Genomic DNA, 72,089 nt, shown 5'->3' on the forward strand with positions numbered 1-72,089 from the left:
TATCTGAGATTTAAAAAACACTCTAAAAGCAATAAATAGCAGACTAAATGACACAGAAGAACGCATAAGTGATCTGGAAGATAGAATAATGGAAATCACCCAATCCAAACAACAGACAGAAAGACAAATGGAAAAAAAGGAAAGTAACATAAAGATCTATGGGATAACATTAAACATGTCAACAGTCACATTATACGGGTTACAGAGGGAGAAGAGAGAGAGAAGGGGATTGAAAATGTATTTGAAGAAATTATGGCAGAAAACATCCCAAACCTAAAGAAGTAAACAGATCTCCAGGTACAGGTAGCACAGAGGGTCCCAAGCAAGATGAACACAAAGAGACCCACACACACCAAGACATATAATCAAAACGGCAAAAGTTAAAAATAAATAAATAGAAAATTCTAAAGGCAGAAAGAGAAAAACAAAGAGTCATATACAAGGGAGCCCCCATAATGTTATCAGTTGATTTCTCTGTACAAAGTTTGCAGGTCAGAAGAGAGTGGAATGATATATTCAAAGTGCTGAAAGGGGAAAATCAGCAATCAAGGATAATTTACCCAGCAAGATTATCATTTAGAATAGGAAAGAGAAAGAAACTCTCAGACAAGCAAAAACTAAAAGAATTCATCAATACTAAATCTACCCTAAAATATATGTTGAAGGGTCTTGTCTAAATGAAAAAGAAGTGAGAAACTACAGCAAAGAGAAAATCCCAGTAGGAAAAGCAAATATATAGTAAGAAATGAAAATCACTTAAATAAGACAGCACATAGATTAAAAGACAAAAAAAATTGTAAGGGCAACTAAAACGATTGGGTTGGCCAAAAAGTTCATTTGGTTAATGAATACATTGTTCAATAAAGTTCTTAGTGAAAATGAAAAATGTGTCTTTTATTTTTACTTAAAACCGAATGAACTTTTTGGCCAATCCAATACAATAAATAGTAAAATAATAAGCAGAAAGATATAAAATATGACATAAAAAACAAAAATGTGGGGGAAGGGAGTAAAAAATGTAGACCTTTTGGAGTGTGTTTGAACTTAAATGACTATTAGTTTAAATCAAGTAGATATAACTAAAATAATAGTAGGGGACTTTAACACCCCACTTACATCAATGGACAGATCACACAGACAGAAAATCAAGAAAGCAATCATGGTCTTAAATGACACAATAGACCAGTTGGACAAATAGATATCTCCAAGAGATTATATCCAAAAATAGAAGAATACACATTCTTTTCAACTACACATGGAACTTTCTCCAGGATAGATCCCATACTAGACCACAAAACAAGCCACAACAAATTTAAGAGGATAAAAATTATGTCAAGCATTTTTTCTGACCACAGTGACATGAAACAGGAAATCAACTACAGAAAGAAAAATGGGAAAAGAACAAACACATGAAGATTAAACAACATACTATTGAAAAATCAATGGGGCAATCATGAAATCCAAGAGGAATTCAGAAAATACCTAGAGACAAATGAAAATAGAAACACAACTTTCCAAAATCTATGGGATGCAACAAAAGCATTTCTTAGAGGGATGTTCATAGGGATACAGGCTTACCTCAAGAAACAAGAAAAATCTCAAGTAAACAACCTAACTTACCACCTAAAAGAATCAGAAAAAGAACAAACAATGTCCAAACTAGCAGAAGGAAGGAAATAATTAAGATTGGAGAGGAAATGAACAAAATAGAGATTTAAAAAAACAATAGAAAAGATCAAGGAAACCAAGAGCTGTTTATTGAAAAGATAAACAAAATTGATAAACCTTTAGCCAGACTCATGAAGAAGAAAAATGAGATGATCCAAAATAAACAAAATAAGAAAAGAAAGAGGAGAAATACCAACTGGTATCACGATACAAAGTAAACATAAGAGAATACTGTATATGCATATACTTTATATGCAAGAATAAAGTTATATGCAAACAAATTGGACAACCTAAAAGAAATGGACAAATTTCTAGAAACATACAGCCTGCTCAGACTGAATCAAGAGGAAACAATTTCAATAAACTGATCACTAGAAGTGAAACTGAATTTTTAATGAAAACACACCCAGCAAACAAAATTCCAAGACTGGATGGCATCACATGCAAATTCTGCTGAACATATAAAGAATACCTATCCTTCTCAAACTATTCCAAAACATGAAGAGTAGGGAAAACTCCCAAATTCATTCTATTAGGGCACCACAACCCTAATACCAAAACCAGACAAAGACACTATAGAAAAAGAAAATTACAGGCCAGCATCTTTGATGAATATATATGGAAATATCTTCAATAAAATATTAGCAAACTGAATCCAAAAATATATAAAAAGGATTATACACTATGATCAACTTGGATTTGTTCCAGTGTCACAGGATGGTGCAACATTCACAAATCAATCAATGTGATATACCACATTAACAAAAGAGAAGATAAAAATCACTTTATTATCTCAATAGATGCAGAAAAATCTTGTGACAAAATTCAACATCCATTCATGATAAAAACTCTCATCAAAATGGGTATAGAGGGAACATACCTCGACATAATAAAGGCCATGTATGACAAACCCACAGTGAACATCATACTCAATGGTGAAAAGCTGAAAGCCTGCCTGCTCAATTCAGGAACAAGACAAGGATGCCCACTTTTGTCACTTCAATTTAACATAGTATTGAAAATGCAAGTCACAAAAATGAGACAAGTAAAAGAAATAAAAGGTATCCAAATTGTTAGGGAAGTGGTAAAACTGTCACTATTTGCAGATGACATGATACTTTATATAGAGAACACTAAAGTCTCCACCCAAAACTATTAGACCTGTTAAACGAATTCAGCAAGTTTGCTGAATTAATATACAGAAATCTGTTGGATTTCTATACACTAATAATGAAATATCAGAAAAGGAAGTAAAAACATAGTCCCATTTAAAATCGCATCAAAAAAAATAGATAAAATACCTAGGAATAATCCAAGGAGGTGAAAGACCTATACCCTGAAAACTATAAAACACTGATGAATGAAATTGCAGATGACACAAAAAATTGAAAGATATCCCCTGCTCTTGTATTGAATTAATATTGTTAAAATGGTTATACTACCCAAAGCAATCTACATATATAATGCAATTACTATTAAAATACCCATGACATTTTTCACAGAACTAGAACAAATAATTCTAAAGTTCATATGGAACCACAAAAGACCCTGAATTGCCAAAGCAATCTCGAGAAAAAAGAACAAAGCTGCATGTAAAACCCTCCCAAGACTTTAGATTATACTACAAAGCTACAGTAATCAAAACAGCATGGTACTGGCACAAAAGTAGTCACATAGCTCTATGGAACAGAATAGAGAGCCCAGAAATAAATGCATGCACCTATGGTCAATTAATCTATAACAAAGGAGGTAAGAATATACAATGCAGAAAAGACAGTCCCTTCAACAAGTGATGCTGAGAAAGGGGGACAGCTACATGAAAAACAATGAGATTAGAAAATTCCTTCACACCATATAAAAACTCAAAATGGTTTAAAGACCTGAATATAAGAACGGAAACCATAAAACTCATAGAAGAGAACATAAGAAGAACACATGTTGACATATACCAATATTTTTTGGATAAGTTTCCTAAGGCAAAAGAAATAAAAGAGAAAATAAACAAATGGAACCTAATAAACTTTAAAGCTTTTGCACAGCAAAGGGAATCATCGATAAAAACAAAAGACAACCTATGGAATGGAGAAAATATTATAAATGAAGTGACCAACTAGAGGTTAATATCCAAGATACACAAACAACTCATACAACTCAATATCAAAAAAAAAAAAAAAACCAATCAACAAATGGGCAGAAGACCTCAATAGACATTTTTCCAAAGAAGACATACAGATGGCCAATGGGCACATGAAAAGATGCTCAACATCATTAATCATTAGAGAAATGCAAATTAAAACCACAATGAGATATCACCTCACACCTGTCAGAATGGCTATCATCAAAAAGAACACAGATAACAAATGTTGGTGAGGATGTAGAGAAAAGGGAACCCCCATACACTGTTGGTAAGAATGTAAATTGGTGCAGTCACTGTGGAAAACAGTATGGAGGTTTCTCAAAAGCCTAAAAATAGTACTGCCATATGACCCAGCAATTCCCCTCCTGGGTATATATATCTAAAAAAACAAAAACACTAATTCAAACACATACATGTTCCCCAATATTCACAGCAGCATTATTTACAATAGCAAAGATATGGAAGCAATGTTAATGTCCATCAACAGATGAACAGATAAAGAAGATGTGATATATATGTATATATATATATACACACAATGGAATACTGCTCAGCCATAAAAAAAGAATGAAACTTTGCCATTTGCAACAACATGGATGGACTTGAAGGGTATTATGCTAAGTGAAATAAGTCAGACAGAGAAAGACAAATACTGTATGATATCACTTATATGTGGAATCTAAAAAATAAAACAAACTAGTGAATATAATAAGAAGGAAACAGACTCACAGATATAAGGAAAAATGAATGGTTACCAGTGGGGAAAGGGAAGGGGGGGACAAGATAAGGGTACTGGATTAAGAGGTGCAAACTACTATGTATTAAATAAATAAGCTACAAGGATATTTTGTACAGCATAGGGAATATAGTATATTTTATATTTTATAATAACTATAAATGGAATATAACCTTTAAATATTGTGAATCACCATGCTGTACAGTGGAAATTTATATAATATTGTACATCTGGTATACCTTAATAAATTTTTTTAAAAAATGAAAACATAGGGAAGAATCTCTTCAACATTGGTGTTGTCAATGATTTTTTAGATTTGATACCAAAAGAACAAACAACAAAAGAAAAAATCAACAAGTGTGAGTACATCAAACTTAAAAACTTTAGGACTCCCTTTCAATCCCACCATATACAGATTACCTTCTTTGGATGAAGACCAGACTTTAGTGTGGTTGTTGGTGGTTCATTTCACTTGCCCCACGATCTCTTCCATTCCACATTATTGTACAGTATCCACTTTTCATCGCCTGTCACAATTTGTTTTAAAAACGGAATGTTTTCATTACGTTTCAGTAGAGAATTGCATGTGGAAATATGGTCAAGAAGTGTTTTTTCGTTTGACTTATGTGGAAACCAAATATCAAAGCAATGAACATAACCAAGGTGGTGCAAATGATTTTCAGTGCTTGATTTGGATATTTAGAGTATGTTGGCTATCTCCCGCGTGGTATAATGTTGATTGTTTTCAGTTAACGTCTCGATTTGAACACTATCAACTTCAACTGGTCTATCTGACCATCACCCAGCGAGAAATCTCCAGCACGAAACTTTGCAAACCACTTTTTAAAAAATTAATTAATTTTTGGCTGCGCTGGTTCTTCATTGCTGTGTGCAGGCTTTCTCTGTTTGTGTCGAGCGGGAGCTACTCTTCATTGCGGTGCATGGGCTTCTCATTGCAGTGGCTTCTCTTGTTTCGGAGCACGGGCTCTAGGCATGCGAGCTTCAGTAGTTGTGGCACGCGGGCTCAGTAGTTGTGGCTCGTGAGCTCTAGCGCAGGCTTAGTAGTTGTGGTGCACGGGCTTAGTTGCTCCACAGCATGTGGGATCCTCCCGGACCAGGGCTCGAACCTGTGTTCCCTGCATTGGCAGGTGGATTCTTAACCACTGTGCCACGAGGGAAGTCCCCACGAACCACTTTTGATGCGTTTGATCAGTCACAGCACCTTCTCCATACACTGCACAAATCTTTTCTTGTGTTTCAGTTGCATTTTTACCTTTCTTAAAATAATAAAGCATCATATGCTAAAAAAAAAACTTAAAAACTTTGCACCACATAAAAGAATCAACAAAATGAAAAATACAGAATAAGAAAAAAATATTTGCAAAGCATGTATTGAATAAGGGGTTAATATCCAAAATTTATAAAGAACTCATACAACTCAATCTAATTAAAAATGGGCAGAGGAACTACATAGAAATTCTTCTAAAGAATCCAACAGGTATGTCCAACAGGCCAAGAAGTACATGAAAAGGTACTCAACATTACTATTGATCAGGGAAATACAAATCAAAGCCACAATGAGATATCACCTCTCACCTGTAAGAATGGCAGTTATCAAGAAGGCAAGAGATAACAAGTGTTGGTGAGGATGTGGAGAAAAGGGAACCCTTGTACACTGTTGGTAGGATTGTAAACTGGTTCAGCCACTATGGAGAACAGTATGGAGGTTCTGAAAAAAAATTAAAACTAGTACTACCATATGATCCAGCAAGCCCACTTCTGGGTATATATTCAAAGGAAATGAAAACAAGTTATTGAAAAGATATATGCACTCCCAGGTTTTTTGTAGCATTATTCGAAATAGCCAAGATATGGAAACAACCTAAGTGTCCATCAATGATTGAATGGATAAAGAAGATTTGGTGTACATATACAAATACTATTCAGCTTTGAGAAAAAAGGAAATTCTGCCTTTTGCAACAACACGGATGGACCTTGAATACATTTTGCTGAGATCAGTCAAACAGAGAAAAACAAATACTGTATGATATCTCTTATATGTGGAATCTAAAAAAAAAACAAACAAAAAAAAACTGAACTCAAAAGAATAGAGAGTGGAATAGTGATTACCAGGGGCTGGGGAGTCAGAATTGGAGAGATGTTGTTTAAGTGTACATACTTGAAAGTAGTGAATAAGTAAATCTTGGAGATCTAATATACAGTACAGTGATTACAGACAACAAAACTGTATTATAAACATTAAACTTACTAAGAGAGTACATCTTAATTGTTCCCACCCCTAGAAGAAATGATAATTATGTGGCACGACAGAGGTGTTACCTAATGTTACAATGGCAATATTATTGCAATATAAATTTATGAAGTCAATATGTTGTACACCTTAAACTTACACAATGTTTTATGTCAATGATATCTCAATAAAAATGTTAATTAAAAAAATAAAAGAATGGAAAAAATATGACGCAAACAGTAACAATAAGAGAGTTGGAGTTTCTATATCAATACAAAAAATAAACTAACATTTTTACTTGAGATATAAAGGGATATTATATAATTATTAAGGATCAATTTAAAATAGAGTATATAAACATAGTTACACCTAACAGAGGAGCCCCATACTACATGAAGCAAAACCTAACAAAAATGAATAAGAAGTGGAAAATTTAACAATAATATTTGGAGACTTCAGTGGCCCACCTCTAAGTAATGAACAGCAAAATGAGACAGAAAATCAAGGAGGATATAGAAGACATGAACAGCACTATAATGTAGACCTAACTGACATTTTTAGAACAATCCAATCAATAAGAGCATAATATACGTGGAACTTTCTCAAAAATAAATGATATGATAGGCCATGAAACAAGTCTCAGTAAATTTAAAAGGATTGATATCACACAATTTGTGTTCTCAAACAACACTGGAATTAAATTAGAAATCAACAACAGACAAAAATTTTGGAAATCCTCAAATATATGGAAATGAAACAACACACTTCATAATAACAAATGGGTCAAATAAAAATCACCAGGGAAAGTGGAAACTATTTTGAGCTGGATGCAAACAAAAACACAACACAGAAAAATTTCTCAGATACAGCTAAAGCAGTCCCTAGAAGGAAATTTGTAGGAGTAAATATCTATAATGTACATGAAGGATCTCAAATCAATCATCTATGTTTCTGTCTTAATAAATTAGAAGAAAAGAGCAAAGTAAACCCAAAGAAATCAGAAGGAAATAATAAAAATTACTACACAAATCAATGGAATGGATAATAGAAAAAAGTAGTTTAAAATCAGTGAAATCAACAGTTGGTTCTGTGAAAAGATAAACAAAATTGAAAAACCTGTAGCTAGACTGATCAAGAAAAATGAGAGGGAACATATAAATTACTAAAGTCATAATGAATGAGGAGATATCACTACTAATCTTACAGAAATTAAAAGGATTACAATAGAATGCTCTGGAAAATTTTAGGTCAACAAAGTAGACAACTTATATGAAATGGATAAATTCCTAGAAAGGCAAAAAGTACTGAAACTGACTTAAGCAGAAATATAAAATCTGAATAGATCTGTAACAAAGAGATTGAATTAGTAATTAAAAACTACCCATAAAAAAAAGCCTAGGCCTCGTGAATTCCTTCAAACATTTAAAGAAGAAAAATAAAAATTCTTCACAAATTCTCCCAGAAAATAGAGGAAAAGGGAAAAATCCCCAAATGATTCTAAGAGGCTATCATTACCATAATACCAAATCCAAACCAATATCACAAGGAAAGAAATAGAGACCAATATCCCTCATGAATATAAATGCAAAAACTTAAATATTAAGAAACTGAATCCACCCACATATATAAGTGATTATACACTAAGACCAAGGGGAATTATCCCAGGAATGAAAGGTTGGTTTAAGAACTGAAAATCAGGGAATTCCCTGTTGGTCCAGTGGTTAGGACTCCACGCTTCCACTGCAGGGAGCACGGGTTCAATCCCTGGTCAGGGAACTAAGATTCCACATGACACAAGACATGGCAAAAAAAAAAACTGAACTGAAAATCATATTATGTAATAAAACATATAAGAGAATAATGAACAAAAACTCCATGATCATTTCAATTGACATGGCATTTGACAAAAACCAAAGACTCATTCCTGATTTAAAAAAAACACAAAACTCAACAATCTAGGAATAGAAGGAAACTTGCTCAACCTAAATAAGGACATTTACAAAAGAAAAAGAAACTACAGCTAACATCATACTTAATGGTGAAAGACTGAATCATTTTTTCCTGAGATTGGGAACAAGTCAAGGAATTCTGCTCTCAACCCTTCTGTTCAATATTGTACTGTAAATTCAAGGCCATGTAATCAGGCAGGAAAGGGAGGGAGGGAGGGAGGGAGAAAGGAAGGGAGGGAGGAGAGAGAGAAGGAGGAGGAGGAGGAGGAAGAGAAGAAGAAGGAGAGAAGAAAGAAAGGGAAGGAAAAGAAAAGGAACAGGTAAAACTATGTTTATTTACAGATTACATGAATTTATATGTAGAAATCCTAAGGTTTTCACACACACACAGATACACACACACATCTATTAGAACTAGTGAATGTGTTCAGTAAGGTCACAGGCTACACATCAATATACAAACATAAATTGTATTACCATAAACTAATCAATTAACAATTCCATTCACAATAGTATCAAAAAGAACAAAATCATTTAGCAATAAATTTAACAAAAGAATTACAAATTTTTTACACTGAAAGCTACAAAACATTATTGAAGGAAATTAAGGATCTAAATAAATGAAGAGGTATGTTCATGGATCAGAAGAGTTAATATTGTTAAGTTGGCAATATTCCCAAATTCATATACAGATTCAATGTGATTCCTATCAAAATTCCAGCTGGTTTTTCTAGAAGAAATTAATGAGATGATCCTAAAATTTTTGTAGAAATGTGAACGACTCGGGGGGGGGCAAAATAGTATTGAAAAAGAGCAAATTTGGTGGACTTATATGCTCCAATTTTAAAAGTTACTACAAAACTATAGTATTGGGGCTTCCCTGGTGGTGCAGTGGTTGAGAGTCTGCCTGCCGATGCAGGGGACACGGGTTCGAGCTCTGGTCTGGGAAGATCCCACATGCCACGGAGCAACTAGGCCCGTGAGCCACAACTGCTGAGCCTGCACGTCTGGAGCTTGTGCTCCGCAACGGGAGGGGCAGCGACAGTGAGAGGCCCGCGTGCTGCAATGAGGAGTGGCCCCCGCTTGCCGCAACTAGAGAAGGCCCTCGCACAGAAACGAAGACCCAACACAGCCTAAATAAATAAATAGCGTAAAAAAAAAAAACCAAAAAAAACTATAGTATTCAAGATGGTGTGGTACTGGCATAAAGACAGACATATAGATCAACTGAATAGAATTAAGGGTCCAGGAATAAACCCATACATTTATGGCTAATTCATTTTCAACAAAGGTATCAAGGTAATTCAACAGAAAAAAGATAGTCTTCAGCAAATGGTTCTGGGACAATTCAATAGCCACATGCAAAAATATGAATTTAAACCCTTACTACATACCATACACAAAAATGAACTCAAAATGGATAACAGATATTAAAAAAAAATTTAGAAGTAAACAAAGAGCAATTTTTTGACATTATGTTAGACAAAAATTTCTTAGATATATCATCAAAGGCACAAGTGATAAAAGAAAAATTGATTAATTGTATTTCATCCAGATTGAAAACTTTTTCAGTTCAAAAGACACCATTAACTACATGAAAAGGCAAGCCACAGACTGGGAGAAAATATCTGTACACCATATATCTGATAAATAACTTTTATCTGGAATATAGAAAAGGCACCTTATAACTCAATAATAAGTAAACAAATAACCAAATTCTTAAAAGGGCAGAAAGCCATACACAAATGTTCATAGCAATTTTACTTATAACAGTTAAAATCTGGGGCAAAAACCAGATGTCTTTCAGTAGGTGAATAGCTAAACAAACTGTGGTACATCTGTACTGTGGAATATTATACAGCGATAAAAAGGAATGAGCCATTGATACACCCAATAACCTAGATGATTCTCGGAAGTATACTGAGTGAAAAAGGCCAATCCCCAAAGGTTACATACTGTATGATACAATTTACATAATATTCTTGAAATTATAACAATTATAGGTGGTAGACAATTTAATGGTTGTGAGGAGGGGGGTGGTGGTAATGAAAGGATAACAAGAGGGATCCTTGTGGTGATGTAACTCTTCTCTATCTTGACTATGGTGGTTATACGAACCTACATCTGTGATAAAACTGTATAGAACTAAATACACATACACAAATGAGTACATGTATGACTGGAAACCTGAGTAAGATGGGTGGATTGTATCAATGTCAGTTTCATGGTTGTGATAGTGTACTATAGTTATGGAAGATGTTATCATTCAGGGATACTGAGTAAAGGGTTAAATGGGACTTCTCTGTATTATTTTTTACAACTATATATGAATCTCCAATTATCTTAAAATAAAGCTTAATTTTTAAAATGGAGCAAAAGATTTGAATAGACATTTTATCAAAGAAGGTATACAAGCACATGTACAACAAGCACGTGAAAAGATGCTCAACATCATTAGTCATTAGGGAAATGCAAAGTAAAACTACAATGTAATAGCACTTCATACCCACAAGAATAGCTATAATCAAAAAGATAGACAATAACAAATGCTGGAGAGGATGTGGAGAAAATGGACTCCTCATACATTGCTGGTGGGAATGTAAACTGATTGAGCAACTTTGGAAAACAGTTTGGCAGTTCTCTTAAATTCAACACAGTCTTACCATATGTCTCAGCAATTCCACTCATAGGTACCTAACCTAGAGAAATTAAAACATATGTTCACACAAGGACTTGTATGTGAATTTTCATAGCAGCATTTTCATATCTAAAAAGTAGAAGCAACCCAAATGTCATCATTTGGTGAATGGATAAACAAAATGTGATATATCCTTACAATGGCATGCTATTCATCAATTAAAAGGAACGAAGTACTCATACAAGACACAACATGGCTGAACGTCAAAAACATTATGGTAAGCGAAAGAAGCTAGACACAAAAGAGCACATGTTGTACAATCTGATTTATTTGAAATGTCCGGAAAAGAAATCTTAGAGACAGAAAGTAGATTAATTATTTCCTGGGGCTATGGGTAAAGAGTGGTGAATAACTGAAAATGGGACAGTGATTTCTTTTGAATGTGACAGAAATGTTCCAAAATTAGTTTGTGGTGATAGCTGCACAACACTGTAAATTCACTAAAGTCACTGAATCGTATGTTTAAATAAATAGATATCTAAATAGAGAGAAAGAAAGAAAGAAAGAAAGAAAGAAAGAAAGAAAGAAGAAAGGGAAGGAAGGAAGGAAGGAAGGAGGGAGGGAGGGAGGAAGCTGTCTTTTAAAAGTTGCAATTCTTTTCAGCTGTTTTAAGGTTGAAATTTCCCCCCCTCAAATGGTTAAACCTGTGACCTTTTGCCTCATATGGGAGAATTACCTCCATGCCCTGCTTAGCACATCAGACAGAAAGTTACATGGTGTGCTTTCTTCTTCATTCACTCCTAGCTTTACTATCCTTGATGGTTGCTAAAGTATCATTTAAAAATCATGTTGTCTCTTGTGTTGCTGACAAATTATGGTTTTCTCAGCTTGCCCAATTCCAAATTCTCCTATAGTTCAGCAAAACAAATTACCTTTGCAATCATATATACCTTTTCAGCCCACTGTATATGCAGGAAAACAGATAAGCAGATTTGACTATACTTGTGAGTTTCTCCAAGTATAGCACTTCTCTTAACTGTTTCGTCCTTTTGACATCTAAGTGTCAGGGGCCTCCTTCCATTTTGACTATGGAATTTCACCCTCCCTCTCCTTCCCTCCCATCTCCCACAACCATCATTTCTTCACTTTTACCATAGTTCCAATACTTCATTTACACTTATCACAAGTCCACTCCTTATACTCCTTTCCCTTCAAACATCCCTACCTAGGCTAATCCTGAGTGGTGAACTACCACTTAAGCAGTAATCAGCACAATACTTCCCTCTAGAGATTGACTTAGTGGAACTTTATGGATAATATGTTTGAAAAATTTTTAGTATTGCCTATGGCTTTTTTGCTTTTTGAAAGAGAAGAACTGGTGCAGAATATTGATTTGATCTTAAGTCTAAGGTATTTTGCTCTGATAAATGACATGACATTATTTATTAATGCCCAAGAAAACAGACATACCAGAAGGCTATTATAAAATACTTTAAGGGTCTATCTTTAATTATAATCTCTGACTAGTGGATAAAGTTCTCTCTGCTATAAAAAACTAGATTTTGTTGCTCACTGATAGTGCTGCAACTTACTTTTAAAGTTCCTAAATAATCAAGCTTTTGAGTACAACAAAATTGTTTTCCATTTTAATAATGCAAACTCCTTGATAATGATGATGGTTTGATCAGTGCCTTTCACAGAACTAATTTCTTCCTCCCTCATACATCCTAAATGCTTTGTTTTTACTGCTATACTGTTAATATAATGCTCACCCTAAATTCAAGTGTGGCTATATCTGTTTCCTGTCTCACCAACTAACTGGGATGCAGCTATACTGTAGCAGAAAGAGCAGTGAAGCTAACATTAGAATACCTGGATTACAGTATTTGTTTTATTACTTAGCAGCTGTGTGACTTTATTGTCTTAATGATCCCTGAATTATGGCATGGATTTTTGTGCTGCTGCCAAGTATGAAATAGTTTGAGACATGGATTGGAAACTCAAAATATGTGATCTCTGTAACATTTTAGCGGGTGTGGGGAAGATAGAATATTTGAAATGGAAAATCTTGGACAAAAGGTCGCCAGAGACCTTAATAAATTACTTAAACTTCCCGAGACTGCTTTGCCATCTATAAAATAGATAATGATGATGCTTACCTCACAGGATTGTTTAAGGGTTAATTGAGATATTGTATGTGAAAGAGTCTAGCCCAGTGTCTGGAAAATGGATGATGTTAATTAATGTTTCCTAGGGTTGGAGTCCTCCCTCCACAGCCTCCATTTCCCTCCTCCCCCCTCCCCCCGAAAACTCCAAAATTCAAACATCTTTCAAGATGTCCAAAAGGCACCACTCTACGAAGCCCTTCCAAACAACTTCAGGCAGTATAGCCCTTTGGTTAAGAGTGCTGGGCTTCTGGAATCAGAAAAGACCCCCCAAGTTTAAAACCAGGTCTGCCATTTAGTAACTCCATGACCTTGGGCAAGTTACTTACCTTTCTGCATCTAGGTTTCCCACCGGTAAAATGAGATCATCATGGTACATATCTCATAGGGTTGTGAAGTATTAAATGAGATATGCACATAGAGCACTTAGCACAGTCCCTGACACTTAGTAAGTCCTCCATAAGTATTGCATAGTAGAAGTAATAGAAAGTTTCCTCTTCGGTAAAATGTTAATAAAAATGCCTCCCAGGGTGTGGCAAAGTTCTGCTGCAAAAGTCTTTTAAACTGTAATGCTGAACAAACGTAAGGGATTAGTGTATACCTTAAGATATATGGGGCAAAGTTCTAACCTCACTTTTATAGAATATCCCTTCCCTGCACTGGAGGGAAGGGGGTAATAATACCCATTATTAATTAATAGGAAATAAAACCAGAAGATACGTCCCCGGGAAACAAGCAGCAGAAGCCCAAACAGCAGTATTAAGAGCAGCACCCGCATACCGTACCTCGACAATTCCCAGTAGTTCACCTCTAACGCCCCCCTTCCCTTGGAGCCGCGCAAGCGTACACTGATTTTGCTCCTCTCTCCCTCATGCCCCCGCCTCCAACACCCTCCGCCCCCCACCCCCCCCCACCCCCCCCCCCGTCTACCCCACCACGCAGGCGCATCTCCTTAAATCCTGTCCCTACCCCCCTCCTCTTTCTCTGCATTTCGTTCCCCCTCCTCTTCCAGCACCTCAGCAGGTTCAAACTCTTCTGCGTGAGGGTGGCGGCGATCAAGAGGTCACGTGATGAGCATCCTGCTGCCCAACATGGCGGAGTTCGACACGATCTCGGAACTGGAGGAGGAGGAGGAAGAAGAAGCGGCAACGTCGTCGTCGTCGCCGTCGTCGTCGTCGTCGGTATCGGGGCCCGACGATGACGAGGAAGATGAGGAGGAGGAGGAAGAAGAAGAGGAGGAGGAGGAAGAAGAAGAGGAGCAGGTGGAGGAGACGCCGCCCCCGCCTCGGGTAGTGAGCGAGGAGCATCTGCGGAGATATGCCCCCGACCCTGTATTGGTGCGGGGCGCCGGCCACATCACTGTGTAAGCGAGAGGGAGCCATGGGGTTTGAGAAGGCTGAGATTTGGCGACAGAGGAATAAGGCAATCGAGGGGCCTGTGGAGTGGGGGAGGGCTGACTGAGGCATATAGTTAGGAAAGGACACCTTGTCTAAATGGAGAAACTGAGGGAGACAGGTGTAAAGGAAGTGAGGAGAAAGCAAATGTGATGCACCAACACCGGGTAAAAAGTGAGTATAGGACAGGGAAGTTAGGGGGTTGGGAGCCAGAGGGATTGGAGTAGGGGTGAGTCTCCTTGCTTCTGTGTATGCTGGCGATGAACAGTCTTTAAACTGCAGGATGTACCAGCGGACTCTTTGCCGCTAAGATTGATGTCTGGTGGAACACGGTGACAGCTGTAACAAGTGACGAGACCTAGGCTTGGACTCTTCAAAACAGAAACATAATATATTTTGTGAATAACATTATAGAATATCCACCCATCCACGTATTCATCCATCCATTCTTCCTATCTAATCCCTTTGTAAATGAATTCAATAATCCTTTCCGTGTCTTGATCACTCCTCATTCTGACGTTTCTTAAATATCACACAATTAGAGGTTCAGGTTGAGAAGTAGCTATGAAACGTAGAAAGAGCAATGGATTGAGAGTGAGGGCTCTTGTATGTTAGTCCCAGCCTTGCTTCTTACTGGCCCTGTGACCTTGGTCAGGTTACTTCCCATTTCTGGGCCTTGATTTCTCCATCGGTAAAATGAGGGGTTTGGAGTAGATGGTTTTTAAAGCCTTTCAGCTCTGAGATAATTTAACATACCTGCAGGAGATTTTGTATTCCCAAATTTTAAATATGCAAACATTAAATATATATGGAAATTAGTCTCCTGGGAGCTGAGAATGATTTTTTTGAAAACTCATACAGAGTTTTTTTTTAAATTGACATCTTGGATCATATTTGAGAAAATAAAAAGGGGGAGGGACCTCATAGCATAGTAGTTGGCAAAGCAGAAGAAAAATTTAATGGTTCTCTGGGCTTTGAAGAGTGCTTTCTCGTTTTTATGTGCTTGGACAGTAAATACTTGGAAGTTTGAAGATTGTGTCATGTTCATCCTCTTAATTATGCTATCATTTACTGAGTTTTCAAAATAGGACTATTTTTTCTTATCAAGTCATGCTGCCTGTAATTTTGATAATGGCTCACCTACCCCTCTGACTTTCAGTTGAGTTCATATTATCTGAAATCATATATTATGCACCACCTCCCCCCGTCATGTTAGCTTTTAATTTTAACATGCTGAGTATTTTAATTGTAATATACTTTTGTGATCTTTGCATGAAACGTATTAAGGAAGTTTTGAAATTGTGGAAGAGTATGGGGAGATTTTTAGACCTGTCTTTTGGTTAGGCAATTTTAACACAATTTTTCTTGGTCCAAGAATTTTGCAGATAGCCTACAATGTTCAGATGCCAGCTTACTGTGCTGTTTTATTTCCATTCCTTTCATCACTAGGGAAACAATTTATTACTCAAATTAATTATGATTCTGGTACCAAAGGTTACTTTCATGCAGATTATTTCATATGATCAAACAGAAAAAGGCTTTTTATTCCAGTCCATAATTTTATATTCCTGCATTCCTCCCCTTCATTTTTTTCTAAAATTCAGAAAACAAAGAACAGGCAAGAAAACAGAATTTAAGTTCCCTGAAACTTATTTGTGGTTCCATTCTACTCCTCACACAACCATGGTGAAGTACTTAACAACCTATTTTCAATTAAAAGCAAAGCACTGACACTTGCCATGCCCAGGCCCTTATGATAGGTGTAATGTCCCTCTCAGCTTAAAAATTCTGAAATAAGGAGTGTGAAATAATGGTGCTCATAGTAACTGCTGGTATTAATTGAAGCCAAAACCTGAAAAGCAGCAAACCAGTACTTGAATTGCTAACCAGTGTACATAGTTTGGAAAATTACTTAGTTGTGTTGTACACATTCTCTGACCTAGAAAGCATGTTTGATGTTAAATGAGAAACTGGTCTTTCTATGATAGGAAAACCTTCCTTACAACAGGTAAAGTAAGATCCTTAGGAAATAGTTAATCTAATTCTGAGACGTCTAAAATATCAGCCTCTTTAATTTTTTTCTGGCATGGGAGTGTTAGTTGCCCTATCTGAATGAAATATTTCTTATTGTCTCCCATTCTTATTTTTTTCATTCTTCGTACAGTCATCTGTTCTTTAGAGGATGTTGTTTCTTTTCAAAGTTTAAAATTTGAGAACCATCACCTCAAATTCAGTATATCTTAAACCCAATTTATTTTCCCTCCCCAGATTGGCTGTGCATTCCAGTTGCCCCATTTCTGACCCTGATACTGCCATTCCAATCTTCCAGGGTAATATTTCAATTCCTTGAGTCATTTTTAACTCTTCCTTCTCCTTGAATTGTCCTTTGCCAGTCTGTCCCAGAATTATGTCATCATGCCTTTTAAAAGGTCTATTAGATTATTCATTTTCTCCATTTCTACTGGCACCTCTCTAGTTTGGGTTGCCATCATCTCCTGCTTGAATTGCGGCCACAGTCTGCCACCTCTCCCCACCCCAATCCATCTGCATGCTTGTGCCAAACTAATTTTCGTAAAACACGGTTTAATCATGTCACTTTCCTGCTGAAACACCTGCACTGGATCTTAATTAGGTTTGAATTCCTGTGCTCTCTTCCTCCACCCTCAGAGATCATGGAGTCCCTCTGCTTGTTCAAAACTCACCCCTCCACTTATGCTTTCCATACCCTTCTCTTCCAGCCTCCTCCCAGGCAGCCCCTCTCTCTATAATATTACCTCACTCAGCCTCTCTATTGGCTCAGCCTGTAAACATATTCAGAGTCTCTCTAATTCTTTAAAATTGAAAGCCTTCCTAGACCTACATTCCCCATTAGCTATTGTCTAATCTCTCTTCCTTCTTTCTCCAAATTTCTTAAGAGTAGCTGCATTCACCATATCTATTTCCTCTTCACCCTTCTGTAATCTGGATTCTGCCACCATGACCACAGACAAACTGGTATCATTAAGATCACCATGACCCTCCTGTTGCTAAATTAGTGGGCATCTTCAATTTCCTATCTTTCTGGTCCTCTCTGCTGCATATAATGACTCCCTCTTTCTCAGAGGCTTTTACTCCAGGGGTCATAAACACACTGGCCTTCAGAGGCGAGACGGGTCAAGAAAATAGTGCAGCATGAGTAATGATGGGGCCTTAGTTGAACTGGAAGGTATATGTTTTGCCTAAAGGTATTCAAATTCTGATTTAAAAAAAAACATTTTGCCAGCCAAACAAATCTAGGAATTCCTTGGCCACTTCACTCTTCCTGGTTCTCCTTATATTTTTCTGGTTCATGGGTTTCTCTTCCTTTCTTGCTCCTTGAATACTAGTGATCTCCAGGGTTTTGTTCTCAGCCCACTATTCTCATTCCCTGCTCTATCTAGATGGTCTCATCTTGACTCTCATGGTTTCAATTATCTGATGTCTCCCAAATATGTATCAGTATCTCTATACCAGACTCTGCTCTGACTCTTATCTGGACTTCCTCGCCTAATGGCTCACTGACATCTTAAATTCAACGTATTCAAAACAAAACTCATCCTCCCCCCCTCACACCCCTGTCCCAACCCCTCAAAAAATTCCTCCTATTTCTGAGTTCTCCAACTCAGTTAAATGTACCACCTCCCATCCCATTATTCATCGGTGGTTCCTCTTTCCCACTCAATCTTCTCACAGCTAAGCAATCAGTGGGTATTAATAATATATGACCTAAAATGTTCTTCTTTTCCTCCCTACCACCACTTCCCTGATTCAAGCCCCTTTCACCACCCTACCAGTCATCTTGTCTTCATCCTTGTCACCTCCAAATCTATCCCTCAGCCTGCTGCTCGATGGAGACACCACTTTCTGTTTAAGACTTCTGTGGTTTCCCCTTCATCCATAGGATCAAGTCTAAGCTCTATAACATGGAATATAGAACTGGACCCTGCCTATCTATCAGCCTAATCTCTTGACATTTCCCTTTACTGCTTGTATTTTCTTATTCACAGCATGCTGTTTCTTATCTCTTTGCCTCTGCTCAAGCTGGGGCCTTCATCTAGAATCCCAGTACCCACCACCCTTACCTCATAAGTCACCACCTCCTGCAAGTCTTCTCTGCCCTGAATAAATTGGAAGCAGAAATGGCAGGACAATCACTGGTTACTTCTGAATTCTCAGTGCCTAACACAGTGCCTGCCCTGAAGTAGACACTCAGTAAAAGTGAGTTGAATAAATACTGGTTCACTTTAGTAAAAATATGCCTACCATAGCGTGTGCTGTATTATAGGCCCTCAACAAATGATAGTTAGTTGAATCATCCTCTGGAGAGTACTTGTGTTTCTGAGCATAGATACAATAATACTACCAGATTTGGGGTGGGGGGTATGGCATGCCCTTACCTCTGAAAGGTTTTTGAGCAAGACTTTATGTGTCAGAATACCCCTGTGTACTTATATCATCTTTACACATTGGTTTTCTTGTTACTTATCAAGATATCATTTAATGTCTTATCAATCAATTATAATTTTTTGAGAAGTCGAATGACCTAACCAGAATAATTGTAATTCCAAATCTGAGATGATGATGATCATAAATGGATATTTGGGTATCTTTTTTCAAATTAAAAATTTTAAAAAGTGTCATTAAGGCAGATATATTTGATGTGTTACTCATTGCTGTATATATGCCCAGCACAAAGAACAGTAACTGCCATCTTCTATGTGTCAGTATGCCAGTATGATGGGCACTACCATTTAAATATTGTATAACACACCTAAAATATTTTATTAAAAGATACAAGAATGCCTTTAATATATATGTAAATGGCAAAATTAACTCCCACAGATTTGAGGTTTTAGAAACAGAAATAATGAAATGTCTCTTGTAAGTATTGTTTCAGAAATAATATACATTTGAGTGATGTAGCTTAGTATCTATCATTTTTCATCTTGATATTTTTAGGATGAATATTTGGATCCACTGTATCGAATTATAAGGAAAATTACATCTCATGAGATTTTTTTTCTTATTTATAGGTATTACCACACTCTTTATATTACTTAAAATATATAGATATTTACCCTTGATAATACAGCTGTAGAGAAGTTAGTAGAGATGAGAGGTTACCAATTCTCAGGAATATATAAAATTCTCATTAAAATTAATCTAAAAGAGCTGAAGTGATTATATACAGAATTGAAAAAAGATGGCCAAATTTGCCAAACAGTGCATTTCTGCAGAAAGTTAGAGAGCACTACAAATATTGATACTTCTCTAATCAGTGAATGGAATGCCTTTTCTGTAAACAGCTGTCTTTGAGGAATTACAGTGAAGCATTGTTAATTTGTGTTTGTATAAGTAAGTATTTTATAAGATTTTAGGCTTTGAGAATACTGAAGCTATGGTAACTTGTCATTTTACAGGGCGGCAAGACATGATTATTTCCATATGGAAGGTTAAAGAAATTTAACTAATTTTTTAAAATCTCTTTTAATTGAAGGGCATAGACTTTCCTTTTTCTTGGTATAGTAAATAGAGATCAGTGCATGTGCTTCAGAATCAGTGTTACTATAAGTGCATAGTTTTCTAGTGAAATGGTTTTTGTTGGCAGAATTTTACTACACTTTGATGTGTCTTCTTAAACAACCTGAACACATAAACTTAAATTTGAGCAAGGTTTTCAAAGGCTGATGTATAGTCATTTTCAAAAGAATTAAAAACAGTAAGGGGTATAGGGAGGGAGAAAAGAGGGAAGAGCAACTAGAGGACCCATCCTTCTTTACCTCAGTTTCCTTTACTCCAAAGAATTGTCCAAGAAATTAAAATTTGGGGCATTGGAGACACTTAACAAATAAAATACAATCATTAAGAACCACCAGCTGGGTCAGCTTCAAACACATAATAGGCTCTATATTTAATGAAGCCGATAAAATGACAGTGTGAGCAGTTCCCAAGTGCCTTTGTCTAATGCTGAAGAACCCCACATCTTGACTCATGTCTATCACTGATCAGTAATGGGTAGATGAGCTTGTCTAACCTCTGTGGACTCACAGTTCTTAACTTAATGGTTTACTTATGAAACAAAGCTGGGGTGTTCATTTAGTAGGAGCCATTTCAACATTTTCCTAGTAGCTGCTAAGTAAAATGTTGTGCCTAAGATTACTTAAGTACTTGTTTTAGGAGTTGAATATCTAATGGAGAAGTTAAGGAAAGAAATCCCTGGTAGGCAAGAACAGAATTGCTTCTACCTTTTAGCCAAAATTATGAGAATATATTGGGCCTAGTTTGCCTATCTTTATACCTTTTGAAGTAGATAAATGTAGGTCATAATGGAGTGTTTTAAGAAATAAAATGACACTTTGCTTACCATTTCTTTTTTGTTTTTTTAAATTTTTTGTCCACCCTGCATAGCTTGTGGGATCTTAGTTCCCCGGCCAGGGATTGAACTTGGGCCCTTGGCAGTGAGAGCGCAGAGTGCTAACCACTGGACTGCCAGGGTATTCCCTCCTTACCATTTCTAATATACTTTTTATATTTTAGAAAATACAGTCCATTTTTATATTAGAGAAGAAAATTTGTAATGTGAATTTAGCAAGCATTTTTTGAGAACCTGAGCACTGGGCTAAGCACTATGAAGAATACAGAAAAAACAAAGTACAGGTCTTGGTTTACAAAGCTAACAGGAAAATCTCCTTTAAGAAATTGGTGTGGATCAGCGAAGAATAAAAGAAAATATTTTATTAAATTTTGAATTGTGTAGTACAGATTAAAGTTGGCTATGAGTGTTCAGAGAAAGGGAAATCCATGAAGGCTTGCAGCAGGGGTTGACTTGAGCCTTGAGGACTGCATTGGATTTAAACTAGGGAGAGGAAGCAAGAGAAACCACATGAGCAAAGACAAGAGCCAACATAGCAGTGGCAATGGAAAGGAAGGAAATGATATGAGAATGATTTCAAAGGAACAAATAACAGGACTTGGGACCACCTGGATATAAGCAAGGTGCAAAAAATAGGAGAGGGAAGGTCCAAAAAATGATACCAGGGTCTAGGTTAAAGAGAGTCAATGTGCCATTGATAGAGATGAGGAATTTGAAAGGGGGGAGCCAGTTTCCAATAAAAGGTAACTTTTAATTTTAGAAGTGTTCACTTGAGGTGTATTATTTTGTAGCAAGATATCCAAATGGAAATTGTTATTTTTGTTGTTGTTGTTTTTTAATTTATTTTATTGAAGTATAGTTATTTACAATGTTGTATTAATTTCTGCTGTACAGCAAAGTGATTCATTTATATATATGTATACATTCTTTTCCATATTCTTTTCCATTATGGTTTATCACAGGATATTGAATATAATTCCCTGTGCTATCCAGTAGGACCTTATTGTTAATCCATTCTATATATGCTAGTTTACATCTGCTAACCCCAAACTCCCACTCCATCCCTCCCTCACCCACCCTCCCCCTTGGCAGCCACAAGTCTGTTCTCTATGTCTGTGAGTCTGTTTCTGTTTCATAGATAAATTCATTTGTGTCATATTTTAGATTCCACATATAAGTGATATCATATGGCATTTGTCTTTCTCTTTCTGACTTACTTCACTTTGTATAATAATCTCTAGGTCCATCCATGTTGCTGCAAATGGCATTATTTCCAAATGGAAATTTTTAGTATGCAATTAGAGATGAGGGACTAGAGCATGTTGGGAAATATAGAACTAGAGGTATAGATTTGATGGTCATCAGCATAGAAGTGATTGTCAAGGCTATTAAAAATAGATGAACTGTTGTAATTCCTTTAGAAAGAGGAGCAGATGACTAAAAGCTAAACTTTGGGAAAAGACAAGAGTGTTAGGAGAGAGTGAATGAATCGGAGAATGTTAAGGAGGAGTGGTGAACAGCATCACAGGCTGCAAAGTCAGGGGGGAAAGTTCTGAGAAGAGGACATTGAATTTGGCAATAAATAAGATGAACTTGTCTTTCTAAATAAATTTACCGAATAAGGGATTATTTTCAGTAAAGTAATGGCATCAAAAGAGAAATTTCAGAAGGTTAGGGACTTCCCTGGTGGTCCAGTGATTAAGACTCCGCGCTTCCAACACAGGGCCATGGGTTCGATCCCTGGTGGGGGAACTAAAGATCCCACATGCCACACGGCACAGCCAAAAAAAAAAAAAAAAAGCCAGCATGTTCATTCAAAAGGTTAAGAAAGGAAGGGATAATATTAAGGAAATGGAAACAGTGGCAACGAAAGTTCATTTGTCCGGTGATAAATGCAAAGAGAATAGCAAAGCTAAAATTTTTTTAAATAATAGAAATATTCCATGCATTTTGAGGAGTACATCTGTCTATATCCTCTATGTATTTGATATGTAGTAAAAGAATGGCAACTGGGAAAAGCTATAATGGCAGCAGTCTCTAATGGAGGTATGAACATATTATTAACATTGTATCTAAAAGGCAAAAGGGGAATTCCCTGGTGGTCCAGTGGTTAGGACTCAGTGCTACCACTGCAGGGGACACGGGTTTGATCCCTGGTCAGGGAACTAAGATCCCACATGCTGCACCGCACGGCCAAAAATAAATAAATAAATAAATTGGATTTTTTTTTAATTTTAAAAAATAGAAGACAAGCTATAAGAATGGAAATAGAGCTCTGCTTTCAAATGTATCATGTCTACTTTCTATAAATGAAACCTGTATCTATTTCTTTGTTATGCAATAAGATTTAACTGTGGAATAATGAATTCAATTACATCTTCTTGACTAGTGATAAGGTCACTATTTAGCTAAATATGATTTGAATGAAATATGTTTCTTGCTCTATTAAATATTTGTCATGTTACTGATTGCTTAGTTAGTACATAATTACAAATATATATTTAATACTAGAGTATCAGTTTCTCAAACAGCACATGAAAGTTGCCATAAAAATTCATGTACAAGAGTACCATTTTATTTTTAAGTTTGGCTATACTCCTCTATGTATAGATTTAAGGGGGATGTTATGAGAATGTTATTATAAAAATGTTATGCTCTCATTATGTGTTGTACTGACACCTAGAGAAGTAATGAAGTTTTTTAATGAAGTTAAGGTCTTTTTATAATTGCTAATTGATTTTCTCAACTCTTTTAAAATATAGAATTTGTTGTTTTAAAATACATTTTAAACATGCAAGGTAAAATATATTTATGTACAGATATGTACCTTGCTGCTAGCTGCTAAATATAGAGAGTCTTTTTGCACAAAAAGAGCACAAAGATTGGCTTGTGTCCTTGAAGAGGAGCTATTAGCATAAATGATACAAGGAGACTATGATTCTCACAGAGAGTTTTAATAGGACGTTGGATTCTTAAGATGTCTTTAAAGTGACCCTAAGACCAAAGTGCAATAAATCAGTAGAATCAAACAGGACATACAGTAGCTTATTATTCAACAAACTTTTATTAAGCACCTACTAGATTCCATTGTGCTACTAAGCATAGTGGAAGATAGCAAAGTAAATAAGCCATAGTTTCTGTTCTCAAGGAGCTTAATATAGGACAGAAAGAATTTAGGGATTAGCATTTGAATTTTGGTTGCCTCCTCTTACTATGTGACTTTGGGCAAGTCATTTGATTACTTTTTGAAAAAATTTTTTCTGAGTGTCAGCTTCCTTCTCTATAAAACAGAGATAACAATACCTCTCTTGAAGGGTTGTGAATTTTAGAGGTAATGTATTTGCCTAACACAGTGTCTAACCCATGGTAAGTAGATAGTTACTGGTAACTGTTACTATTATTGTCTACCTCAAAAGGAGTTCTTATTAAATGTTAGCGTTTTTTCCTTTTTGCTTACACTAACATAAAATTGTAGTCACTCTGATATATCATCTAACATGCAGGAAGTGACCTTTGTTATTCCTACTGAAATCAATCACCAAGTAGGTGAAGGAAGGCTTATAAAAAATCATTTTGACTTAGTACAGATTTCAATGAGTGTACTTGAAAAAAGTTAGAGCTTTTGAGGCTGGGATCTGTTTTCTAAAAATTGGTTGAACATATACATAAAAGCCATTCATAAGGATCAACCTTTGAGTATCTGAATAGTAACTGATCGTAAGTTGTCAAGCTCTATAGTTCCAAAGGTTACATTAGTTTTTATTAGGAATTTTCATATATCCACAGAAGTAGAAAGAATAGTATAATCCACTCCCACATACAACCCATCAGCCAGTTCCAACAGTTATCAATTAAAATGGGTTTTAACAGAAATGTTTCAATCAAAAGTTGTGATATTTCCCGCTCTGTGTCAGTGTTTCTCTATTATTTTTTAATCTCATATCATGGTTCTAGTTAGAATCCTACTTTAACATTGGCTCCTTAAGTTTCTTTTACTATTAATTTGGATTAATAGTCAAAGATTTATTTTCTATAAATATCAAATTATTTTTAGGACATGCTTTTTAGGTCACAACATCAAAAGAAAAATGCATGGCTTTGTAACTTTTTTTAAGGGAAAGAGTTAAATATGCTGGGTAGAATATATTTTGTTCTGTCTTTGTTTTTAAGGTTTGGCTTGAGCAACAAGTTTGATACTGAATTTCCCTCGGTTCTAACAGGGAAGGTAAGTGAGAGTTTGCATTGAACTTTTCAATTCTAAAAGCATTGTTTTATGGCTTATTTAGTGTTATGACAAGTGCTTTGACTCACTGTAATGAAGTCTAATAATAAGAGGTCAGGGTAATTGGAGGCTATGTCGTTAGTGACTGAAAGCTGTCTCCGTGACTGCTAGCATATGACCAGTTATTTTGTTCATGTCCATTAATGCCAGCCATTATTTACTTATCTGTTCAGTTTTTCCAGTTTTGCCTTTTTTCTCAGCACTGGTAGCTATAATTGTTTTCATTTAGGTCAGTAATTTCCAATGATTTTAGAGTTAACGAAGTTATCAGTGTTCAACTTTGTATCACTCTATGAATTTTAAAGTGTCCTGTGATGTGATTTGTTATACATCAAAAAATCAAATTTTTGGTTGGACATTTTTCTGTCTTTTAGATAGCTTGAGCTTCTACAATTGGATTCACTGCAATAAATTGTTATTACCTTTTTGTTTCCTGGTTCCTCTACACCCAGTAGTATCTTCTAGCATCGAGGCTCAATATTCAAAGACTTCCTAGGATTCAAAACTGTTTGGAAAATCCTCTTACAACAGTAATGCTAACTTCTAAACCCAAAGGAAAAGGCTCTGACTAAGACAAAAAGAATATATAAAACTCCTAGTGTATTGTCAGGTACTTATTAGCTTCACAATGTAAGTTTGTGGTTGTTATTGATAATTCTTCATCAGTATATCCCAGTTTCACCCTGATTATTTTTCCAATTTTCTCTACTCACCAGCTTTCAATTTTAATTGCTTTTGCTACTTTAACCTTCTTCATCTGAGTAATCATTTGTTCGCGGTCCCAGCAATAATTTGTTCTCTTTGACTGTTGACCTTTTCTGTCTCTCCTGATGGATAATGTCAAATCATTCCACATAGTACTAAACAAGTAGTGATGGTCCCTAGCTAAGTGAACATTAGAAAATATGTGGCCATTTATCTTTTTAGGATACAAAGAGCCCTTTGGTTTGAGATTTTGGCCTCACTCTCTAGTATGTTCTACCTTCCTATCCTGATCATTTAGAATTATTCATCAATTTAAGCAGCAGTTCAGATTTAGATTTGTTTTATATGAATTAATCATAAATGTTTTTACCAAGGGAAAAAATAGCTATGGAAAAAAATCTCTTGAATAGTAATTTGTCTGTGGAAAGATGGCAAATTCAATATTAAAATTAAAGAGAATGTGAATTAAAACATCTCCAGTGGAAAACTTGTTCTTTATGTTTCCCTTGATGCTGCTGCATGTGTTGTCTGGGCAGTTACATCCAGCTTTATTATTGGTTTAGTTAAAAAAAAGTTTGAATTACAAATCCAAGTAACTCTAGAAAATGAATAATCAAAAAATATGTCAGAGAATAGAGTTCCCAGGTGTAAGAATTATCCATCTTTGAAATTGGCCACTTTTATGTGCTCGAGGAATCTTCAGAATATTTCTTCACACCTCTTCATTTCTTTCCAAGCCTTCTAAAACTAGAAATTCCACCAGCACAAAAGATAGTCGTTTTTTAAACTAGGGAAGTAGGAATATTAAGCTGCCTTTGGTATGCATTCACACAACCTAAATGATCTGGATATGAACTGTTCTTAAAGATATCCATTCTTTTCAGGTGACCGTTTTCGTAACACGAATAATGATTGGATATTTATTCTAGTGTGCATTATTTAAATGCACAAAATTTCTCATATATTGAATGAGGCATAAATGATACAGTGATGTTTTTCCTAGTTTAGTGTTTGGTGATGAAGAAACACTAAAAGGAATTCTGAAAGTCTGATTTTTTTCAAAGTCACATGATGACTTTATTTTCTCTTTATTTATTTTCTCTTTAATGAGATGATTTTTCTCCGGTAGGCACTATTTCATTTGTATAGGTTATTTTGGATTATCAAAATGCATCTCTGATAACTGTGGGGTCTTGAGAGGCAAAAAAGAATTTACATGTTTCAGAAAAAAACTAAAAGAAAAAAAAGGTTTGAATTCCAGACTTAGCAGCAGTGTAAGTATATCTCAAAATGAATAAATGCAGTAGGTAAAATAGAAAAATCTGCATTTTACAAAACCAGTATTCCAGCATGAGTGGAATTCTATATAGCATTTATGCCTAAACTAAGCAAAATTGTGGAGTGAATTCTGAAAACCTCAAAAGCCATTTTGTTAAGCTCTGTGGCTCAGTATTAATTTTGTGCTTCTTATGTGTTCATGCTTTTAATATAAATAAAAAGATAATCTTTTATATTAAGTTAAGGAAAGATTGTTTCCTCCTTTCACTGAATATAAGTCCTTCTGTCGTGATAGGACATGTCAAACAGGTGTATACATACAGATTCTGGTGACCAGAAAATGAAAGAACCACAGAACTTCAGAAAAGAAATAAAAGCTTCCGGCCCTCAGCTTGAAACAATTAAATGGTGTTACAGGGAGATTAGTGTGCAGTGTTGGGAACCATAAACCATAAAATCCACCTTTACTATTGCGATCTAGTATGACAAGTGATTGATTGGGTTGTGTTCCCCATGATTGAAGGAGGCAAATCAGTCCTGCTGGGTTTTGCTTAGATTTTCTTCTGTTTGCAAAGTCTCTTGCATCCTGTTATAAAATATTATGACCCTTTCCCCCACCTTTATGATGTGGCTTTCTTTTTTCTTTCTAAGAAAGTCAAAAGGAATTAAATGTTTCTTTACAACCTGCCATTCAGCTACAAAGTAAAGGGCTTCTATCTAACCTTCATTACTAGAAATACTCAATTATATGGAAGTAAATGAGTAAAATGTTATTAACTCTGATTCCACACAGTTAACTAAACATTTCTTTCACATTGTTTAAAATGGGGAGTTAACCAATTCTCATTTCCTATGCCTTTATCTCTGTTTTATGACTTTTTACTGTTATTCAAATACAGATTTTTTTTTTCAAAGACAATTCTGGCTTCCTTTTAAAGTCAAAATGAAGATTTCAGTTTATTCTTTGAAATTCTAGTAAAAGTTTTCTTTTCAATATATTTCTGTTATGACTTCAAAAAATTTGAATTCTCATTTTTAGTAACTTGAATGTTTTAGTTTTTAATTTGTCCATAGTAAGAGAGTACAAACTGTGAATATTATGTGTTAAAAGTGGAAAGTATTGGTGGGGAAGAAGGAAAATTGCCACATTTTAGAAATGCTTTTGTTAATTCATTTCCAGAAGCATGTAATGAAAGATAAATCTTATAACAAATTTTATATACCTTGGCATATAATTTACTTCATTCACAGTGTTTTAAACAAAAATCAAATTTTACATTTTGGATTGATTCATTTCTGACTTTAGCCTCATTCTTTACTTTTTCTCGTCTGTGCTTACACGCTTTTAAATAAAAGTTTTAAATAAAAATTTTACTTTTTAAACATAAATTTAAATTCTAATTACAAGCACTTAAATTTGTAAATGGACAGATTTAATAATTTTATGAGTTTATATCAAAATTTACCATATTTAAAAAATGTATTAGCGTTTCTGGATACACAGTTTAAAGAAAATTGATAATAATGTTATATTACAGATTACAGCTAAATATATAAATATATTTTCCTTATTTTAACTTCCATTTGCTTGCTCAGTGGTTCACTAGGAAAAAAGAAGTTGAATATCACTGTTTGAGAGGTAAATTTTAAGATAGCAACTTGGTACCTTGATTTTAAAAAGAATGTCTTTTCTCTAAAGAATTGAAAAGCATTAAATTTGCATTCAAAATGTAGCAGTTTATCCTTTTGTTTATAAGAGACTGTGTAGCAAAGCTGTGGAGTATTAAGTTACCTGATCCAAACCTTCAGGTGATACTCCATGCAAAAAAGAGCTTTGCTTTTCTTTCTCCAAATCTAGTCAGATAGGATTCACTGACTTCCTTTCTCAAAGCATTCTAGTTAGGAGGTCCTTTCTAAGGTATAATTTCCATTCCCTGTGAGGTATGTAATAGACAAATTATTTATTTCATTTTATAGATGGGAGACTAAAACTCACAAAAATTAAATGAACTTACCTAGGATTTTTTATAACTAATAAGAAACTAGAATCTAGATCTTGACTTGTTGTCTTAATGTGCTTAGCCTGTTGGTGTTTTCTATTTTCAGTTATAAGCCATGGTTCTCTGAATTTATTTTCGTATTTACTCCAGATATTTAGTCATTTATTTGGAATTCTTTTCACTCAGTGATTGTCTTTAGGTCATATTGGAGAATGAAATCAGTTTAGTTTCCTCCTGTAAATACAGTTTTGAGCCTTACAATTTCACAACTTGTTAACATATTAGGAAGAAAATCTAATTTATAGGTTAAGCGATTAACATTATTGGGTGGCATGAACAATTCTAATAAAGCTAATATAATTATTTAATGTTTAAATCATGATGGTACTGAATTCTGTGGTCATGTATCTTTCTAACGTCTGCTAATAGGTATGTATTGTAGTATTGATTCTAAGACATGTTTATTAAAAGACAAAAATGTAATAAATTGATTCCTCTAATACAATTTTTACTTGGAAGAGTTATAAAGCTCTGTATTTTTGATACCAAACATGCTAGTGGGGTTTTTATTTTACAGCAGCTTATTTTTCCTAACAATTTCATAATTTTTGCTTGCACAACCAGATGGCAGAATTTTTTTCCCATAGATTTTACAGTGTGACAGCTTTCTAAATGAAAGGGAATCATTTTTGTGATCCAGAAATGTGAGTTCACTGAAAGCAAACTATTTTTAGTATACCTTTGAATTGTATAACCTTCAAGCAGAGTTTTTGGTATAAATCTAATTATGCCTGTCATGCTCTTGCCTGTGAACTGACTTTGTCATTGTTTACAGAGAAGCACAAGCAGCCACTTCTAGGAATGGAGGTAGTAATTAAAAATATTAAATTTGTATATTTAAGAATCTCTGAACTTCTAAAATTTATAGCAGCTATGAGTCCATTTTATGCTAATATTAAGACTGTTTTTTGAATGTGATCACTCCTCACTGTCTTTTGTTAGTGTAGCTTTTCCCTACAAACAATGGCAAGTGTTAAAATTGTTATCTTGTAAATTTGCCAGGGAGAAAAGGTTTGAGAGTTGCCTTTTTAAAGATAATCCAGAAATATTGGCGAGGTCTAAATTTAATTCTATTTACTCTGGTAGTATTTAGGTTTTATTGTTGTATTATGCTTCTAGTCTTACTCAACCTTTAGTCTGAGTGACTGAAGACTAAAAATAATATTGCTTTAATAATGAGAATATTTGTAAGAAAACTGCTTGACAGGTATCCTTTACCACCAATTTTACTGTTGTCATTTTATTGTTGGTAATTTTAAAAGATTGTTTTCGAACATGAGAATAAGTTCTGTAAACATGAAATTATATTGTTTTGCTTTCTAATGTCATCCAGGAGTATGTAATACATATTTATAGGGAAAGATAGGGAGGAAATATATTTAGACGTGTAATTCCTTAAAGTACTTGTAGTAAGACAAACATTTTCTTTAGATTTAGAGATAAATAGTAGAAAGCTGCCCACAGACTGTTAAAGATTGCACCCTTGTTGTAGGTGGCCCCAGAAGAATTTAAGACCAGCATTGGCCGTGTGAATGCATGTTTGAAAAAGGCTCTCCCAGTCAATGTGAAATGGCTGCTGTGTGGTTGTCTCTGCTGCTGTTGCACACTGGGTTGCAGCCTGTGGCCCGTTATTTGTCTCAACAAAAGAGTGAGTAACCATTTTATTGTGTAATAATAATGAGCTAACGTTTATTGAACACTTGCTGTGTGCCAAGTACTTTACAGAATTTATTAAATTCTCATAACAATGCTGTCCTCATTCTAGATATAAAGAAACTCAGGGTCAGAGAGATTAAGTCATTTGTCCAACCTTTATCGACGCTTTATCGCTTAATATGGGTTCCAATCATTATTTTAAATAAGTGCAAAGTAAGTGGAGTACTTAAGTAAATATAAATGTGACTGGGCTACTTATTCTTTTTACAAAACCTGAAGCTATGATTTAAAGTATTTCAAAGCCACAGGTATGTGGGAGAGTTTCTTCTGATCTGAAGGAAGGCAGAAGTTAGAGTAATCTACAAAGTTGGTAGGGGAAATCCTTGTTAGTTTTGAACATGTCGAAATAACATTCTGACATGACATTACCAGTTATGTCATGGATTTAAGACTACTACATTTATCTCGTCTTCTTTAAAATTTTATTTTGATCTTTAGAATGATTTTTTCCCCCAGTGGGAAGATATTTTTAAACTTTTTAATTGAAGCCAATGAGGAAAATTAATTCATTTTACCTACAGTTATTTTCCCTGTACCACATTGATGATTTCATTTAAACTTCTAAATAATAATTATTAGCCTACTGAACCATATTCAACATCACAGCACCTTGTGGGGGTATAATTAGTGATGCAGTTGTTTCATAAACCAAAAAGATTCCCAACAAGTACTCATTACATTTTCCTCTCCATCTTTCTCTTGCCCTCCTTAATGTCTACTTCAAAAAAACAAATAATAAAATACTGCCACCCCTATAACTTTTTGAATGGAAAATTAGACATTTTATTAATTCTCTTGGTCACTACCAGTAGATCAGAGCTTTATTTTAAATAGAGCTTAGTTTATTGTTTGTCAAAGCATGAACAATGCTCTCAAATGGCTTTCTATAAGTTAAAAAAATGACAGCATAAATTTCTTTCTTTGTCATATCTTTTAAAAGTTACAAATCAATAACTCCTACCCATCCTCATTATTTTTAAAGCCTCAATGTGAATCATGGGATTTTTTCATCACACAAATATAGCCAATTTCAATTACTTAAGAAGAGAGTTTTTGGTTTTAATATTATCCAGGATCTTTTTTTCTGATGACCTGTTTACGTAGTTGCCTCTTTATTAATACCTCCGCCACAAGGCCTGAAATAGAAACAATTTATTCAGTCATGTATTTTACTATGATCACTACTGATATGAAATTAATACTGATGCTGTGATTTCTCCCCATCTCCCACTACTTTGGTTAGGAATTCATATTGAAATTGAGGCATCAGTGTATTCTTAGATCACTAATCTGTCAGTTTTAAAAAGTTTATTTAGTACAGATATGCAAACAGTTGTCCTGCGGGCTAAATCCAGCCCACTCTGTTTTTTAAACATTTAAATCAGTTGCCAACATTTAAAAATTAGAATATTTAAAGTAAAATTTGAAACAGCCAGCGTCTCTTGTAAAATCTAAAGCTCTGACAGTATTGGACCCACATGACTATATTTCAGCAATTGGCCCTTGCTGAGTGGTGGCTCCTTCCTTTAAATAGGACACGTGGTCTCTGGTTCACCATAGAACTACGCAGCGTTTACATTATCTGCCTTGCTCTGTACACTTTATAGTTATGGCGGTTGATTTTGTACATACTATGTTAACACACTAGACAATGAAGCACCAAGCACATGCTGGTAACCTTGTACAAGACACTGTCCTTTCTGGAGCCTCAATTTCCTCACCTATAAAATCCAGATAATATTAGTTACTTTTATGGTGGTTGTGATGATGAAGAGATTTAAGGCCCCTCACTGCTTTTTTTGTCCACGTGGAGAAATAAAAAATAAAATACAACGATTTAAAAATGGCTCTAGCCATTTCTAACGGGGTATCTAGCTTCATAGAAGTCACGTCTGTGTTTATCCACAAAATAAAACGGAAATAATATGATTAATCTGCCCTGTGTCACAAGGTTGCTGTGTAAATGAATGATTGTAAAATGTTTCCAAGAAAAGAACTTCTTTGTAAACAGTCTGCCTTGTGAACTTTTTTTTTTTTTTTTTTTTTTTTTTGCCAGTATACATCATGGACATTTTTTTCCAGCAAATTAGTTGAAAGAAAAGAAATACAGACCAGAATGCCCTGAGCTGCTCCTAGTCTCTCTTGGCTCTGGTAGGATTCTAAGCTTACATGACATATGAAATGAAGGTCTTTGTTTACCCATTCTTACATTTACCACTGTGATATTACAGTCAATTTTCAGGCCTAATCCTGCCACCATCCTTAAATTTGAAATTACTTTTAACATTTATCTTTTTTGCTATAATATTTGCTAAACTGAGAGGGATGTTCAGAGGGAAGGGACTGTTATCTCAGTCTTACAACATGAACATAATGTTGTTTTCCTTATGATTTCTAATTTCATTCCATTGTTATTGGAGAAGATACTTTGTATGGTTTTAATCTTTTTTTTTATTTATTGAGGCTTGTTTAGTGGCATAACATATGGCCTATCCTGGAGAATACTCCATGTATACTTGAGAAGAAATTTGTATTATATTGTTATGGGGTGGAGGGTTCTGTATATGTCTGTTAGATCTAGTTGGTTGACAGCGTTGTTCAAGCCCTGCCTTTCTTTACTGCTCTGCAAAGTTGTTCTATCCATTATTGAAAGTGGGGTATTGAAGTCCTAACTATTATTGTAGAAATATCTATTTCTCCCTTCAGATTTGTCAGTTTTTGCTTCATGTATTTTGCAGGTCTGTTGTTATTTGTGTATATATTTATAATTGTCATTTCTTCTTGAAAGATTTATATTTTCATTAATACATATTGTTATGGAATTAATGTTTGTGTTCCCTCAAAAGTCATATGTCGCAGCCCTCCCCTCTAATATGATGGTATTTGGAGGTGGTTGGTATTTTGGCCTTTGGGAGGTACTTAGGTTTAGGTGAAGTCATGAGGGTGGGGTCCTCATGGTGGAATTAGTGCCCTTATAAGAAAAAAATAGAGAGCTTGCTCTCTATCTCTCTACCGTGTGAGCAACAAGGAAGTTGTCTATAAGGAACTTATAGACAACTATAAGTTGTTCTTCTATAAGGAAAAGGGCTCCCACCAGAACCCAACCAACCATGCTGACACTCTGATCTAAGACTTCCCATACTCCAGAACTGTTGTTTAAGCCACCTAGAATATGGTCTTTTGTCATAGGAGCCTGAGCATATTAAGACATAATAGTGTCCATCTTTTTCTCTTGTAACATTTTTTTTTACTTAAAATCTATTTTGTCTGATATCATCTATCCCAGCTCTTTTTCTGGTTACCATTTACATGGAAAATCTTTTTCTGACCTCTCACTTTCAACCTACTTGTGTCTTTGAATCTAAACTGAGTCTCATGTAGACTCATGGATCATATTTTTTTGTTTGTTTGGTTTTTTGTTTTTGTGTTACCATGTTATGTTAAGATTTCTTTTTTTTATTGGGATGTAGTTGTTTTACAATGTTGTGTTAGTTTCTACTGTATAGCAAAGTGAAGTAGATAGAGTTCCCTGTGCTATACAGCAGGTTCTCATTAGTTATCTATTTTATACATATTAGTGTATATATGTCAATCCCAATCTCCCAGTTCATCCCACCCCCCCCTTCCCCCCCTTGGTGTCCATACGTTTGTTCTCTACATCTGTGTCTCTATTTCTGCCTTGCAAACTGGTTCATCTGTACCATTTTTCTAGATTCCACATATATGTGTTAGCATACGGTATTTGTTTTTCTCTTTCTGACTTACTTCACTCTGTATGACACTCTCTAAGTCCATCCACGTCTCTACAAATGACCCAATTTCATTCATTTTTATGGCTGAGTAATATTCCATTGTATGCATGTACCACATCTTCTTTACCCATTCCTCTGTTGATGGACATTTAGGTTGCTTCCATGACCTGGCTATTGTAAATAGTGCTGCAGTGAGCATTGGAGTGCATGTGTCTTTTTGAATTATGGTTTTCTCTGGGTATATGCCCAGTAGTGGGATTGCTGGGTCATATGGTAATTCTATTTTTAGTTTTTTAAGGAACCTCCATACTGTTCTCCATAGTGGCTGTATCAATTTACATTCCCACCAACAGTGCAAGAGGGTTCCCTTTTCTCCACACCCTCTCCAGCATTTATTGTTTGTAGGTTTTCTGATGATGGCCATTCTGACTGGTGTGAGGTGATACCTCATTGTAGTTTTGATTTGCATTTCTCTAATAATTAGTGATGTTGAGCATCTTTTCATGTGCCTCTTGGCCATCTGTATGTCTTCTTTGGAGAAATGTCTATTTAGGTCTTCTGCCCATTTTTTGATTGGGTTGTTTGTTTTTTGATATTGAGCTGCATGAGCTGTTTGTATATTTTGGAGATTAATCCTTTGTCCATAGATTGGTTTGCAACTATTTTCTCCCATTCTGAGGGTTGTCTTTTTGTGTTGTTCATGGTTTCCTTTGCTGTGCAAAAGCTTTTAAGTTTCATTAGGTCCCATTTGTTTATTTCTGTTTTTATTTCCATTAATCTAGGAGGTGGATCAAAAAAGATCTTGCTGTGATTTATGTCAAAGAGTGTTCTTCCTATGTTTTCCTCTAAAGAGTTTTATAGTGTCTGGGTCTTACATTTAGGTCTTTAAACGGATCGTGTTTTTAAACCCATTCTGCAAATCTCTCCCTTTTAATTGAGAGTTTAATCTATTTGCATTTAAAGTGATTGATGATAATATATTAGTTTGCCAGGGCTGCCTTAATTAAGTACCACAAACTAGGTGGTTTAGCCAATAGAAATGTATTTTCTCACAGTTCTAGAGGCTGTAAGTCTGAGGTCAAGGTGTTGGGAAAGTTGATGTTTATTTTCTGAGGCTTCTCCCATTGGCTTGTAGAAGGCCGTTTTTCTCCCTGGGTCTTCACCTGGCCTTCCCTCTATACATGTCTGTGTCCTAATCTCTTCTTATTAGGACACCAGTCATACTGGATTAGGGCATACTCTAATCATCTCATTTTAGCTTAATTACCACTTTAAAAACCATATCTCCAAATAAGGTCACATTCTCAGGTACTGGTGGTTGTGACACTTGAATATATGAATTTTGGGAGAATATAATTCAGTCTGTAACAGATAAGGGAGGACTTTTGCCATTTTGTCTTTTGTCATTTCTGATAATGGAGCTGGAAAACAACTCCATTACTTCCCTATTTTATATTTAATTGATTTTTGTAGTGCACCACGTGCCTTCTCATTTCTTTTGTATATATTTTTAGCTATTTTCTTAGTTGTTACCCTTGGGATTATAATTAATATCTTAAACTTGTAACACACTAGTTTGAATTAATAATAGCACTTTAACTTCAGTAATATACAGATTCTGCTCCTGTGCATCTACATGCCTCCCCATATATGTTATTATCACAAATTACATCTTATATATTATGTGTCCATTAACATAGATTTATAATTACCATTTTATACATTTGTCTTTTAGATCATATAGGAAGAAAATAGAAGTTCCAAAACAAAAACAGAACAATGTTGGCTTTTATATTTATTTATGCAGTTACTTTTACTAGTGTTCTTTACTTTATCATGTTGCTTGAGTTATTGTCCAGTGTTCTTTCATTTCAGCCTGAAGGACTCTTTTCAGCATTTCTTACAGGCAATTCTAATAGCAGTGAACTCCCTCAATACTTACCTGGGAATGTCTTAATTTCTCCTTTTTTGAAAGGATAGTTTTGCCAAGTATAGAAATCTTGGATGACAGGGTTTTTTTTTTCTTTTAGCACTTTAAATATGTCATCCCACTGCTTCTGAACCTCATGGTTGCTGATATGAAATTGGCTGTTAATCCTATTGAGTATCTCTTTGTACATAACAAGTTGCTTCTCTGTTGCGGCTTTCAAGAGTTTTCTTCTTGTTTTTGGCTTTCAAAGGTTTGAATATAGTTTCTCTCAGTATGGGTCTCTTTGAGTTTATCCTACTTGGAATTCATTGAGCTTCTCAGTTTATCTTTTCCTGTGTGTGGACTCAAAATAATATCTGACGTACCTTGGTTTCAGCCTGAAGAACTTCCCATAATATTTCTTATATGGTAGGTCTGCAGGGAATGGATCCTCTCAGTTTTTATCTAAGAGTATCTTCATTTCATCTTTACTTTTTATATATAATATTTTAATTAATAGCCTATTTTTGAACAATTTTAGGTTTACAGAAGAAAATTGAGAAAAAAAGAGTTCCCATATATCTCCCTCACTCAACCCCCAATTTTCCCTATTATTAACATCTTGCTCTATTGAAGTACAATTGTTAAAACTGATGAGCCAATATTGACACATTATTATTAACTGAAGTCCTTAGTTTACATTAGAGTTCACTCTTTATGTTGTACATTCTATGGGTTTTGGCAAATGTATAATGACATGTATCCATCATGTAAACCAATCTATCATCATATATACCAATATACTTTGTATCCTGCAACCTTTCTATAATTGCTTATTAATTCAAGGAGTTCTGTTGATTTTTCAGTATTTTCTACATAGACAGTCATATCATCTATGAAGTAAGATAATTTTGTTTCTTCTTTCTCAGCATATACACCTTTTATTTTCTTTTTCTTGTCTTATTGCATTATCTAGGACTTCCAGAATGATGTTGAAAAGCAATGGTGAGAGGGAATATCCTTGCCTTGTTCCTGATTTTAGTGGGAAACTTTGAGTTTCTCACCATCAAGTATGATGTTAGCTGTAGGTTTTTTGTAAGATGTTCTTTATCAACTTGAAGAAGTTCCTCTATTCCTAGTTTGCTGAGAGTTTTTATCATGAATGAGTGTTGGATTTTGTCAGATGTTTCTTCTGCATCTATTGATATGATTATGTGATTTTTCTTTTTTAGCCTGTTGATGTGATGGCTTACATATTAATTGATTTTTGAATGATGAACCAGATTTGCATACCTGAGATAAACCCTACTTATTGTAGTATATACATTGTTGTATTTCTTTGCTAGTGTTTTATACAGGTTTTTGCATCTATGTTCACAAGAAATATTGATCTGCAGTTTTCTTTTCATATAATACCTACGTCTGGTTCTGGTATTAGGGTAATACTGGCCTCATAGAATGAATTAGGAAATACTCCCTCTGCTTCTGTTTTCTGGAAGAGATTGTAGAGAACTGGTATAATTTCTTCCTTAAATGTTTGAACCCATCCGGTCATGATACTTTCTACTTGGGGAGGTTATTAATTATTGACTCAGTTTCTTTAATAGATATAGGCCTATCCAGATTGTCTATTTCTCCTTGTGTGGGTTTTAGTAGACTGTGTCTTTCACATAATCAGTCCTTTTCATCTAGCTTATCAAATTCATGGGCATAGAGTTGTTAATAATATTTCTGTATTATCCTTTTAATGTCCATGGCATCAGTAGTGATAACCCCTATTTCATTTCTGAAACTTTGTAACATTTTTGTCTCCTATCTTTTTTTCTTAGTTAACCTGGCTAGAGGTGTATTAATTTTACTGATCTTTTCAAAGAACCAGTTATTTATTTTGTTGATTTTCTCTATTGAAGTCCTATTATCAGTTTCATTGATTTCTACTCTAATTTTTATTATTTCTTTTCTTCTTGCTTTAGATTTAATTTGCTCTTTTTTTCCCTAAAGTACAAGCATGTATGATTGATTTAAGGTATTTCTTCTTTCCTACTATATGCATTCAATGCTACTGCTTTTACTGTATCCCACAAATTTTGATAAGTTTTGCTTTCATTTACATTTAGTTCAAAATATTTTTAAATTTCTCTTGAGATTTCTTCTTGAGCCATGTGTTATTATAGAAGTGCGCTGTTTAATCTCCAAGTGTTTTGGGGATTTTCCAGCTATCTTTCTGTTGTTGATTTCTGGTTTAATTCCATTGTGGTCTGAGAGCATACATTGTATGATTTCTGTTCTTTGAAATTTGTTAAGATGTGTTTTACGACCCAGAATGTGGTCTGTCTTGGTATATGTTCCACATCAACTTGAGGATAATGTGTCATTTGCTGTTGTAAGATGAAGTCGTCTGTAGATGTCAGTTATATCCAGTAGATCAGTGGTGCTGTTGAGTTCACCTGTGTCTTTATCAACTTTCTGCCTACTTGATCTATTTCTGATAGAGGGCTGTTGAGGTCACCAACTATATAGTCAACTCCTCTTATTTCTCCTTGAAGTTCTGTCAGTTTTTGCCTCACATAGTTTGATGCTCTTTTGTTAGGCATATACACATTAAGAATTGTTATGTCTTGGAAAATTGACCCTTTATCATTATGTAATACCTCCTTTATGTCTGATAATTTTCCTTACTCTGAAGTCTGCTTTGTCTAAAATTACTAAAGTGACTCCAGCTTTCCTTTGATTAGTGTTACTATGGTATATCTTTCTCCATTCTTTTACTTTTAGTCTGTGTATGTCTTTATATTTAAAGAGGGTTTCTTGTAGACAGCACATAGTTGTCTTATTTTTTGATCCATTCTGACAATCTGTTTTTTAATTGATGTGTTTATACCTTTGATGTTTAAAGTAATTATTGATATAATTTGATTAATATTTACCATGTTTGTTACTGTTTTCTATTCATTACTCTTGTTCTTTGTTCCTATTTTTATCTTCCAGTCTTTTTCTGTCTTCTCTGGTTTTAATTAAGTATTTTTATATGACACCATTTTTTATCTTCCCTTAGTATATCAATAATCCTACTTTTTAATATTTTTAGTGGTTGCCCACTAAAGAGAGTTTGCAATATATATACATATACAACTAATCCAGGTCCACTTTCAAATAACACAATACCACTTCCCAGGTAGAACAATTACGTTATTACAGAATATTTGCAATTCCCACCCCATCCCTTCCTTATAACATTTTTGCCATTCATATTACTTATCCATAAGCTGTAATCATGGAATACATTATTTTTATTAACAAACTGTTACCTGTTAGATCAGTTGAGAATAGAAGAAATAAAAGATTTTATTTTGCCCTCATTTATTCCTTCTCTAACACTCTTCCTTTATATAGATCCAGGTTTCTTATCTGTAGCATTTTACTTCTTTCTAAAGAACTCATTTTAACATTTCTTGCAAGGTGGGCCTACGGGTGACGAATTCCCTCAATTTTTCATCTAAGAAAGTCTTTATTTCTCCTTCATCTTTGAAGGACAGTTTTGCTGGGTACGGATGGAATTCCAGGTTGGTAGTACTTTTCTTTTAACATTTTAAATATTTCATTCCATTCTTTTCTTGGCTTGCATAGTTTCTAAGGAGATGTCTGATACAACTCTTATCCTTGCTCCTTTATATGTAAGGTATTTTTCCCCTCTGGCTTCTTTCAAGATTTTTCCTTGATCTTCTGCAGTTTGAATATGAGATAACTAGGTGTAGATTTGTGGGTATCTATCCAGTTTTGTATTCTCTCAGCTTTTTCAATCTATGAGTTTGATGCCTTTCATTAATTTGGGGGGGATTCTGTTGTCATTATTGCTTTAAATATTTCCTCAGCTCCTTTCTCCCTTTACCTTCTGATATTTCTATTATGGGTCTATTGCCCCTTTTGTAATTGTCCCATAGTTCTTGGATATTCTGTTCTTTTTTCTTTTTTTCTTTTAGTTGTGGAAGTTTCTACTGATATATCTTCAATCTTCATTGATGGTTTCCTCAGCCATGTCCAGTCATTGATGAGCCCATCAAAGGCATTCTTCATTTCTGTTATGATATTTTGGCTTTCTACCATTTCCTTTTGATATTTTTCTTACAGTTTCCATTTCTCTGCTAACATTATCCATCTATTCTTTCATGTTGTCCACTTTTTTCATTAGAGCAAGTAGTATATTTATCATAGTTTATTTATATTCCCAGTCTGATCATTTCAACATCTCTGCCATTTCTGAGTCTGGTTCTGATGCTTGCTCTGCCTTTTCAAACTTTTTTTGTCTTTTAGTATGACTTCTAATTTTTGTTTGAAAACTACACATGATGCACTAGTGAAAGGAACTGAGGTAAATAGGCCTTTAAAGTGAGATTTTATTTTCATTTGGCTGTGTTTACTGTTTGCTGTAGCTGTTGGAAATAGAAGGCTAAATGTTCCTTGGTGTCCTTGATTTTGTCTGGCCTATTTTCCTTGGATTTCCCTATAGACTTCTTAGATATCATCTGAGATGCACAGTTCTTTCAGTTGTATTCCTCATATTATAATACAGAAGCCTTATTGATGTAGTGGCAAGGTGCTGGGGGACTAGAAGTGTTCTATAGTATTATGATTAGGCTTAAGGTTTTTACTGAGCCTGTGTTCCTGGGCTGTGCCCTACACAAGTGCTTCTCAATTTTGTTTTGTTTTGTTTTGTTTTCCCCTTTACATGGGACAGGAAAGCTAGAGGGTGCTAGAATTGTGTATTTCCCTTCTCCAAGATTGGTTGGGCTCTGGTAATACTCCAGTAGGTTAGGCTCTGGTACAATAGTTTCTCTTGAGAGCAGGCTTTGTTAAGAACAGAATGTTCTGGGCATATTTAAACGTGACTCTTCTTCCCTTTCTCCTGCCAGAAGATGAGGAGATTTTTCTGCAATCACTGTGAGAACCTGATAGGGCTTCTGGTAATAGAAGTCATAAAAGTGTGGGAGTCTCTGCCAAGACTGGGCCCCTTTGGAATTTTGAACTCTCAAACTTGTCCCACTGAGCTTCCAACAGTTCATCAGTTTAAGTTCAGGTATTGCTATCCTAGTCCTAGTTCCCACAAAGTTTTCTTCTCCTGCATTTCTACTCTGGTAAATTGTGCACAAGGTTTCCAGTTTCTCTAGATCCTGATCAACATTCATTATTTTCCATTTTATTGATAATAGCCACCCTAATGAGTGTGAAGTGATATCTCATTGTGGTTTTGATTTGTATTTCTCTAATGACTAGTGGTGTTGAGCATTTTTACATTTGCTTATTGGCCCTTTGTATATTAGGTTAGGGTATTTGTATATTACTTTGCCCATTTTGTAACTAGCTTGTTTGTTTATTGTTGAGTTGTGGGTGTTTTATATATATTCTCGTTACTAATTCCTTATCAGATATGTGATTTGCAAATATTTTCTGCCATCCTCTAGATTTTCTTCACACTCTATTGACAGTGTCATTTGATGCATAAAAGATGTTAATTTTGATGAAGTTCAATTAAACTATTCTCCCCTTTTTGCCTGGGCTTTCAGTGTCATATCTAAGAAATAACTGCAAAATCCAGTGTCATGAAGACTGTCTCCTATGTTTTCTTCTAAGACTTTTATGGTCGTCACTCCTATGTTTAGTTCTTTGATCCATTTTGAGTTAATTTTTGCATATGGCGTAAATTTAGGATCCAACTTAATTCTTTTGCATATGGATATCCAGTTTTCCTTGCAATATTTATTGAAAAGTCCTTTTTCCCCATTGAATGGTTGGTATTCTTGTCAAAAATCTGTTGTGGATATTCGAGGGTTCATTTCTGGGCTCTCTGTTCTATTCCATTGGTCTATATGTCTTTATTTCAGTACTGTATTCTTTTTGGTTATTATTGCTTTGTAGTAAGTTTTGAAATCAGGAAATGTGAGTCCTTCATATTTGTTTCTCATTTTCAAGATTTTTTTGGCTAATAGGAGTCTCTTGGGATTCCATATGGATTTTAAGATGGATTTTTTTATTTCTATAGAAAAAGTCACTGGGATTCTGATAAGGATTGCATTGAATCTGTGATCATTTTGGATGATATTGTCATCTTAACAATATTAAGTCTTCCAATCCATGAACACAGGATTCTTTACATTTATTTAGGTCTTTAATTTCTTGTAGCATCATTTTGTAACTTTATGTGTACAAGTCTTTTGCCTCCTTGCTTAAATTTATTAAGTATTTTATTCTTTTTGAAACTATTGGAAATGTAATTGTTTTCTTAATTTCTCTTTTGAATTGTTTGCTGTTCTTGTATAGAAATGCAACTGAATTTTGCATGTTGATTTCATATCCTGAAATGTTCCTGAATTTGTTCATCAACTCTAACAGGTTTTTTTGTGGATTCTTTAAGGTTTTCTGCACATAAGATAATGTCAGCTGCAAAGAGAGATAATTTTACTTCTTCCTTTTTATTTGGATGCCTTTTATTTCTTTTCTTGCTTAATTGCTCTGTCTAGAATTTCCAGTAATATGTTGAATAGAAGTGGCAAGCATGGGCATCATTGCCTTCTTTCTGTCTTAGAGGAAAAGCTTTCAGTCTTTCACCATTTAGTATGATGTTAGTTGTGGATTTTTTTTAACCTAAAACCAGGGAGAGTGGGGTCTGCTAATATTCCCCATCTGTCAAATCAACCCAGAAAATATCTGCCCTAGGAAGCTGGGAAGGTAAGAACTGCCACTCAGTTGTCAAACCAACTATAACAGCTCTCCCACGATATAGATGTGTGCCAGAAAGGGGGACTGCACTCTTCACCAACTGTGCTGCCTATTTTGCAGAAGTTGTAGGTAGGGAAATGGGTGCTGCCCTGCTGCCACCACCCACTTGATATAGGCCTTCTATAACACAGAGCTGTGGAAAATGGGATCTGCCTATTTTCACCATCTGCCAAAACTACCCAGAAGAGCTGTTCCACTCTAGGTATCTGGGAGATATGGGAACTGCCTGACACTCAGCTCCCAAGCTTGCTTAAACAGTTCTTCCACAAGGCAGAGCTGTGGATATGAGTATAATGCCTAGCTCCAATACCAAGGCTTCCCACTGTTCTTACTTATTTTCAATAGATTTTGTTGAATGAATACTTCTCAATCTGTTGAAAACCCTTTGATCAATCTCTAGAACATTTGAATGATTGTACTTGCTAATACAAATTTTTTTTAAAGGAATTCCTTTTTTTTTAAATTTTATTTATTTATTTATTTATTTATTTATTTATTTATGGCCGTGTTGGGTCTTCGTTTCTGTGCAAGGGCTTTCTCTAGTTGCGGCAAGCGGGGGCCACTCTTCATCGCAGTGCGCGGGCCTCTCACTATCGCGGCCTCGCTTGTTGCAGAGCACAAGCTCCAGATGCGCAGGCTCAGTAGTTGTGGCTCACGGGCCTAGTTGCTCCGCAGCATGTGGGATCTTCCCAGACCAGGGCTCGAACCCGTGTCCCCTGCATTGGCAGGCAGATTCTCAACCACTGCGCCACCAGGGAAGCCCAATACTGACAAATTTAATAGTTGTCTCTCCAGGGAAGAGACTTCCTTCCATAAGGTCCTCACATTGGCATTCTGGATGGGTTCTTACTATCTTGATGGTATCTTTGACACACAAAAACTTTTAATTTGATTAAGTCAAACTTATCTCTTAAAATTTTCTTGCTTGTGCCTTTTACATCATATCTAAGAGGGCTTTGCCTAACTCAAGATTACAGAGGTGTACTCCTGTGCTTTCTTCTAGTTGTTTTAAAGTTTCATTTCTTATGATTCAGTCTTTGATCCATTTTGAGTTAGTTTTTGTGCATGGTGTGAGATAGGGGTCCAAATTTATCATTTTTCTTTTGGATATCCAATTTTCCCATCACCATATGTTGTAAATGCTATTACATGAGTCTTATAATTCATGAATACATATGGGATATTTTCCATTTATTTACCTCTTCTTTAATTTATTTTAGCAATGACCAGGGATCGAACCCGGACCCCCGGCAGTGGAAGCACAGAGCCCTAACCACTGGACAGCCAAGGAATTCCCTTTAACAGTGTTTTTTAGTTTTCAGTTTAAACATCTTATACTTCTCTTGTTAAATTTATTCCTAAATATTTTATTCTTAAATCTATTGTGAATAGGAATTAGGAGGATGGGATTAACATATAAAAAGAAAAAATCTATTGTGAATGGAATTGATCTTTTACTTTCATTTTCAGATTGTTCCTTGCTTGTATATAGAAATAAAATTTATTTTTATGTGTTGAACCTTGTATTACTTTTCTATCTAGCGTAACAAATTTCCACAAACTTAATGGCTTAAAACAACACCCTTTTATTTCACAGTCAGAAGTCTGGGTACAGTGTGGCTGGCTCAATTGGGTTCTCTTATTAGGATCTCACAAGGCCAAAATCAAGGTGCTGGCAGGGCTGCATTCCTTTCTGGAGATTCTGGGAAAGAATTTACTCCCAAGCTCATTCAGGTTTTGGCAGAAATCATTTCTTCCTTAGACTTTCTATGTGACCTTTCCATCTTAAAGCCAACAATGGTGGTTTGAGTACTTCTTGTGTTTCAAACCCCTCTGACTATTCTTCCATCAGCCAGAAAAAATTCTCTGCTTTTAAGGGCTCATGGGATTACACTGGGTCTGCCAAAATAATCTAAAATAATCTCCCTATTTTAAAGCCAAATGATTAGTAACTTTAATTATATCAGCAATGTCCCTTTTGCAATGTAATGTAACATTCACAGGTGTAACTCCAGGAGGTGAAGATCATGGGGGCCAGAATTCTACCTACCACAATCTTGTTTCTTGCAAATTTGCTGAACTTATTTATTAGTTCTAGTAGTGCTTTAGTGGATTCCTTAGAGTTTTCTCTATATAAGATCATGTCGTCTGCAAATGGAGATGGTTTCACTTTTCCTTTTCCAATTTGGATGCCTTTTATTTATTATTTTGTCTAATTGCCCTGGCTATAACATCTAGGACGATGTTGAATAAAAGTCGTGGGAGGAGACATCCTTGTCTTGTTCCTAATCTTAGGAAGAAAATATTTAGTCTCTCTCCATTTAGTGTGATGTTAGCTGTAGGTTTTTCATAGATGCCCTTTATTAGGTTGTGGAAGTTCCCTTTTATTCCTAGTTTTTCTTAGGATTTTTATCATGAATGAGTACTGTATTTTGTCCATTGCTTTTTCTAAATTTATGAAGATGATCATGTGGTTTTTGTTCTTTATTCTATTAATATAATGTATTACATCATTTTGTTTTTGTGTTCCTAGGATAAATTCCACTTGTTCATGATATAATGATTGCTAGTGTTTTGTTGAGAATTTTGCATTTATATTCATAGTATTATTTCTTCTTTAACTGTTTGGTAGAATTCATCATTGAAGCCATCCGGGCCTGGGGTTTTCTTTGTGGAAAGATTTATAACTACTCATTCAATTTCCTTATTTGTTACCCATCTGATTTTGTTTAGAGAGATTGTATCAAGTACAGTGGCCCAGTAGTATACTTTAACTGGCATTGTTGCTGATCTGGCCCACTGTAGATGAGCTGAATACAATTGTCATTGTTAACTTACGTGGTTGAACACTTAGAATAGTTTCTTATGTTGGTGCTTTGGAAATCATGTCAGATATAGTCTGGTTGTAAATCATTTAATTTTAACGAGTAGTTTTAAAATTTAACAATGCCTACTAGCCTTTTTTATCAGAAACCTTATAAGCCCTTTCTTAAAAATCAAAAATGCCTAACAATCTTTAATTTTAATGTTTTTGAAGATTTTGCAAACTTTTCTTACTCCTTGCAAAATATATGCACTCCAGATGGAGAAACTTGTCCTCTGTCCTCCTGTTTACTACAGTGCTGCTTCTGTTGTTTATATTTTTTCCTCTAAATACAAGTTTTCCTACTGGCTGTTTTTATATTTATTTTCAGTGGAAATTCTGATATATGTTGGCTTGTTTTATTCAACCTGTAGACATTGACTGACTGCTATTTGCCAGGTGTTGTGCTAAGAGCTCTGATAGGAAAATTTTCTGTGAGTAATCAGATTAGCTTGGCATATTACATGTATATTAAAAAAGTAACCCTGTGAAAAGGTATATGAAAATCTAGATTTAGGTTCATAAATGGACTACTAGGAGTACTGGTAATGTTTTTATAATAGTCCAGTGAATGGACTCACAACACAGAGTAATTTGTACATATTTCATTTTGAAAAGAAAAACAAGAGGAGAGAATAATGGTATCTTACAAGTAAGCAGAAGAATATAGATACACATAGTTTACAAAGCTCTTCAATTCATCTTGTAACAAAGTCTTGATTCTTTCTCTTAGACCAGAAGATCAATTCAGAAGTTGTTAGAGTGGGAAAATAACAGATTATATCACAAGGTAAGAAAGTTTAAGCAAGTAAGTGTCCCATTCATACTTCCATTAATAAATTGAAAAAATGGGAATTTTTCAGGCCACAAAAGCATGGATTTGAGAACTAATACTCAATTTTTAATATATACCCTTTACAAAGTATTTTTAAATGCAATGTTTTGTATCTTGTTCCTGGATTGTTGTTTGGCGATTTATTCAAATGTGTAGGTAATAATTAGTGTAAATTGCTATCAAAATTCTTAACAAACTTTACTTTCTTAGCTTGCTTTGCACTGGAAGTTGACTAAAAGGAAATGTGAAACTAGCAATATGATGGAGTATGTAAGTATGCAGTTACCTTTAATTACATTTTTTGGATTCCATCCTGAATGTTACATTTTACTATATTTATCATTTGTCAAATCTTCTTTCTACCTTTTTTCTCCTCAGCTTGAACTTTTGTCATTTGGAACATAGAGGTTTCCTTTCACCTTTTTTAGATTTGTAGCCAACATAAAATATCTTGAAAGCTGACAATTATTTAGATCTTAGAAAAATCTTAGCTAGTATGCTTAGATGAAAACATTGCATAACCTTAATCTTCTTTTTAACATAGGTGCAAACCATCGTATATGGTGATGGGCACAGCTGCTGTTGAACAAAATATTTCTAAATGTAATCTTGTCAAAACTTACATAAAATAGGAATTGACTTCTGAATTCTGGATTCCTTTCCCTGGCTTTTTTTTCTTAGCTGATATTTGACTTTCAGTGAAGAAACTATAGATCCTAATTTTTTTTTTTTACCAAAAGCTATGCAATCTTAGTCATAAAGCATAAATCCACATATAACCAATGTGACAAATTCAGCATCATTAACATTCAAAAGAATATGAAATTTATCCAAGCTTTAAATACATTAGTATTTACATGTACAAGCTTTTATATACATATAGTATATATTTAATAATAAACATTCCATTTCTATTTCATAAATAAGGATTATTATGTATCTTTCTCCACTTTGAATAGTTTTGGGCAAAATGTGCAAATGACCACAAATCTAAAATTCTCTATAGGTAAAATCTTATATAAACTATTGTAAGTTTATATAAATTTATAAACATCTTGTTTTTATTATTATATTTCCAAACCTGTTTTAAATTAAAATGTTTTAATCCATTTGAACACTTTATTATTTTTTACAAAAAACTTCTAAAAGATAGTAATACTCAACCGATATTAGCTGCTTTAATTGAAAAATAGAGGGACGTAATATATATAAAGGTATTTCTTCTAATCCATGTAACAAAATTTTAATCCCTTCGACTTTGCTAAAAAAGAAAGGGGGGGATGGAGGGAAGATGGGAAAGACATTAAAATGTAATAGGGTTTGCTTTTCTGCACCTAAACAGTTACTGTAAGTCAGGTGATAAAAGTTATTAGCTATAGTAAGTAATTATGTTTTCCAGTTTAATTGCCAGTCTAATGGTAATTTGTGGTAGGTTCCTTTTGTAACTGTTTTCTATATTTCACTTGCTTTATAGTACAGGATCAAAATATAGGCCTGTGAAAAATGATTATAGACTCTCTGGGTTATATATAATTTATAGTAAGTGAAAATTATTTTGTCAATATATTCTTGTTTATTTTTATTTTACAGGTAATACTAATAGAATTCTTACCAAAATATCCCATATTCCGACCTGACTGAGGGATTTTATTCAGTCACTTCTGTATTACCTGTCATTTCCTACCCTTAGTGCCTTGTAGATGATTTTGGAATGAAGATGGTCTCCTTTGCTGTGTTCAACTTATTCTTTATAATGGTAGAATATTCTCCTCACACTTTCATTTGTGTTGGTTTAAGAAGAAATTTTGCACATCTTTTTTGTTGTTAAATGAGGCTTGTGTTTTGCACTGTCAATTTTTAAATAAATACACACACACATACATATATGTGTATATATATATTGCCACTAAAAATAAACATCAGTGCTGGTGTTTAAAAAACAAAAACATGTTCTGAGCATGCTGCCTTATAATTTTCATACTCACTGTTTCTAAATATGCATCATTTTTCTAGGCTACTTAATGCTCTGTAATCCCTTACTGGACATACGTAAATAAGCTTTTGGTAGCTTCTAGAAATGGTTTTACTCTTACCTGCTTTTAAAGGACATGTAATTAATAGCACTGGTTTTGTCCTGCACTTTGCTAAATTATCACTTATGTTAGTGGATAAAATATTTAAACTCCTTAAGACTTGTAAATATTGTCTCTTTGTGTAATGTAAAATGTGATATGCCATGGTTTACAGAATGTAATGTTACTCTTAATGTATTGCCAACGATTCTGCATAGATTTTAATATGAATGAAGTTTGCAAGCATCCTTTTGAATGTAGAGACTGTTAACATGCTGTTTTATGGCAAAGCCATAATAAGTATGTTAAAAATTTCAGGTGTGGGCAGGGTTGCCCTTTGTAATGAGTGGATTAAAATTGAAATCATTGTCTGAGATCTGCATTGCACCTGAAACCAAGAACCTTATTTTTTTCCATTTAATTCAGTAAATCCCATTTTGTCCTCTACTCCCACCCCCAAAAGAATTCATTTGACATCTGACACATTTCATAGCCTCAGTCTCCTCATTTACTTCCCTTTATGTATCCTTTCCTTCATTTGGAAATACACACAATTATGACCTTTAAGGAATTTTTCAAAATTTCAGATGTCTTAGGAGGTGTCTAGACCCCCCATGAAAGCCACTGCTAACCCCTTTCTGGAGTTATGATAATCTACTTTGAGAAAGAGAGAGAGCTAATTGAAAAGCTGTACCTAAAGTGGCTGATTCATAATTGATTAAATACTCTTAATCCTCTTTTTGAGGATCCTTTGTAAACATTTGGATATTATTAATGAGACAAAAGTATTTTAGTTTATAAATTAGCCACACGTTGCCTTTTCATTGGTATGTGCATATTTCTCTATTTCTCTTCACATTATTATGAGAGCACCACACTCTAATTCTTCTAGATTTGAATTTTTAACATAATGAAAGCTTTGCATTGCATTAATTCAACTTCAAATTTGTGCCTGTATATAGGCATTATTTGTAATTCCTAGTGCTAAGAATAAAAGTATCTGGGACTGAATATTTTATTTATCATCTTAGTCTTAATTGCTTTTAGTAAACTTTTTAAGGCAAACATTCATCCCAGTAAAGAGAACAATCATTTCTTCATACAAGGGCAAGCTTTTTAAAGCCACTTTTAAAATTTATGCCTAATTTGAAATCCACAGTCCTAGACCAGTAAAAGAAGAGGGGGGAAAAAAAGATACTATTTGATATGTGACTGTAATTTTTTGCGCAAACACTTTGCCACCTCCCTCTGTAGAACCCCGTTATTACCCCCATGCCACCCAGAATCTCTAACTTTTAATATATTGTGTGTGCCTGCAAAAATCATTTGTCTGTCTGCTGCAAAATTGAAGGTGTATTTTTATAGACAAAGTGGAAACCTCTGAAAATGCATACCAAATGTCTTGTTTTATAGATAAGGTCAGGGAAAAATTGTATCTATGGTTTATGTTCCAGCTAGTATCATCAGGTTTATGCTTCAAACTGTGACAGTTTAATACCAAAATTGATTTCTAGCATAGTACAGAATTTCTAATTATCACTGATAGAATAATTACTTTTAAGTGTCAACCCTTATAATCTCATTTTTTCCTGTAAACTTAGAATTTGGCCATATGATGGTCATAGTAACTTTTTCTGCCATGTATAAATCACACTTGTTTTGCTCAAAGAATAGCAGGAAGTAGTGAATTGTTTCCATAAAACAAATAATGAGACAGGAATAGAGTGCATCTGGAGGTGACAGAGTATATAATTCAAGTTACAGTGGTATTTATCATAAAAAGCATTTACCAGCATGTGTAAACTTAATTTTAAGACCTACTCTAGGGTACTTCCCTGGCGGTCCAGTGGTTAAGAGTTCGCCTTTCAATACAGGGGGTGCGGGTTCAATCCCTGGTTGCAGAGCTAAGATCCCACATGCCTCGCAGCCAAAAAACTAAAACATAAAACAGAAACAATATTGTAACAAATTCAATAAAGACTTTAAAAAATAGTCCACATCAAAAAAATCTTTAAAAAAAAATAAAACCTACTCTAATAGCTCTTAAATTTATTATCTTACTGTTCATTATGCTGGTCAACTCATTTTCTTGAACTACTCAGAAAATACCCAATTTTCTTTTTTTCTTTCTTCTATGACTGCTTTTTCAAACTCTTTTCCTTTGGAGGGGACTGATTAGCAGTTGAGTATTTTGGAGTCCTTTAAGGGATTTGTTTTCGTTTCAGTGGTATTGGCAGCAGTGAATGCTAAAATGACAGAGTACACTGTGGACATTAACTTCTCCCCCATTGACCTTTTTTTCTTACATCCTCAGGATACAACATGTCAAGTTAATAAAGTATTTTTGTGACAGTTGTTTTTAGATTGAAGAAACTAATTTTGAATTTCTTTGTTACATAATATTTCTTTATGAAACCTGCATAGATGTTTCCAGAGAAAATAACATGTACCTTACAAAGCTTTGAGGTTACAAGTTAAAACTGTTCCTTCTCTGACTTTACATTATGCATCTCCACCTCCATAAATTGTATATAAAATGAAATAAGCTTTAACATTTTTCAGCTACTTTTTGTTCCCTTCTACCTGCTATGTTAATTTAGGAAAGAGACCATTGTAGTTAAATGTTAGAAGTAGATGGAGAAGTGCCTTGTCTTCTTTGAATAAAGATAACATTTTATGCTGAAGGAAGCAGAATGAATGAATTGGTAAATCATTATATTTAAAACCATCCTTTTCAGCTAAGTGTAAGAATATTTTGGCAGTACATTATATTTCTTCTATTTATTATTTAAAGCTTGTTTCCTTGGTTTCCCCCAATCATGAGATATATTAGTGAGAAAATATTACAGAACAGGACTGTCAGTCACTTACATAACTAGTATAATTCTAATGCTAGTAAACATGTAATTTAACATGGTTCTGGAAAAACAATGGTCTTTGAAGCTCTACCAAAACCTACTTAAGTATTTAACACACATGCAATTCATATTATTATGACCTGTAAACACTAATGTCTGATCAGCTAATCAAACTGTGTTACTGTTTAGCACTCTACCATTTTAATGAAATTTATTCTTGTTTTTTCATAATTTGAGTGAAGTTCCATGACATTTGTAAGCCTTCAAACAAATAGGGATTTTTTTTAATGTAAGAGAGCTTTACAAAAATCATTAGAATTTAATTTTGTTTACAAATAAATTGCCACTTAAAAAATCAAACCCCACTACTTAAACATAAAGCCTCCAAATAGTATTTTATTAGAATTGACTATATTGACCTGAGGGGATATAGAAATTGTATACACCCATTTAATTGGAGCAATTTCACATAGTGGAAATGCTTTCTGCTAATTTGATAAGATGCTCAAATTCATTGAAATTAGGTCCTCTTATGCCTATAAAATTCTGCTTTAATCCATTTTGCAACAATTGTCAAATTGTTTAGGTTACTTTAAATGGTGAACTATTGGAAAATTTTCCACAAAAAATGAATAGATTTTATTAATAATACCTGTTCATGTAATATGTGGACTAAATATAAGGAGATACATATATATGTATGTATATCTCCATATCTTGCCCCCAATTTCTCTTTCCTGATTCTGAGCCAGCCTTTTCATGTTTATGATGGCAACCTGAGAATATGTTCCATTTTCTGTGGACTTTGTCAGATTCATACTATATGAGGAAATGATCTAATGGGCTCCAGGCAAGTCACTTACATTACATGTCAGTCTCTTCATCTGTAAAATCATGGGATTGAACCTAGAGCTGGACAGAAAATTAGAGGTCACCTGACATTCTGTGATTCTGGGAATCCTTAGGGAATGTTTACAGGATCTCAGAATGATTTTTCACAAATCTACTACCCTTGGTGGAAACTCTCACAGTGCCCTGCACACAGTAAACGTTTGATTTGCCAACTGGCTCCTAGCTGATGTGTGTTCATATCACACAGGCTCAACCTGATGCCTGCTAGACCTCAGCCCCTCCATGGTGATATGAATGATTGCAGTTTCCCTAGGAACTGAGGAATGAGGTCTATGGGCTTTACCTACATGGAATCTGACTATATGCAGTTGGTACCTGGGCAAGAATTATGGCTGTGACAACGATGGAGATATGATAGGACCCACTTTGACATTAATGTGAAAAAGAGTTTCATATCCTATCCAATATCTGCTTCAGTGTCTTATTTAGTTCCATATCCTCAAAAACATCTGTTGGAACAAATTGGTAATATTAGATGGAAAGGAAAGTGGTATAGAAGTCAAACCCAAGTCACTTCTGGTTTAATTCGTAGCTCTGCTGCTGAATTCCTCTGTACCTCATGTCCTCATTGTGGAAGTGGGGACAATAATCTGGACCTACCTCACAGGGGAATTGAGGATTTTTTCATATATGAATGTGCTTTTGAAATTGACTGAAGGATATATTGTACATCATAATTTGGTAATTTCTAAATAGAGTCCTTTAAATCTATGTTGTTATGTTTTCTTTCTCAGTCACACCTTACAGAATGAGTATTGCAGTTAATCTATTTTTGGTAGTAATTTTTGTTATTAATCCCTTATGTGTTAACATGGGTAACTATGTTATATTAATACTTGATTTAGGGAGGAAAAGCACGTGGATATAAACCAATGGTTCTCAACTTGGGGCAGATGAAAATAGCAGTGGGGTCGTTCTTGAACCTTTTTCAGTATTTCAAAAAGTTATACTAGAAACCATATATTTACCCAAAATATTCCTACTGCACAAGCCAACTAAGACATTGAATTACACACATTTGCTTATATTTCTTTGATTCTAACACTGGTTATCATACACTGATCAGAAACTGAATGGCGGTTATGCTTTTGATTAATTTTTTAAATGAGAAAGCCTATTGTTACATGCAATTTAATAAATAAAATACTTGAAAATATGGGGAAGGAATAATAAAGGGATCCTTATGGTAAAAACGTTGGGAGCCACTTTTATAAAGGAACCAAGATTATTTGACCTCTACAGGTTGCTTACCTAGTCCCTAAATAATGAAATGCTAGAGTGTCTGTGTGTGTTTTGGCTAGATTGGGCTATATAACTTCAGGTTAGAATTTGTCTTCATTTTTTTTCTGTTTCAGGATGATATAACTGAGCTAATTTATCTGGGTGTGTATGTGTAAATCATACATACATACACATATAGGATCGCAAATGTGGAAAGTGTTATAATGTCATGTTCTAGCATTGGAGTAAATATCAATATCTGAGTCTCAAAGTAGTTCTGTGTATAAAGTCAACATGATGAGTCAAGGCAATAATTTCTCAAATGTTCCTTTTATTCCTGCTTATTTTGTTTGCTTTGATCTTTGCTTAAGTTTTTAATTTTTCATTTTTATAGTAAGCAAACAGTGTAAAATTGATTTAATACCTGGACTTTGAAACAAGTTACAAATGTTTGAAATTATATAATCTACAAGCTAGTTTGCCATCCTTGGACTAGCCACGTACAAATATGAGTCTCAGCTACAAAAACAGGAAATCCTGGTAGGTAGAAGGTGGGCATTGATAGAAATATTTGTTTGAAAAGCCTAGGATTTCTGCTTTTTGGCAGAGGATTCCTGTTGGGACAGTTTTACCAGAAAATGATAAAAATGAATATGTCCATTTAAGCCGAGAACTTTCATGCATCTTGTATTGTTATATAGCCTGTGGAATGAATCATTTTTCTCCCTTGAGTTCGGGAGTGACTCCCCTGGAAGAACTCAACCTATATACAGCTGTGCCAAAATGAAGGATACCTGCCTCTCTGAAACTTTCACTGCTGCTTCTGTCGTTGTTCACTTGTCAGATATTAAATTTTATTATCTCAGGATGCAAAATTACAATAAAGTGCAAATCTGTATTAATGAATTGTGTGTTCTTTGGTGCATCTTCCTTCCTTCCATTTCCTGCTTTCATCATTATAAAGTAATTAAGGATTCCTTTTAAAATGTTTGTTTTGCATATTGCCCCTTCCCACATTTGCTAGTGTTATGTCTAACCCTGTAAGTAATTCATGCTATCTGTTGGCTTTGGGGGCCTTTGTTGTGCCCAGTGTTTGGCATTTGGCTAAGTAGGAATTTGTTTCTAAACAACTTTGCATTCACCCTGCATGCCTACTTGTGAACTATAAAAATAAAAGTACAAGTGGAGTTCCACCTTACCAAGCATAATGTTTTAGTGCAAGAAATGTTGAAATGTGAAGCTACTTGGTGCAAAAGTTTTGACTCTTGTTAGCAGACTATATAAGACACTCAAGTGTTAACATTCTACTTGAGTTATTATTACTCAAGGTGATTAACATGCAATAATATTAGTTTTTTAAAAAACTTATCCCAAACTTTTGCAAATTTAGCAAAACAGCAAATATAACATAATAAGAAAAACTGTTTGATGTTTCCCAGTATCTTTGGTAATTGTACTGAATATTTCAAAAAGACTTTAAATTTCAAAATGTTAAAGCAGAGATGACACCCTTAAACCTACAGAGAAGTTTCACGTTTTGTTTTAAAATTCTTTTTTGAAACTTTACTATGTGGATGGATAAAAATCTATACTTTTCATTGATAACTTCTTGGATGTGGAGTAGGATATGCTATGTAGGAAATACTTTTACATTGCATTTAATATTATTGAGGGCAGAAGCCACATGCCTTTAAATCTGTCATTAAATAACATTTACCACTTTATGGGATGCTTCACTTACCTAAATGTAGGAAATTCTCTGGGAGATAGAGAATTCTTCAGTTGTAATTACCATAAATCTGAGTTGTAATCCCTGTTCTATCACCTGAGTGACCTCTAGCAAAAATCAGGACACTCAGTGAGCCTGATTTTATCCATCATCTCCAAGGTAAGGGGTTGGGTTAGATCAAGGTTGCAAACTAAGCTATAACCAGTCCTCAGACATACGTGTCTTTTTGACCTGCAGAATTTTTTTCACACATTCTGAATTAGTTGCCAGCATTTAAGAGACTTCACGTAGAAATCCAGATTTCTGGCTTCCCTTGAGAAATTCCACATGTGAACAATCAGCAAGAGCTGAGTAGCAACCTGCCCCTTTTTGATGGAGCATTTATTTTCTTCTTTTTGTGGGGGGAGTGCGGGGGGAAATGATAAACTTGACCACGTAGAGTTGAAGCAAAATTGATCTTTACACATAACCACAAACAAAGACAATGCCAACAAATGGGTGTGGAGAACATTTGTGCAAATACATGTGTAATAAGAATATTGACATCAGCATTACTCATTATAATAACAGAACATTTGGAAAATATAGCCATTAAGAGGTACCAGGTAAGTAAATTTCTGTACATTCACACAATGCAATGCTATCAATTTGTGTTTTGGTTTATTTTTTTCTTTTTTTTAAATTAAAGTATAGTTGATTTACAATGTGGTATTAGTTTCTGGTGTAAGCAAAGTGAGTCAGTTATAGATATTTTTTTTTTATTTTATTATATATATATATATTCTTTTTCAGATTCTTTTCCATTATAGGTTATTACAAGATACTGAATATAGTTCCCTGTGCTATACAGTAGGACCTTGGTGTTTTTCTATTTTATATATATTGTGTGTGTATCTGTTAATCCCAAGCTCCTAATTTATCCCTCCCCCCCTTTCCCCTTTGGTAACCATAAGTTTGTTTTCTATGTCTGTGAGTCTGTTTCTGTTTTATAAGTAAGTTCATTTATATATATATATATATATATATATATATATATATATATATATACCACATCTTTATCCATTCATCTGTCGATGGACACTTAAATTTCTTCCGTGTCTTGGCTATTGTAAATAGTGCTGCAATGAACACTGGGGTGCATGTTTCTTTTCGAATTAGAGTTTTCTCTGGATATATCCCCAGGAGTGGGATTGATGGATCATATGGTAAGTCTATTTTTAGTTTTTTAAGGAACCTCCATACTGTTTTCCATAGTGGCTGCACCAATTTACATTCCTGCCAACAGTGTAGGAGGGTTCCCTTTTCTCCACACCCTCTCCAGCATCTATTCTTTTTGATGATGGCCATTCTGACTGGTGTGAGGTTGGAGCATTTATTTTCTGTTTTTCCAATGTCATTACTATTCCCTCTTGTCTCCCTGAAACTCAGGTTATTTTGTTTGTCTTATGGTATAGTTAGAAAGGACGCAATATATTTATTGAACCCATATCTCTTTCAAAATTATGGAAAAAATACCATGATAGCTACGTGTATTATTTTTTAATATTTGGTGGGGTGGGGGATGGAGAGAGTGCCTTTTTTGTAGAAAGGAAGTGTTTTCTTACAAATGACCTATGCGGATTAAAACTGTTGCCTGCCATATCAGTAAACAAAGGGTGTTGCAGCCATCAAACCAGCAACCACTGCAGCCACCCCCAACTGTGCACCCTGAGGGGATTCAAGATGGAGAAAAGCAGGATACTGCTTATCAAAAGAATGATTTCAATGAGCCCAGACTCTTGCATCTACCCATATAGAAAAACGCTAAATTCATTAACTTGAGATGTCCGGCTTTCTTTAATTAACTGTAATCTTTTGATGTTCTGACTACCTGGTTTTTATTGCAAAACTCCTATATATCCTGGCTCCTCCCTTACCTCTTCAGATCAGTCCCTCAGAGCTCTCTGAGAGGCTGTCTTCTGGGTTTAAGACCTCAGTTTTGTCCCCCAAATAAAACATAATTCTCAACTTTTAGGTTGTGCATTTTTTTCCATTGACACCTACTGCATTCATTGATGTTACCTGGTGATAATGGACACTTGATTTAATGATTCCATAAACTAGACAATCTGTAAAGCCTCATTTAATTCTGACATTCTGAGTGTCCATGAGGTGATTTTGTAACATTGGTATATTTCAAATTATTTGCCTTTTAAGGTCTGTATATGATGATGAATTGATGGTGTTAATAAAACTGGTCACACTTCCAAGTACAATAGTGGCATCAAAGACCCCATCTAGTGAAACACAGCCACAAGCAGGGAGGACCAACATGTTATTTTAGAACTGATCTTTACTTCATAACTTTCAACAAAATTTGGTCATCCATCCAAAGCAGCACCTGCCTTGTTATCTCTCAAGAGTAATATTGCCCAAGGTGATAACACCATGTTAAGAACTCTAGGTAGGAATCTATAAAACCTGTCCTATGTATTGTTATTTAGATAGGACTCCTGATTGTTTTTTTCTCACACTATAATGACCCAAAATGATATTAATTTTTTTAAAAAAAGACATTTCAAAAATAAGTTAGACTCAATATGTTTAGATAATGCAACCAGAACTGTCAGTTTATGATTTAATAAGGATCTGTATTAGGGTCTGATGGATGGAAAGTATGGCCATTAAGATAACTTTTTCTTTATTATAAAAATACTTGCTTCCACTAGAAAATATACGAAATAGAAGTATGAAGAATAAAATTAAAATCTCCCATAATTTTACCATATGCTACCATTTTAATATCTTTAAATTGCATAACATTTTTATGTGTGTATAGTGCATTTTTTACAGTTTTAATTATATTGTATATTGTATGCTGCTTTTACACTTTCATATTTTCCCATGTCAATACATAATCTTTGAAACTAACAGCAGAACAATGTTTGAATATGCCATAATTTAGTCATTTTGCTTTGGTATTTAGTCTGTTTTGAGTGTTTTGCTATTATAAATAATGACTTCATCAGCATCTTTATACATAAATCTTTACCAGAATCTGATCATTTCCTTTGGATATATTTTTACAAATTGATTATTGGGTGAAAGGGTTGAAGTCTTTATAGCTCTTGGTATATATTTCAAAATTGCTTTAGGAGAGGCATGAGAGATATGACACACAGAAACTATTTCTGTCTTCCTCTGGATAGATGGGGAGAATTAAGAGCAGGAATTAATATAGACACACTACTTATTAATACACACACACTTAGAGGTGCTAATTGAGGTGGGGTACTGGCGAAAATTGGAAGGATCAAACTGGCATCCCCAGCAGCTACAAATAGAACAGAGGATCCTTGCTCCTCCAATCGAGGGCACGTGGAACACCATCCTCAGCCCTGCAGAGCTGTCCCTAAAAGTCAGTGCTAGTGGCCTTATCCCTTGAAGGAAGCCACCAGCCCTCAAATTCTATTATTTACAGACCTCTGATAGCTCAATGAAAAGCATCAGCAAATACAATTTGTGACAGTCTAGAATTATCTCCCCTCCCTTCTTTCAGCAGTCAGATGGGAAAGCAAGCTGCCTAATTCCCTCTCAAACATCGACCACAGGCTTCGATCGCCATGTTTGCCTACTGCTTCCCTTGACAGCTTTTTAAATTTGACTTTATGAAAGAGACTTCAGTCACAAATTATTCGTCATATTCTGTGTTCCTATAGCGTTCTCACACCCTTGAAATTGCTGCCTCTTACCGCTTTACCAATTGTAGGAAGGCTGTCATGATTCAGAGAAAGAAACATTGGATTTATATTATATTTATTGTAGACCTGGCCTTATGCTTCCTGCCTGCCATTTCCATCTAGACAATCTTGGGAAAGTAGTTTAACTCTTTTAACCTTGGTGTGACAGGAATAATTACACCTAAGATAATTGTTAGGACTAACAATTATGCAAAAGAGCTGGGAAGATATCAAATCACAATATTTTTGTTTCTAGTGAAGAGTAATTTCACAATCTATACCTTCTGATCGGTACGTTAATCCAATTCTTTCATCAGGATTGTCTACACTGCTTATATTAAACATGTTGACCATTCAAAACTCCACCAAGGTAGTGGGTCTTAGTTCTTTTTACTTAGGGGCTCTCCTCAGGTTCTTTTGCCATTCTTTGTACACCTGTCATGTGCATGGCCCCTGCCATGTCTACACAGCATGTGATCTCTACCTTCCGGGAGCTAACTTCTAAGGTGGCACACTTCGTTATTTCATTCTTTCATTTATTCAGTCGGTATTTAGTAAGCATTTAATATGTGCCAGGTTCAGCATTAAGCATTCTTCCTACACTGTTTTGTTTAAGCCTATGTTCTTAACCACTATGCTATTCTGACATCATATACTGCTTATGAGTATACACATGTACACATTTCTATATTTTATATATACACACAATAAAGTAGATTAAATAGCAAAAACATTATTCCTGAGATAAACTTTGCATTCTACTTTTGTTGTGTGATTTTTTTAATGTTTTAAGCAGTTTGGACCAGAACTGAGTCACTTGGTAGGAGGCAGAGGGCAGGAGTGAAGCCAATCAACAAGCAGAACTCTGACATAGCTGGGAATCCAGTCTTTATTTCTCTTGTCTGGGAAATACAAGAGTGTCTCTGTATGACAGTCTCTAGGTCCATCCACATCTCTACAAATGACCCAATTCCATTCCTTTTTATGGCTGAGTAATATTCCATTGTATATATGTACCACATCTTCTTTATCCATCCTTCTATTGATGGGCATTTAGGTTGCTTCCATGTCCTGGCTACTGTAAATAGTGCTGCAATAAACACTGGGGTGCATGTGTCTTTTTGAATTATGGTTTTCTCTGGGTATATGGCCTGGAGTGGGATTGCTGGGTCATATGATAGTTCTATTTTTAGTTTTTTAAGGAAGCTCCATACTGTTTTCCATACTGGCTGCACCAATTTACATTCCCACAACAGTGTACGAAGTTTCCCTTTTCTCCACACCTCTATGAGGTGTCCCAAAATCTGCTAAATAGTCTATCATTTTTCATTCTTCATATGCCTACAGCCATAAAGAGAAAGACTGATAAGGTTGGCGAATGACATGTCTCTATCAACTGCAAAGATCCTTTTTCTTTACCTCTAATATTATAAGTTCTGACCCTGAATGTGAAAAAACTTGACATCACTACATATAGTATGATTTGAGAACGATTGCAGGGTGCATCATCCCTGAACATCCCTCTAGCTTACCTGCCACAGTGCCTAAAGTTTATACTATTAATCATTCTTCTAGGTTAGGGCACTCTTGCCAGAAGGTCAATTATATAGCAAGGAATAGAGGGTGGGCTATTAACACACCTGCTGTCACCTGGGAAAGCAGCAGACAGAGCTCTGAAGAACTGAGCTCAGGGTAAAGACATATTAATAAATTATGGGGGGGGGGGAAGCCCAGCATATAGGATAATCTCCCAGTGAGAGCCCCTGGGTACAGCAATGCCAAAGACTAGATTTTCCTTTTTCAAAATGGCAGTCAGATTCTTGCCATGCATATATTTGATAAATTTAAGAAATATATTTATAAGCAATATATAATTAAAAGAGCACTGGGTTGGGAGACAGAAGACCTGAGTTCTATTAGTAGTCCAGAGTGGTCTGGGAGAGAACCCTTTTTTCCCTTCTATCTCCTGTAAGTCAAATGTGAAAATTAAATTAGATGATATCATAGATCCTAACGGGTGCTAAATCTTTGATTCCCATAGTGGGTCAGTTCAGTTGCCTTGATGTCTAGTGTAGATATGGCATAAACTAATGCTTTCATTCCTCCTTATTTACACTGTGGCTGGTAATGTTAAAACAACCAAGAACTCCTTGGCCTAGTAAGAACCCAAGCAGATGGAACTGTCATACTTTGAAGAGGGACATGAAGAAAAAACCTAGGACCAGAGAAAGTCCATCGAAGTAATTTAAAGGGAAAGAAGTGGGAGTGATGACAGGGAGATGGCTGAATAACATGTGGTGTATATATATACAATGGATTATTACTCGCCATAAAAAAGAATGAAACCTTGCCATTTGCAACGACATGGATGGACCTAGAGGGTATTACGCTAAGTGAAATAAGTCAGACAGAGGAAGACAAATAATGTATGATCTCACTTGTATGTGAACTTTAAACAAAACAAATGAAAACATAACAAAACAGAAACAGAGCCATAGATACAGAGAACAAACAGGTAGTGGCCAGATGGGAGGGGCATGGGGAGAAGAAAGAAATAGGGGAGGGAGATTAAGAGGTGCAAACTTCCAGTTGCAAAATAAATGAGTCACAGCTATGAAATGTACAGTGTGGGGAATATAGTCAATAACTATGTAATATCTTTGTATGGTGACATATCATAACTAGACTTATCGTAGTGATCACTTTGAAATGTATAGAAATACCAAATCACTATGTTGTGTAACAGGAACTAACATAGTGTTGTAGGTCAATTGTACTTCAAAAACAAACTAACTGATAGAAAAAGAGATCAGCTTTGTGGTTACCAAAGGAGGGGGTGGAGGGAGGGGGAATTGGATAAAGGTATTCAAAAGGTACAAACTTCCAGTTATAAGATAAATAAGTACTACACATATAATACACAACATGATAAATACAATTAACACTGCTGTGTGTTATATATGAAAGTTGTTAAGAGAGTAAATCCTAAGAGTTCTCATCACAAGAAAAAATTTTTTTAATTTCTTTAACTTTGCATCTATATCAGATGATGGATATTTACTAAAGTTATTGTGATAATCATTTCATGATATATATAAGTCAAATCATTATGCTGTACTCCTTATACAGTGCTTTATGTCAATTATATCTCAATAAAACTGGAAGGAAAAAAAATGTCCTTCACTTGTATACCTCCCTCAGCAACAGCAATTTGGCATCCATCTATGGACAAAAGTACGTTTGTGGGAGCTGTGGGATCCAGCACCCGATGCCTAAGGGCCCAGGAGGAATATTGCCCACCCATATGTCAGAAAATAGCCATACAGTAGTTGGTCCCAGCTGTGGACCCTGAAATGCACCATGAACCAACTCCAGCCCCTCTAGGCCATTGTCTGGGAGCCCCTGGAGAACAAACAGACTTAGATAATCACCCACAAATGAGAGAGCCTTTGTGGAAGTCCAGTGGAGAAGTCCCAGCACACTTTTGGAGAAAAAAATCAGAGATTATATGCATTGGAGCGGGTGAGGAACACATTGACTTTACCAGTGTTCAATGCCAAGAGAGTCCTTGGCTCATGATTCCTCCTGCAGGGAAAAGTGAGAGTGTGTAAGTGCGTGACTTCTCCAGTTGTGCAGAACACTGCCAAAGAGACCCATTTCTCTCTCATTCCATCTAGAGTCCTGAGTTGTGAGCTGGACAACTAAGGGGCAGTGAGCAGCTGGGAGAACAGCAGCCAGTGTTTGGAAAGTATCAAAGGAACAGAATCCTAATAATGACATCATGGACTACACTGGGAGGCCCTCAAATGAGCCCCTGAGACTTCTCGTGTGTAGATCTCCCCAGATAGCTGAAGGTCATCTCAGTGTTTTATGTACCTCACCCACATCACCCTCCACCTCATGGCTGACCCCCTCTGAGTGCTCCCAGTGGCAGCAAGAGTGAATTTTCACAGATGGCTAGTGAGCATGTACAGAAAGCTGGTCCAAATCTGCAGGCCAGGGAGAGATCACAATCTGGGCATTTAGTACCACCCTTGGGAAAGCAAAAGGGAGGCTGCCAGAACTTGGACTGGTGCATTGCAGGATTGAGAGAAAGTGTACAAGCTTAAGAATTCTGCCACAAGAGGGAGCAAGAGGCACAAAGCAGCTGTATTCATAGAAGGTCTGAGAAAGCCTTAGAATCGCTAATAAGATGACAGAAGGTATTTCTCTCCTGAAGTCAGTTAGCAAAGACTGGAGGAGGTGACTGCTACTTTAAATGCAAAGATAGCAATGCAAGACTTCAAGGAACACATAAAATCAAGGAAACATGACACCACTAAAGGATCACAATATTTTTCCAATAATCAACCTCAAAGACATAAAGATAGTCAATTTACCTCATAAAGAATTCAAAATAGCTGTTTTAAGGAAACTCAATGAGCTACAAGAAAGCACAGACAATTCAACAAAATCAGGAAAATAACACACAGACAAAATAAGAAATTTAACAAAGAGATAGAAATCATTTAAAAAAGAAAGAACCAAACAGAAATTCTGGAACTGACAAATATGGTGAATAAAATGAAAAATGCAATAGAGAGCATCAAAATCAGAACAGATCAAGAAGAAGAAAAAAAATCTGTGAAGTAGCAGACAGACTCTTCAAATAACCCAGCCAGAGAAGAAAAAGAAAAAAAGAATGAAAAAAAAAAGTAAAGAAAGCCTATGTAAACCATGCACTATAATGAAAATAAGCAATGAGCAAATTATTGGAGTCCCAGAAGGAAAAGAGAAGGAAAAGGAACAGAAAGCTTATTTAAAGAAATAATGGCTGAAAACATCTCAAATTTGGGGAGAGATTTGGACACCCAAGTGTGTGAAGCTAATAGGTCCCCAAACAAACACAACTCAAGAAGATCTTCTCCAAGACACTTTGCGATAAAACTGTCAAGAATCAAACACAAGGAGAATCTTAAAATCATCAAAGGAAAAGAAGCTTATCACTTACACAGGAACCCCCATAAAGCTATCAGCAGATTTCTCAAGCCAGGAGAAAATAGGATGCTATATTCAAAGTGCTGAAAGAAAAAAAATGTCTAAAAAAAAACTTTAACTGGCAAAGTTGTCCTTTGCCATGAAGAAATGAAGAAGAGATAAAGATATTTCCAGATAAACAAAAGCTAAGGGAGTTCATAACCACTAGAACTTTTTTATAAGAAATGCTGAAAGGAGTTCTTCTAGCTGAAATTAAAGTATGCTAATTAGTAACATGAAAACATATAAAAAATATAAAATGCACTGGTAAATGTAAGTATATAGTCAAATTCAGAATATCTTAATACTGTAGTATAGAAGTGTGTTAACCACTTAAATATTACTAATAAGATTAAGGGATGAAGTATTAAAAATAGCTATCCCTATAATTATTTGTTAATAAATACACAATAGAAAAAGAGATAAATTGTGACATGAAAAACACAAAAAGAGGCAAAATTTTATTCTTTTTTATGGCTGAGTAGTATTCCATTCCATATATACCAATCTTCTTTATCCATTCATCTGTTGGTGTATGCTTAGGTTTCTTCCATCTCTTGCCAATTGTAAATAATGCAGCTATGAACATTGAAGTGTATGTATCTTTTCGAATTAGTGTTTTTGTTTTTTTCAGATATGTACCCAGGAGTGGAATTGCTGGTCATATGGTAGTTCTATTTTTAGTTTTTTGAGAAACCTCCATAGTGTTTTCCATAGTGGCTGCACCAATTTACATTCCCACAAACAGTGTACAATGGTTCCCTTTTCTCCACATCCTCACCAACATTTGTTACTTGTGTTATTTGTGTTTTGATGATAGCCATTCTGATAGGTGTGAGGTGATATCTCATTGTGGTTTTGATATGCATTTCCCTGATGATTAAAGGTGTTGAGCATCCTTTCATGTGTCTGTTGGCCTTCTGCATGTCCTCTTTGGAAAAATGTCTATTTGGGTCTTCTGCTCATTTTTTAATAGAGTTGTATGTTTTTATGATGTTGAGTTGTATGAGCTCCTTATATATGTTGGATAGTAATCCTTTATCATTCATATCATTTGCAAATATTTTCTCCCATTCAGCAGGTCGTCTTCATTTTGTTTATGGTTTCCTTTACTGTGCAGAAGCTTTTAACTTTAATTAGGTCTCATTTGTATATTTTTGCTTTTATTTCCTTTATTTTGGGAGACAGATCCAAAAAAAGTACTGCTGCGATTTATGTCAAAGAGCATTCTGCCTATGTTTTCCTCTAGGAGTTTTATAGTATCGGTCTTACATTTAGGTCTTTAATCCATTTTGACTTTATTTTTGTGTAGGGTGTTACAGAATGTTCTAATTTCATTCTTTTACATGTAGCTGTCCAGTTTTCCCAGCACCACTTATTGAAGAGACTGTCTTTTCTCCATTGTATATTCTTGCTTTCTTTGCTGTAGATTAATTGACCATAAATGTATGGGTTTATTTCTGGGCTTTCTATTCTGTTCCAATGATCTATGTGTCTGTTTTTGTGACTGTACCATGCTGTTTTGATGACTGTAGCTTTGTAGTATAGTCTGAAATCAGGGAGCATGATTCCTTCTACTCTGTTCTTTTTCCTCAAGATAGTTTTGGCTATTTGGGGTCTTTTCTGTTTCCATACAAATTTTAAAATTTTTCGTTCTAGGTGCGTGAAAAATACCATTGGTACTTTGATAGGGTTTGCATTGAATCTATAGATTGCCTTGGGTAGTATGGTCATTTTAACAATATTAATTCTTCCAGTTCAAGAACTCATTATATCTTTCCATTTGTTTGTGTCATATTGAATTTATTTCATCAACCTCTTATAGTTTTCTGAGTTCAGGTATTTTACCTCCTTAGGTAGATTTATTCCTAAGCGTTTTATTCTTTTTGATGCAATGGTAAATGAGATTGTTTCTTTAATTTCTCTTTCTGATAGTTCATTGTTAGTGTATAGAAATGCAACAGATTTTTGTATATTTTGTATCCTGCAACTTTACTGAATTTATTAATGAGCTCTACTAGTTTTCTGGTGGCATCTTTAGGATTTTCTATGCATAGTGTCATGTCATCTGCAAACAGTGAAAGTTTTACTTCTTCCTTTCCAATTTGGATACCTTTACTTCATTTTCTTCTCTGATTGCTATGGATAGGACTTCCAATATTATGTTGAATATAAGTGGCAAGAGTGGGCATCCTTGTCTTGTTCTTGATCATAGAAGAAAAGCTTTAAGCTTTTCACCATTTAGTATGATGTTAGCTGTGGGTTTGTCATATTTGGCCTTTATTATGTTGAGTTATGTGTCTTCTGCACCCATTTTGTTTAGAGTTTTTATCATAAATGGATGTTGAATTTTGTCAAAAGCTTTTTCTGCATCTGTTGAAATGATCATATAGTTTTTATTCTTCAATGTGTTAATGTGTTTTATCACATTGATTGATTTACAGATATTGAAAAATCCTTGTGTCCCTGGGATAAATCCCACTTGGTCATGGTGTATGATCCTTGTAATGTATTGTTGGATTCAATTTGCTAATATTTTGTTGAGGATTTTTGCATCTATGTTCATCAGCGATATTGGCCTGTAATCTTCTTTTTTTGCAGCAACATGGATGGACTTGGAGGGCATTATGCTAAGTGAAATGTCAGACAGAGAAAGACAAATATGGTGTTAAATTTATATGTGGAATCTAAAAGCTAGAACAAACTGGTGAATATAACAAAAACAAAGCAGACTCACAGATATAGAGAACAAACTAGTCATTACCAGTGGAGGGGGAAGGGCAATATAGGGGTGGAGAATGGACAGGTACAAACTGTTGGGTGTAAGATAGGCTACAAAGATGTATTGTAGGGCTTCCCTGGTGGCGCAGTTGTTAAGAATCTGCCTGCCAATGCAGGGGACACGGGTTTGACCCGTGGTCTGGGAAGATCCCACATGCCGTGGAGCAAATAAGCCCTCAAGCCACAACTACTGAGCTCGCACACCACAACTACTGAAGCCTGCGTGCCTAGAGCCTGTGCTCTGCAACAAGAGAAGCCACCACAATGAGAAGCCCGTGAACCACAATGAAGAGTAGCCCGTGCGCAGCACCAAAGACCCAACACAGCCAAAAATAAATTAATTAATTAATTAATTTTTTAAAAAGATGTACAACACGGGGAATATAACCAATATTTTATAATAATTGTAACTGGAGTGTAACCTTTAAAAATTGTATTAAAAATTTTTTAAACATAAAAGGAGGGAGAGAAAGGGTAGAGTTTTTATGCAATTGAAGTTAAGTTGTTGTCAGCTTAAAATATACTGTTATATATATATAATGTAAACCTCATAGTAACCACAAAGCAAAACACTTGAGTAGATACACAAAAGATGAAGGGACTCAAAGCACACAACTACACAAAATCATCAATTCACAAAGGAATACAGCACAAGAGGAAGAAAGGAACAATAGAACTATAAAACAACCAGAAAACTATTAGTAAGATGACATTAGTAAGTCCTTATCTATCAATAATTACTCTACATGTAAATAGCTTATACCCTCCAATCCAAAGACATACAGTGGCTTAGTGGATAGAAACGATTTTAAACTACATGCTGCCTATAGGAGATCCACTTTGCTTTAAGAACACTCATAGGCTCAAGGTGAAGGGATGACAAAAAGATATTCCATACTGTATATGCCTGCAGTAGGTGCAACAATTCTTTAATTCACAGTTATGGCTGGATAGTCAACAATCTTTACTGCATAGGTCTGTAGTGTAGTTGTTCATACTCTAAGTTGTCCAAGTACCATACTCAAAACTTTTGCCATATACTCACAACTCCAATGCTATTTATAACTCATATAAGATTTTTAAGACAATTCACTGTCTTGTTTTAAATTTCATTTTGAAGATTATTTTTAGAGTTTTACATTCAAAGCAAAATTAGGAGGAAAGAACAGAGATTTCCCATATACACTCTACTCCAACACATGCATAGTCTCCCTCATTATCAACATCACCCACAAAATGGTACATTAGTTATAACTGATGAACCTATATTGACACATCATAATCATCCAAAGTCCATACTTTAGGATTCACTGTTGGTGTACATTCTGTGGGGTTATACATATTTATAATGACATGTATCAATCATTATAGTATCATACAGAATATTTTCACTGCCCTGAAAAACCTCTGTGCTCAGCCTATTTATCCCTTCCTCTCCCAACTCCAGCAACTGCTGATCTTTCTGCTGTCTCCATGGTTTTGCCTTTTCCAGAATGTCATGAACTTAGAATCATACAGTATGTGGGCTTTTTCAGATTGACTTCTTTCACTTAGTAATGTACATTTAAGTTTCCTCCATGTCATTTCATGGCTTGATAGCTCATTTCTTTTTAGTACTGAATAACATTCCATCGTCTGGATGTACCATGGTTTATTTATCAATTCAACTACTAAAGGACATCTTGGTTGCTTCCAAGTTTGGCTGTTATGAATAAAGCTGCTATAAACATCCACATGTGAGTTTTTTAGTGGACATTAGTTTTCAGCTTATTTGAGTAAATACCAAGGAATGAAACTGCTAGATTGCATTGGTAAGACTGCTTAGTTTTGTAAGAAATTGGCAAACTGTCTTCCAACTGGCTGTATGATTTTGCATTCTCACCAGCAATGAATGAGAGTTACTTTGGTTCCTTATACCCACTAGCATTTTGTGTTGTCAGCATTCCATTCTAATAAGTGTATAGTGGTATCTCGTTTTTTTAATTCGTATTTCTCTGATGACATATGACGTGGAAGATCTTTTCATATGCTTCTTTGCCATCTGTATATATTCTTGGGTGAGCTGTCCAGGTCTTTTGCCAATTTTTTACTGAGGGTTGTTCATTTTCTTATTATTGAGTTTCAAGAGTTCTTTGTATATTTTGGATAATAGTCCTTTATCAGATAATTCTTTTATAAATATTTTCTCTAAATCTGTGGCTTGTCTTCTCATTCTCTGGGCATTCACAGAGCAGAGGTTTTTATTTTATTTTATTTTATTGATATAATTAATGCACAATATTATATTAGTTTCACATGTACAACATAGTCATTTGATTATTTTATACACTGTGAAATAATCAAAATAAGACCAGTTACAGTCTGTCACAATACAAAGTTGTTACAATATTACTGATGACATTTGCTATGCTGTACATTACATCCCCATGTCTTACTTATTTTACAGCTGGAAGTTTGTACCTCTTAATTTCCTTCACTTATTTCACCCATCCCCTCTTCCCCTCTGGCAACCACCAATTTTTTCTCTGTATCTAAGTCTGTTTCTGTTTTGTTTTGTTTGTTCTTTTGTTTCGTTTATCAGATTCCACAATAAGTGAAATAATACGGTATTTGTCTTTGTCTGACATTTCACTTAACATAATGCCTTCAAGGTCTATTCATGTTGTCACAAAAGTTAGATTTCCTTAATTTTTAAGGCTGAAAAATATTTCATTGTATATATATACCCCAACTTCTATATCCATTCATCCATCGATTCATGTTGTCACCAACAACAATGAAATGGAGCAGGACTCTATGGTCATTGTCCCCCATGTCCTCTGCCTGCCTTTTGTCTGTGGAAAAACTTTCGCCAAAGAATATTTTTAATCAGAGAAGTGAGAAAATGCAGAAACAAAGGAAAACAGTCAAAGGAGACCAAATAATAATAGTCTAGTCATTAAGCATAGTCAAGGACATTTAGTTCCTTCTCAAGGGCTACAGATAACATTCTGAGCCATATCCTGTGATCTGTCTTATAGATACTGAAACCTCCACCAGGTGGAGAAGTTAACTACATGACGACCAGACTGTAGCTATGACATAAGCTACCACAATTATGAGAATTGGCCTCAAGGAAATGGGAACAAACCAACCCTGGAACTGAAGATTAACTGTACTTAAAACAATCAAGGGGTGGAGTCAAGACGGCGGAGTAGGAGGATGTAGAGTTCACGTTTCCTCACAGGTACAGCAGGGGGGCATCAGAGAAGTTCTCACGGAGCACCTGCTGGGCGCTAGTTGTGGACCTCAGACACTTAAGTGGACAGGAGGGGTCCCTGTGCAACCGGGTGGGACATGGGAAGGAAGGAGGGGGTGAAGAGGGGTGGAAATGGCACAGGACTGGCACCCCTGGAAAGGGGCTAGGGGAAAGGAGAGGCTCCTGCACTCAGGGGGCCCACTCGCAGCAGGGGGGTATTGGCGGGGACAGAGGGGGACTTTCTGGGGATCAGAAGGGAATGCGGCTACTAGTCTGTAGGGGGCAGGATGGAGTGGGGCCTGTGGTCTGTGCCGCAGCCCTCCACACCCCAGGCTAGGTCATGTGTCTCCTGGTGGGGAGGAAGGCTGGATACTGGAGAATGGGGTTTGGAGGGTGGACCCAGGGAGGGGATGGCTGCTGATGGTGAGGAGATGGCCTGAGGCAGCATGGAAGAAGGGCTCCACAGCCGGGAAGGTTGGCGGAGGAGGCCTGGGCCACCAGGGAAGTGGGGTGTCATTGTTCAGTGATGTGCAAAGGGTGGAGCCACTATTGCAGTCCCCTTCCCTGTCCGCCAGCCTGGCCTACTTGTGCAGTGGCAGGGGCGCGCACCTGAGCAGGCTCACCTGCCCCTCAAGCCCCGGTGAGCCTGCTAGGGTCCTGGGCCTGGGCCCCGCCCCCACCAAAACCTCCGAGGGCCACGCAGGTCTTGGAGGCCCACCTGCCACCCCTGACAAAGCCTGCTCCAGCCGCATGGGTCCTGGGCCTCAGCCTCACCCCCACCAAGGCCTCCTCTAGCTGCACAGGTCCAAGTGGACATGAGAACTGCATCCCCCAAAGCCTCTGTAGGCTGCACAGATCCTAGTGGCCTGCATGCCGCCACTGACAAAGTCTCCTCTGCCCACATGGGTCCAGGTGGGCCAAGCACTGCCCCCCTCCAAAGCCTCCTCCACCTGTGCCAGCTGCTGTGGACACTCCTGTGGAAGCCTGTGCCCCAGCCAGCCTGCATGGGCATGTGTGCTCCAGGCCAGTTTCAGCAGCAG

General features: G+C 35.3%; 1 protein-coding gene across 1 annotated transcript; it reads left to right on the forward strand.

The window, feature by feature from the left end:
- The first annotated feature begins 14,610 nt into the window (after positions 1–14,610).
- Positions 14,611–49,332, forward strand: CHIC1 (cysteine rich hydrophobic domain 1). Its single transcript, XM_061178860.1, has 6 exons — positions 14,611–14,907; positions 25,500–25,554; positions 31,147–31,302; positions 47,402–47,458; positions 47,714–47,773; positions 49,094–49,332. Exons 1-6 carry the CDS (start codon positions 14,615–14,617, stop codon positions 49,142–49,144), a joined length of 672 nt encoding a protein of 223 aa, XP_061034843.1. The 5' UTR covers positions 14,611–14,614; the 3' UTR covers positions 49,145–49,332.
- Positions 49,333–72,089: the final 22,757 nt, after the last annotated feature.

Source organism: Eubalaena glacialis, chromosome X (assembly GCF_028564815.1).
Source record: "Eubalaena glacialis isolate mEubGla1 chromosome X, mEubGla1.1.hap2.+ XY, whole genome shotgun sequence".
Classification (NCBI taxonomy): domain Eukaryota; kingdom Metazoa; phylum Chordata; class Mammalia; order Artiodactyla; family Balaenidae; genus Eubalaena; species Eubalaena glacialis.

Excerpts from the sequence above, each read along its gene's own strand:
- CHIC1 (XM_061178860.1), top strand. The coding sequence starts at position 14,615 with ATGAGCATCCTGCTGCCCAACATGGCGGAGTTCGACACGATCTCGGAA. Across the intron at positions 25,555-31,146 it reads CCTCGGTTCTAACAGGGAAG|GTGGCCCCAGAAGAATTTAA; the intron begins GTAAGTGAGAGT and ends CCCTTGTTGTAG. Across the intron at positions 47,459-47,713 it reads ATAACAGATTATATCACAAG|CTTGCTTTGCACTGGAAGTT; the intron begins GTAAGAAAGTTT and ends TTACTTTCTTAG.